Source organism: Euleptes europaea, chromosome 8 (genome assembly GCF_029931775.1).
Source record: "Euleptes europaea isolate rEulEur1 chromosome 8, rEulEur1.hap1, whole genome shotgun sequence".
NCBI classification, from domain to species: Eukaryota; Metazoa; Chordata; class Lepidosauria; order Squamata; family Sphaerodactylidae; genus Euleptes; species Euleptes europaea.
In genome coordinates this window covers 32,916,011-32,988,099 of record NC_079319.1, presented here as the reverse complement: position 1 = coordinate 32,988,099, position 72,089 = coordinate 32,916,011, and the positions used below count along the sequence as shown (strand labels likewise).

Here is a 72,089-nt window from a genome sequence, read left to right as displayed (position 1 = left end):
CCATGCAGCGGCGCCTGGTCCTTCAGGCCCTCCACGATGCAGCCCAACGTGGCCCTGGCATTCCCTGCCTGTTTTGGCCGTGGTTGGGCAGCGTTCTCGCGGCTCGAGGCTCTCTCTTCTCCGGGGGTATCCTTGTGGCCTGGAGATAATTGTAGGGGCCCCTTGGGGGGGCTGGCTGGGCATAGCTCCAGGGAGAAGAAGAAAAAGACTTGTGGCCATTTATGCATGGGAGGTTTTGCCTTGGATTTGCTGCTCTCCAGATGCACATTTTCCCCATCCGAATTCTCAGAACTCAAAAGTAAGCCCCCCCTCCCCCCCGTGCAGAGTTTGGAGAATTCGGATGGGGAGCCGACTTTCTCTACCACTAAAGGGCGACTCAAATCACCTTACAATCCCCTTCCTATACTCTCCCACAACAGACGCCCTGTGAGGCAGGTGGGGCTGAGAGAGCTCTAACAGAGCTGTAACTTGCCCAAGGTCAGCCAGCTGGCTTTGTGTGTAGGGGTGGGGAAACCAATCAGGTTCACCAGATTAGCCTCCACCACTCACGTGGAGGAGTGGGGAATCAAACCCGGTTCTCTAGATCAGGGGTCGGCAAACTCATTAGTCAAAAGAGCCAAATATCAACAAAGATTGAGATTTCTTTTGAGAGCCAAATTTCTTAAACTTAAACTATATAGGTAGGTACACTGTTTATTAACTTAATAAACTTTAATTAAAGTTTTAAATCTTAATTAAATTATAGGTACACTGAATAAAACTTGATATCATACTTAATAGTGATCTTATTTATTGATAAAAATTAAATTGTAAGTCCCTGCCATTTCCCCCTCCCCGTCTGGAGTCCTCATCTGAAGGCCTGGTCCACCGCCATAAAAGCCTATTGGTAGACCTGGCCTCCGGCTGAGTCCCATTGGGAGGCCAGGTCTACCCATTGGCTTTCTTGGCAGTAGACCAGGCCTCCAGAGGCCCATAGAAGCCAATTGGTAGACCTGGCCTCTTAAGGGGGACTTTTTCCCCTCCTCGGAGTCCAGGTCTACCGCCAAGAAAGCCAGTGGGTAGACATGGCCTCCCAATGGGACTCAGCCGGAGGCCAGGTCTACCAAAGGAAGCCCGCCCCGCCCAACAGCTGATAGGCGGGCGGGGAGGCAGGAACCACCGAGCCGCCCGCCCAGCAATCGCATGGCTGGAGGGGAGGCTTTAGCCTCCCAATCATTGAGGGCAAGGGAAAGGGGGACCTGGCCATTCTCCACAGCAGGGGGGAGGAGAGACAGCGCGCCCGCTCGCCTGCTCTCTCGCGCTCGCACACTCTCTCTCTCAGGTGCGCCAGCTCCGCAGCCCGGCTGCCGGCACGAGCAGGCGCAAGAGCAGGGGCTCCGAACCAAGTTACCTGGGAGTCAGACCCTATGAACTCACTATTATTTATTTCTGAGGAGAACTGGCTAAGATTAGACTGTAAATCTCCCAGCATGGTGTGTTTTATTCCATGTACAGTTGCCTGGACAGTTATTAGGTGTGGGGAGGTGATGGTGTGATTCCTGGGGGACCTGTGTGACTGCTCTGGATAAACAGCCATAGTTAATTGCTGGATTTCTGATTCTTTTGATGTTGTCAGTGTTTTGCTTTGCTACATAGTAATTGCTGGATTTCTGATTCTTTTGATGTTGTCAGTGTTTTGCTTTGCTGCAGGGAGATGCATTGGGTGCAGAATCCTGTATTAAAAAACCCATTTCTAGAGCATATAATTAGATTGTCTCAGCCACCCCACCCCCTGGTCCAGATTTGGACTGGCAAGTCCATAGCAGGCTTGCAAGCCAAGGCAGGCACCTCCCCCGCCCCCCGGCACCTGGCATTACGTTATGGCATTTACTTATTTATTTAATTTGGTACACATTGCCCGGCCCAACCCAGTGACATTTAAGTCATATCCGGCCCTCCTAACAAATGAGTGTGACACCCCTGGTATAGACAATTACACATAGTCATTACAGATCGTTTTAAAAAAACCAGCTAAACATAAGGGAACATTTCAACGTAACAGACTGCAGTGAGGTAAAACCACTTTTGTTTTAGAAGCCTCTAAATCTCCTAAGTAGTACCTATTTATAGAAATGACAAAATATGCTTTTAAACTTTATGGAGTTTGACAGATTCTCATTCTGACAATTACAGAGATCAGGTATGCTCATCAGATTAACATTTGACAAAATTTCACCAAAATGTCTTAATATTTATGGTATTTATAATATGGTAGTAGTTAGGGCTGCCAGCCTCCAGGTGGTGGCTGGAGATCTCCCGCTATCACAACTGATCTCCAGTTCCCCTGGAGAAAATGGCTGCTTTGGCAATTGGACTCGATGGCATTGAAGTCCTTCCCCTCCCCAAACCCCACCCTCCTCAGGCTCCACCCCCCAAAATCTCCAGGTATTTCACAACCCAGAGGTGGCAATTGTAGTAGTAGTAGCCATAGTTAAGAATGGTGCCGATGCAATCCTTAGCTAAAGGTACTGTCAGAGGAAGGGCAGGGAGAATTTGTTCATCCACAAAGAGCAAGCATTCAGTGCTGCAACCTGCATCCAACCTCCTAACCATCTTTAGATATTGGATACTGTTACATCTGCACCAAATCTATGACAGAAATATAATGACACCATTCAGTCTTTATGCAACTGCTTTACCTTTTCTGCAACTCAGCCTCTACTAGTATGATGGTTTTTCAGTGGATGGAGATCTGTTCAGAGATTAGGTCATCCCTCAAAGTCACACCCTCTCTCCCTCTCCAGTCATTTCATATTAATGTTAACCTCCTAACAACAAAATCTTGCTGGAAGAAAGCTATTCAAATATGTTTACACAATCAGATAACTTAACCAATTGTAAAATTGTCATTTTGCCATCACATATATAGAACTTCTCCAACTACAGTTTTGTTGGACTTGTACTGAATATAAACATTGTTAAAGAGAAATGCACAAAGTCAGGCTGGAAATTCTTGCAACAGCTACAGAGGGAAACATAAAAGAGAACCTTTCAAAATACTATCATCTGGAACAATGCAAATTCCTAAAGGATTTTGACAATGGGAAAATAAAATGTTGGAATGAAGCTGAAAGAAACCATCCAACCCCAGGTTGATTTGGAAATAGTATTAAAAACACTGCCAGGAATCTGTAGTACTTGTAAATTTTTTAAAACAGGAGAAGCATTTGAAAGGGTTTAAGTCAGAATGTTTATTTAGCATATTTTACATCGCTTAAGAATTCCATCCTGTGATGAAGAGCAAGTTATAACGCAACCTTTTGGTTGTAATTAACAAACTCAGTTTACAGTTATCCATGTTTAAAATGGGAGCCTCTCTTTTAAAATAATTAACTTCAAGTTCAGAAAAAAGCATTGAAGCTACCAGTTATCATTTATGAGCTAGATTTTTTTAAACCATGAAATTTCACAGACATGTTAAGTGGTGAAGGGAAGTAATTCCAGGCTTTCCCTCTCACATTTACTCATCTCCTACTCTTACGAACCCACCCAGCAATCCACTTCAGACTCTTCCTTCCCTAAGCTGTTGGCAGCAGCAACAGCTTCACTGAATGGATGGATCAGGAAAGAGACAATGTTCTCAGTTTCCTACCTCTTCTCATCCATAAGCAAGGATGCAGATGGAGCCCAGCCTATTTTGGCAGACACAGTCTTACCCCAAATCTGTATTAACAATGACTTTAGACCACAGATTACTATCTCCTTTCCTGCTTTTGAAACCATGAAAAAGTTCCTCCCTTCTCCTAAAGCCAACTCTCTGGCTGACTGAATGAAGCCTAAGAAGCACACAGAGCCATTCCTATCTAGGTGCCAGGATGGAGTGAGAAAGTGATGTGTAATCCCGTTGCCTCCTCCCTCCAAACTGCTTCCTAATGCTCCCTGGCATATTCTGAATAGCAGAGGCAATGTTGCTGAAATGGCCGTTATGTTCAGACACTCTACATAGTATATGAGTCATGGTTGCATTGCTAGCTCATCTGAAACTGGAATCCCAATACCACATTTGTCTAGCTTTTTTTAAAGCCAATCCATTTCACTTTTACTCCCCAACATCAAGCTTTGTCTTCTCAGCCTCTCTCACACACCAGCTTCCCAAGAATAGTAAAACTCATTTACGTAGTTCTGTGAAACTGCTTCCCCCACCAAATCTCGTCTCCATCATTTCTTCCAAGAACTGTTCTTCTCAGCATCTCACCTACTTTGTCGGCATGCTTCTCAGGCTTCTGTCTCAGAGCTCAAAACTTTATGCCAACTGTTCCTGTAAGAATGCAGGACCCCTTCAGGATGGCAGTGACAGGACATCTTAACACAGGGACAGAAAGGAACCAATCAAGCCCTTGAAACATTCTCAAGCATTGGTTCCTTGTTTTGGTTTCCTCTTTTCTTCTGGAGGGGAGCGGAGATACTGAACATCCAACATACCTCACTGAAGGGTTAACAGGTCCTAGCGGGTTTTTTTTTTAATGCCTCTCACATGGAACTTAAAATGTTTTAAACTCACTTTTTTTACCTGGTTAAAGGCAAAGAAAGTTAAATTTTGAACTACCAGCTAACGTCCCACACACCAATGAAATACTTATTTGCTGATTGGACATCAGTCATTCAACAATTAAGGGTTACCAAATGACTTCTGGAAATGCATGAATATTTAGCATATATTAGACTTCTATTATGAAGGTATTACTTACTCGCCATCTACTTCTGGTCGGTTGCACACGCAGTGAAATTTGCCACCAAAATCTATATACAGGTCATCTCCTAGGACATGGAAAATTTCTCCAATAACAATTTTGTCTTTTGGAGGTCCCATCTGAATCAGAGGAGAGCGCCTCAACATGGATGCAAACGATTCCTCTTTCCTAGAAGGCTCCTAAGAAGAATCAAAATTGAGGATGCGGGGGGAAGAGAGGTTTGTTTAAGTTGCAGAAGACCAATCCATTAAATATTCCTTCACATCTATACGAAACAACACTGAGGAATGTATTTACTTCTTCTAATTTTAAAAAAACTTTGATTTTGCCTGTCTGGACTCCAATTCAGAGATCCTTTGGAACAGCAGCAAGCGAGGCTCCTCCAAACAACTGACAACAGGAGAGATGTGGGACTTAATCATCTGAGCCCCTCAGTCTGCAGTTTGTTTCTTACTCTGGAGGTTACCAGTTCTGATACCTGAGAAGGCCAGCCGATACCACCAATAAAACAGGCAGAAGCTGGATCACCTAGATGACTGGGGAGGGGGGGGAAATGGATTAAAATTGCTCCCCCCTGAGCAATCTCTTTTAGCTTGCTGCCAGCAAGAGAAAAACTTCACTGTTGCACTTGCCATCTTTGCCTTGGATTAGGAGAACTGCATCCATTGTTCAACAACCATTTCCAAGCAGGCAGGTATTTCTCCCCAAGGCTGCTGTAGATGGCAGAACAGCAGCTAAAGAGGCAGCACCCAGGTTATCTAGAGGGCTAGAAGAGGGAAAGGGGTTTTTACCACCGATGTCACCTTGTCCACACTATTTTTAAAAGAGATATTACAGTGCCTTCAGCACAACTATAATCAGAGCAGAGTCACATATTGGTGACTTGGGTCAGAACAGCAGGATACAATTGTTTTTGACAGGACATACTTCATTTGAAGTGTTCAGTTTGTAATTTGAAAGTTATCTTGCCCTAGATACTCAGGTGGTAAAAGTGACCAGGAATGCCCTTTATTTATAGGTTATATCATATACTGGTGATCTTTCCTGGAAAAAATTGACCTGGCTACAGTCACACATACTCCGGTAATTTCCAGATTTACGTGCAGGTTCTTGCAAAACAAATGTAAATTGATAAAATAAGCTAAAAGGGAGGGGGGAGATGAAGAACAGATTGCTAAAAATATAAGGACAAGCAATAAACATTTCTTCAAATACATCAGGGGCTGGAAACTACCCAGGACAGTGGCTGGGCCATTGGATGACAGAAGAGTTAAAGGGTTGCTTGAGAAACCTGAGGAGGGAGCAGAGAAACTGAATGACTTATTTGTGTCTGTTTTCACTATGGAAAATGTGGGATGGATGCCCAGCTTAGAACTGCTGTTTTGGGAAAGAATGTCTGAAGAACCATATTGAATAGAGGAGACAAGAAATTAAAGTTTAGAAAGAATGGGCAAACTAAAAACGAACAAGTCTCCAGGTCTGGATGGCATCCCCTCCAAGGGCTCTTGAAAAACTCAGATTTGCAACTGTTGATCTACTAACCAGTACATGTAACTTGTTCTAAAATCTGGCTCCATACCAGAAGACTGGAAAGTAGCAAATTTTACTCTGACTTTCAAACAAGAGTACACAGGAGATCCAGGAAAATACAAGCCAGTCAGCATAATGTTTGGTCTGGGTAAGTTTGTGTGTGTGTGTGTGTGTGTGTGTGTAAAGTGCCATCAAGTCACAGATGACTTATGGCAATCCCTTTATGGGGTTTTCAAGGCAAGAGACTAACAGGGGTGGTTTGCCAGGGCCTTCCTCTGCATAGCAACCCTGGTATTCCTTGGTGGTCTCCCATCCAAATACTAACCAGGGCTGACCCTGCTTAGCTTCTGAGATCTGACAAGACTGGGCTATACCATGCTGCCTTCTAAATTAGTAGAAACTGTTCTTAAAGATACATGATTAAAGACAGAACTAAGGACACAGAAATAAAGCCTGCTGAGGGAACATTAGCATGGCTTCTGGAAATGGATGTACTGCCTCCCCAGCCTTTTGGAATTTGCTAAGTGGGTTAACAGACGATAGCGTGATCTGGGAGACATTACATAAACTTTCAAAGTGTTTTTGACCAAGTGCCTTACTAACAACTCCTGAGTAAACTTAAGAAATTATGGATTAAAATTGGTTAAACAGGAAACAGAGTACGAATAAATAGTGCTGGGACCGGTGCTGTTCAATTAATTCTGGAAATGGGGGTGAGCCGAATAGTAGCTAGGTTTGTGGAGGAAGGATCTCTGCAAACTGGCTGAGTGAGTAACAACCTAGCAAATGAAATTTAATGTAGCTGTAGTTCAAAGTGAAAAACATTGGAGTAAAACTCCTAATTTTAAAGATCTGCTGATGGGATCTGAACTGGTGGTGACTGAGAAGGAAAGAAAGTTTGTTAGTAATACACTACTGAAGTACAACACACGATCTCTTGCAAATACCTAGAGACAGAAGGAAAAGGAGTGGGCAATTACCTAGATATGACTGTGTCATGCTTGGTGTCAGAAAAGTCAGAAGAACACCAGAAAAGCTGGTTTAAATGAGATGCAAAGGGTCAAGTCTCTAGAATTAGGATGCCAGAGGTGCTGAACAAATCCTAAAACTGGCTCCATAATCAAGAGAAAGCTTTTTTTTAAAAGACAGTAGATTTGTTCAATATTTGTTTTCAAAAGAACATAAAGCAAAGAAAAGAGCTTTTTGTGTACATGGGAGGAGCAAATAGACAGAATTCTGATGCCAGCAAATTTATATAATACTTAGTGCAATATTTACAGACTGAAAATACATGAAGAGGCCACAGCAAGCAATAAACCTAGAGAAAACAAATATTAACACCATCCTGCTTTATACTAGCACAGTCTCACCCAAACAAAAGAATGAGTAAGTGGGTAAATTGACTGAAAGAATTCCAAGAAATAATCATGTTAGCACATAGCAGCATCAACTGAAATTGGTTTTGTGTGTTAGATCCTTATTAGCTTACCTGGAAAAACCCTTTGTAGCGTCATTAGATAAGTGGTGGTCTAAGGTAATAGGTGTGTGCATTTGTCTGTGTGTGCACACATGGATTGAGAGTAAACAGTGTTAAGAAGGTGAGAACTGAAGATAATGAAAACACAAATGCAACCTCATCGCTGGAGGGCAAATACAACCTGAACATTTGTTAAAGCATTACATCTCAAATACCAAACAATTGTTGAAGCACCAGACATGATTACAACACAATCTAGTGGAACACATGAGGGCCACTCCTAATACTTGTTAGTATTATTTCAGGAATAACAGCCTAATTGCATAGTAGTGTTGACTGAAAACACAGAACAGGAGCTACAAAAGGTAACAAAGCATTTTAGGAAACGACTTCATCTGAAACTATTTAACACTGATTAGTTACAAAGGTTTATCCACATAGTACCTTAGCACTGATAACCATTAGTAGCTCACACAATTCTTCAACTTACCTAATACATTCTGCTTGTTATTATAATAACATTATTGTATTTTCTGATCTCGATGGCAGCTTCCTCTTAAATACATGAACTTGCTGTGTACCAACCAGGTCCATGTTGGACAACTCTTCTGCTTGTCTATTCACTTCTTCCTTTTCATGCTCCTTATTACTATTTGTTCCACCACGACATAAACCCCAAATTGTACCCTCACTGTTACCACTCCTTTACCCTTTGAAATGTTCTGCCTTGTGGCAGCAATAAGCTACCACTGCCCAAACTGGTTGATCCAATTCAATTTATACCCTTTGCTACAGTAAAGCCCACTTTTCCTACCAAGAACTGCCTGTTTCTTATGCCATGTGATACATGCTGTCCTAGGACTAAAAGAATTGGTTCAGCTGATACTAGTGCCAAGGATTATAATATTCCAGGCCATGATACTATCCTATCATGGATCCTTAATCACATTACCTGAGCAACAGCTATCACTGCTGTAGGTACAGAAATAAGCAGTTCATGGTATGATTCATTCTCTACCATCAAAACAATTCCCATCTTCGTTTGAATGAGCAGAGACAAAGGTCAATGACCTAGTCAATACTACCATAGGATTTCTACCTCCCATGGCTCCTACTGAACAAGCCTTAGGTACAGTAAGATGATAACTCCCACACCACCTCCAAAACACTAGCAAAAGTTCAGAATGCTTGAGATGAAGACTGGGTGAGGCAAACTAGACACCAACAACTGGTCTTCTTTTCTGGAAGCTGAAACAGAAAACAGCAGCAGAAACGGGAAACAGTTCTGTGGGTTTTAACTTTAAATCACTGCTTATGATGTTTTGACACACTAATCGAGAGTTTGCTTTTCACTGTTCTAGTTAACCTGTAGCCTTGAAGAATAATTTATGAATAAATGGCTTTATGCCCAGAATAAATCCAAGAACAAACAGAACAGTTTGCAACATTTGTTCTTTGGGATGTTCAGAGGTCTCTTATATCATGCCTTTGTGTGTGTAAAGTGCCGTCAAGCCGCAGCCGACTTATGGCGACCCCTTATGGGGGTTTCAAGGCAAGAGACTAACAGAGGTGCTTTGCCAGGGCCTTCCTCTCCATAGCAACCTTGGTGGTCTCCCATCCAAATACTAACCAGGGCTGACTCTGCTTAGCTTCTGAGATCTGATGAGATCAGGCTAGCCTGGGCCATCCAGGTCAGGGGCTATCATGCCTTTAGAGAACACAAATCAGAAGGTTTGGTAAAGTCATGTGTTAACAGCTTCTATATAAATTGTCCAACTCCTATAATCCCTAATCTCTCAGCTCTGAAATTTAGTGAAATCTGTCTCCCTCCCTTTTTTCTAAAGGTCAAGTTAGGTAGAATAGGAATGACATGTATGCTTGCATAAAATTGATTTCTATGAAGTATACCAGTGTTATGCGTATCTATTTAATCGTTTTGTTTAATTAGGTTTTTTAAATAAAAGTTTAAACTAATACATTGACTGATGGCTGTGAAACACTGGGTTTCCCTTTAAACCTGGAACAGACAAATAAAACAAAGCTAAACACCTTCCTTAAAAAAGGGCTGTGATCTGCAAAGAAGAGTTGGTTTTTATATGCCGACTTTCTTTAAGGAAGACTCAAACCAGCTTACAATTGCCTTCCCTTCCCCACAACAGACACCCTGTGAGGTAGGTGGGGCTGAGTGTGACTAGCCCAAGGTCACCCAGATGGCTTCAGGTGTAGGAGTGCGGAAACCAATCCAGTTCACCAGATTAGCATCCACTGCTCATGTGGAGGAGTGGGGAATCAAAGCCGGTTCTCCAGATTAGAGTCCACCACTCCAAACCACCGCTCTTAACCACTACACCATGCTGGTTGTAAAAGAATGAGCTTTGGTTACTCACCGTGAAGGCTTCTTCTGCTCAGAGGGATGAAGGGCATCTTCAGAGTGGGTGTTTCCGTTTCCTCTTAACTCGGGAGGCAGGAATCAATTATTCAAATTTTTTCCCTTCCCAGCCTACTGTGGTAAACGCCCCCTATAGCCATTTCAAAACTTTCCAAGCCTTATATCATTAGAAAGGACATTGAAAAAAGAAGTCAACTGTAACTGCAATTGGTACCCAAACCTGGCACACTAACCATAATAAAAACTAGAAATAGATCTACCTGAAATAACAGACGTCTGGGAGGGCAAGATGCCCTTCGTCCCTCTGAGCAGAAGAAGCCTTCACGGTGAGTAACCAAGGCTCATTCTTGCTCAGAGGGCCAGAAGGGCATCTTCAGAGTGGGACATATAAGAGCAGTCCCGTGACAGGGAGGGTTAGAAGTCTTGGACTACACTCTGCAGAACCCTTTGGCCGAAGGCTGCATCTGCTGAGGAATAAAGATCTAGCTTATAGTGTCTAACGAAGGTGGAAACTGAGGACCAGGTTGCCGCCTTACAGATTTCCTCTATAGGAGCCTGCCTGTCAAATGCTGTGGACGTGGCTGCGCTTCGGACTGAGTGCGCAGTGACGCCACCTGGGACAGGAAGCTTGCTTTCCTGATACGCCGATTTTATGCAGGAGGCGATATTGCGACTGATAGAGGCCCTAGACATGGGTTTACCTTTGTTTGGGGGTGAAATGTTAATTAATAGAGAATCTGATCTTCTGATAGATTGGGTGCAAGTGATGAAAATATGCAGAGCCCCACATAGGTCAAGGGTATGCCATGACCTTTCTTTGGGAGTTTTTGGATTGGGGCAGAAGGAAGGTAACACTATGTCCTGCTGCTTGTGGAATCTTGTGTTGCATTTTGGAATAAAGGAATGGTCGTGTCTTAGAACAACTTTGTCCTTGTGAAAGGTAAGGAGTCCTGGTCTAATTGAAAGAGCACCTAATTCAGAAACCCTACGAACCAAAGTGACTGTCGTTAAAAACAGGGTTTTCATTCTGAGCCATTTGAGACTTATTTGCGAAATAGGCTCGAAGGGTGGCCTAGTGAGAGCAGTGAGAACTGTGTGAAGACTCCATGTGGGAAATCGGTGTCTGACCGGAGGGGAGATAATGCTTAAGCCTTTAAGGAAGGCCTTAATGTGGGGATGTTTAGTTATTCTATATCCTGCTACTCTAGGAACTATGGTGGCTATTGAAGCCAGTTGCCTGTGAAGTGTGGAAGGAGACAGGCCTAGTTTTTGCCCTTCGTGAAGAAAGGATAACACTCCTGCTGTTCTAGGTTTAAGTGGGTTGATTGCTTTACGCCTGCATCATCTAGTAAACGCTTTCCAGGATGAATTATATATCCTCTGAGTAGAAGGCCTACGAGCTGCCTGAATGGTGTGAATTATGTCAGCCGTATAACCTAAGGCTGAGAGTCTGCTCCGTTCAATTCCCATACGGTCATTTTGAACCATCCTGGATTGGGATGGCAGACCGGCCCCTGTACCAGAAGGTCTTTCCTGACTGGGAGTCTCCAGAGATGGTTGTTTGCCATCTGAACTAGGGTGGCAAACCAAGGGCGCCTGGGCCAAAATGGGGCTATGAATAGAACATGTGCTTTCAGTTGTCGAATCCTTCTCAGTACTCTCGGGTTGAGAGGGAGCGGACGGAATGCATAGAGAAGGCCCCTGGGCCACTAGAGCATCTACCTGTTCTGCTCCGGTCTGGGAATACCTGGAGAAGAACCTCTTTATTTGGTGGTTGCTGCTGGAGGCAAACAGGTCCACCAGAGGGGTGCCGAATTTCTGAGTTATCGAGCGGAACACCTCTGGGTGAAGGGACTATTCCACCTCTCTGATTGTCTCCCTGTTGAGCCAATCGGCCTGAACATTTACAGACCCCTGAATATGCTCTGCTGCAATCGATGACAAGTTGCGCTCGGCCCACATCAGAATTGTTAGAGCTTCTTTGTGCAGCGCCGACGATCTTGATCTCATGCCTAGCCGCCATCTTGTGGAACAGCGCAAAAGGCTAACTTCTCCCTCCTTTCACTTTCCCAGAAAGAAGAAAACTATAAAATAGAAAAATAGAGGAGAAGGACAGTGATCGAAGAAAACAGAAGTAGATCCAGGAGAAAAAGGAATAAGAACAGTAAGGCGGGCTATCTATCCCTAAAGAGCTAAGAGCTGCGAGAAAGCTGCTCTCCTGATAAAGGCAGGAAATAGAATGGATATAGGGGGCATTTACCACAGTAGGCTGGGAAGGGAAAAAATCTGAATAATTGATTCCTGCCTCCCGAGTTAAGAGGAAACGGAAACACCCACTCTGAAGATGTCCTTCTGGCCCTCTGAGCGAGAACATTCGGTCATCAAGCACCACTGTGATTTAGAGGTTAATGCATTGCTTCAATTCGGTCAAGGAGACCTTGAATCTCCATACAGCAGTTTAATCTCCATACAGCCACAGCGGCATTCACTCATCATAGCCTCAGCCACTGTGACAGTTTTTACTATGATTTCAGTCTGTACCCAGCAGCATTCTAAGAAGGCAGCCCTCCTTATCATGCATGACTCAAACTTTCAAGATGGGATCTACAAGTTGTATATATGGGACTGCCAGGGAGGGTCAATTCTTTCTACAAAGATAAACAAAGTTTACGAATATTCTGTAAATTTGGGAGGCTTCCATCCAATGCACACTTAACCTTCTGTCTCATTCCCAATTAACACCAGAGGCATTTAATCCTAAACTAGCCATTCTATGCAGTTACTTCAATATAAACCCACTGATGTCGACACTTTAGGGTGAAATAACTCTGCATAGGATTGCACCATTAGTGTCCTTGGCGCTTTCTTCAGAGAACAGAAAGAACTGACCCCCCCACACACACACCGCCCTAAATACACAACTTGGAGCTCCAACATGAAAAACTGATAAGGCTGAATGCTTTGGGACACTCAAGTTCAAATCTCCCCTCAGCTTACAGAGTGAATTTGGGTTAATCACCTTGCCACCTACCACAGTCATCGTGTGCAGAAAGTGGAAGAGGGAAGAATTGTAACATTGCCAAATATGACCGACAGATTCTTAATGCAATCCATATTGGGTTACACAGCCCTTGCTCATGGAAATAATGGATGCTAAAATGTACCCAAAGGTGCAATTTTCAAAAAGCACTAAATTGAAAGCTCCCAGTAATTTTAACCTCCCCACCCCGGATCAACCAGCATATCAGAGGGTGAAGCTGGCCTCAAATACACTTAGTGTATCAGTAGAAAAGGGCAAGAGTCCAGTAGCACCTTAAAGGCTAACAAAAATATTTCCTGGCAGGGTTATGAGCTTCCGTGAGCTGCAGCTCACTTCTTCAGATACAGCTAGAATGTGAATCCATCTGTCTTTAAGTAGAGGAGAGTGAATTCAGACAAGCATTAGTAAGTAAATTTTAACAGTATGTAACTGTCAAAAAGGGCAAGAGTCCAGTAGCACCTTAAAGGCTAACAAAAATATTTCCTGACAGGGTTATGGGCTTTCATGAGCCACAGCTCACTTCTTCAGATACAGCTAGAATGTGAATCCATCTGTCTTTAAGTAGAGGAGAGTGAATTCAGACAAGCATTAGTAGGTCAATGTGAACAGTATGTCAATGTGAATAGCAGGCGTGATGGGATGAGGTGTGGTATGCAGAAGAGTCCGTGATGTCCAGGGGAGAGATGGGTGTGGAGAAATCAGCACTGGTCATGAGCCCTGAATGCAAGGTCTTTATTCAGCCCAGGTAAATGCACTGACTTTCGTTTGAACATCAACTGTAATTCAGCAGTTTCTCTTCCCAATCTCCCTCCGAAATTCCTTTACGGTGCTACTGGACTCTTGCCCTTTTCTACTACTGCAGACACACTAAGTTAATCCACAGTGGGTAGCCGTGTTAGTCTATCAGTTCAGCACCTAAAGTATTATTAGTCATAATAAGCGATATTAACGATACAAGCCCGCCCTCACACACACACACACGAGACGGAATACAGTCAATAACAGACGAAGGAATGAAGACATAGGAAGCGATAAGGTGCTTCGACAAGGAGTGGGAGCGCCACAGCCGGTCCCACGAGCAACGCCAGTTTGGCGGCCCTCCTCCCCGATCCAGTCCCAAGACACTCTGAAAGGAAACGGGGGGGGGAGGGTAAGGAGGGATGCACGTCCCAGCGCAACAGCACCTCGCTTCCGCCGCCGCCTCCTCCCGAAAGAGCCTGGCGCCCGTCGACGAGTCTCACTCCTGGGGCAGGACGGAGGAGTCGTGCCGTCGCCGAAAGCGTCCCCCGGTGCAAATATCGCGCTGCCGCGATAGTAGCGGTTGCGGCTGCCATGACCACAAACAAACAAACCCCTCTACCCAAACCCCGGAAATAGTCCCGGCGGCGGAATCTCCGTGATGCCGAGAAAGGCTTCGGAGTCACACTGTAAAAGAGCCGGGCTCTGCACTATCCGCCGCGTCTTTGGTTCCGCTCCTTGGCGGCGCCCCAGCAACCAAACCCCTTGGGGTTTCCCGAGCGCCGCCTTCCCCGCGGACGTCACGAAACAAAACTCCAGGTTTCCGGTCACGGGAGGAGGGAAGGAAAAGAAAGGCGAGGAAAGGATACGAGTTGTCGCGTGGTTACGATGGACGTCACGAAGCGGGGCGTGGCGCGCGTTTGTAGCCTTACCGGGCGCGAGCCGCGCAGGCGCACGGGCAAGAAGGTGGGTCTGCGGGTGTACCCCAGAGGCAGCCGCGTGAGTTGTGTTGCGGCAGAAAATAGACGTGAAGTTTGAAGCACCTTGCAGTCTGAACAACAGTTTATTCTATAATAAAATAAAGCACATGTATTCTGGACAATCAGAAGGAGATTGAGACTGGGAAGGGCAGCCATGAAGGAGCTAGAAAAGATTTTGAAGTGTAAGGATGTGACTCTGGCCACCAAGACTAGATTAATTCATGCCATCATATTCCCTAATACTATGTATGGGTGTGAAAGCTGGACAGTGAAGAAAGCTGATAGGAAGAAAATAGATTCCTTTGAAATGTGTTGGAGGAGAGTTACGGATATTGTGGACTGCCAAAAAAACAAATCAGTGGGTTATAGATCAAATCAAGCCTGAACTGACCCTAGAAGCTAAAATGACTAAATGAGGCTGTCGTATTTTGGTCACGTCATGAGACGACAAGAGTCACTGGAAAAGACAGTCATGCTAGGAAAAGTTGAGGGCAGCAGGCAAAGAGGAAGACCCAACAAGAGGTGAGTTGACTCCATCAAGGAAGCCACAGCCTTCAATTTGCAAGATCTGAGCAAGGCTGTCAAAGATAGGACATTTTGGAGGACTTTCGTTCATAGGGTCGCCATGAGTCGGAAGCGACTTGATGGCACTTAACACACACACACATTCTGGACAAAATTTTATTCTGCTGCACATCCCATATACCACTGCACATGCCAGAATAGGTAGTCTGCAATCTCTGGCTCTAGACCAAATATGACTCTTTAAAAAGATAACGAAATCTTTAACTTATGGTATATTGGAGGAATAGGTGGGATATTGGAATAATCAGGACATGAAATGAATGGCAGAAATTATTTGCTAGGAATAAAAATTTTCTTAGAAATACTTTATGGAACAGCAAATGATAGAAATGAACAGCTGCCAACAATCCAAGTGCAACCATGTACAGGTTTATGACAGTGGACTAAAACAATAACACTGGGTGCTCCAGTATGTATTTATTACTTATTGTGAGATCTTATACATGTCAATTCCTTCTACAGCCCACTGTTTGGGCTGTAAAAACTTTATAGATTATTAATCAACACATCAATTAACATTAACATTAAGCATCATATTTTCAGCTATATAATATGGAGTTTTTGTTAATCTCTTGCTTTTCATTTTGATGTAATTTGGCTCTTTCGCTATAAAAGGTTGCTGACTGCGTCTATAACTAATGGCTGGCTATTTAATCAAGCCAGCAGTGGACCTCATCATACCATGTTGCAAGGACAGGTCAGATCATAGGGATTTCTCTGGATGAGTGGGAAAGAGCGGGTTATAAATCTTATCTAATAATATATCAGCCATAAGTCAAATTTTATAGAAAAGATAGAGGACACTTTTATAATACCTCAGTGTATATATTCTTATATCACAGCACCTGCACTTCATCATGTTCTTAATTTTTCATTGTCCTAACTGCTATTATTCCTTACTGGTACTTGACTTTTCTCAAGGAGAAACAGAAGTTTGGACCTCCAAAATCCTTTGCCCAAGGTCCTACAGATGCAGCAAGCAAGGGCTTGAATGATCGCAAAAACCTTTAGCAAAGTTGTACTACTAAAATTTTCTTTAGCAATATTGCAAAACTGGATCAAAGAAATAAAAATAGGTAGAATTTAAAAGCGTTTTCTACCTCTTTTCCTAGGTGCTGAGTATTTTTGAAGCTTCAGCCTTATTCAGACAATTGTAAATGGGTACCTTTTGAGAGACATAACTAAATGGAAATTTGTCTAAAAACAAGGTCTGTTCTAAAAGGTTCTCAGGAAACAAGACGCCCTCTGCTGCTGGAAATCTGAAAGGTTCCTTAATGACCTCATTTAAAATGCTTCATTCATCTGCTTCCACCTTGTGGTTAAGGTGAGGCTAGCTTATTAAACTAAGATGGTTTTAATGCTTTGCAGCCATGTTGGTCCAAAATCAATATGCAAAAATAAATCTATGGGTGCAGCCTCTGAGTTCTATGATGGAAGAAAGACAGCATATAAACGTAATAAAATGTATTATGAAGCCTACTGAACACAAGATATATATTCTAAGGGCTCTGCTTAAATTTAGAATGTGCCATTAAGTCTTTTGAGATGTTAGATCTTAGGTCAAAAATATTATTTTATCTTTAAAATCAATGGTTTTTTGTAAAAAGGGGGGCAGGTACTCATTTAAGGTTCACTGATTTCCACCAATTTCCCCCTCAGGACTTGGGAGAGCCCCCTTCCCTAGTCCAGTAGTCAGTACCAATTACTAAACCCTGTTTTGCAGAGGTTCCCAGTCTTTTTGAGTCTGTGGGCTCCTTTATAATTCTGTCACAGTGTAAGGGGCACAGCCAAAAAAATAACTGCCACAGGAGGCAGAGGTACGGTTGCCAGCTCTAGGTTGGGAAAAGCTGGAGTTGTTTTTTTAAGGGGAAACCTGGGGTTTGGGGATGGGACGGATCTCAAAAGGTGCCATAGAGTCCACTTTCCAAAGCAGCCGTTTTCTCCAGGGGAACTGATCTCTGTCATCTGGAGACCTGTTGTAATACCAGAAGATCTCCAGGCCCCACCTTAGGGTTGCCAGGTCCCTCTTCACCACCGGCAAGAGGTTTTTGTTGGGGGGGCGGTTGGGGGGGGTCTTCAAGGCCATAGAGTCCAATTGCCAAAGCGGCAATTTCTCCAGGTGAACTGATCTCTATCAGCTGGAGATCAGCTGTAATAGCAGATCTCCAGCTAGTACCTGGAGGTTGGCAACCCTACCCCATCTGGAAGCTGGCAACCCTAGGCAGAGCCAGCCACAGAACTGAAGTTATTGCTTACCTTCAGCCACACAGTGAAGATCCTTGTGCTGTGCTGGCAGTGGTTGCCAAAGCAATTTTAAAAAATCTGTACAGCCAATCAGAAGCCTTGCTGGGCAAAATCCCTACCAGGCCCCACCCACTTTCTAAAAACACTTGGCAGGCACCATATTGTGGACCCCTGCTGTTTAAGATTAGTGGAACACTCACCTTTGGAAAATAAACTGGGACCATTGCAAGGGTAATCTTGACCTTTCCAATCTATCGGATCGATCTATTATTTGCGGGTCACAAATCCAACAAATGCCCTGTGCTTTCTAGATCACTTAGATGAGACCCTTCACACATTTACATGGCAAGTTCTAGACATCATTGCCAAAACTCTAACTTGATGGAAAGTACACAGGTGAAGGTGTTTTAGATATCTCAGGCCCAGCTGGCTGGGTGACCTTGGGCCAGTTATGCATTCTCAGTCTGACCTACCTCAGAAGTCTGTTGTGAGGATAATATGGAGAAGAGGAGAACAATGTAAGCTGCTTTGGGTCCCCATTGGGGGGAGAAAGGCAAGATATAAATAAAGTAAAATAGAAAATGAAATAAAAATATTCATACACTTTTCCACCGATTTCCGATTTCCCCCACTTTTCCACCGATACGTTCCATGCTCTGCTCTTAATTACTACGTGTGTGTGTGTGTGTGTGTGTACTGTGCCGTCAAGTCACAGCTGTCTTATGACAACCCAGCAAGGGGCTTCCAAGGCAAGCGTCAAGCAGAGGTGGTTTGCCTTCCTCTGCAGAATCTTTCTTGGTGGTCTCCCTTCCAAGTGCCAGTCTTGCTTAGCTTCCAAGATCTGACCAGATGAGGTTATACCAATGCCACCTTCCCTCCCAATTACTATGCATACTTGGTCCTGATTCAGATTGGGGCTGGAGTGGTTTAAGTTCCCCTCCCCCAAATATGACCGGCTCTAGGGAACCACTATTCGTCGGGTTCAGGAAGTTTATGTGTAACGATGGCCAACAACGCTTTGGGAAGTTTGTTATTTATACCTAATTAAACCTAATCAAATATTTGAGCCTAGCACATGCAAAAGACAGAGCTTCGCGGGAATAACAAAGTCATGCAACTTGCTGTTTATACAGAAGACTCTGTGCCAAGCCTCTTTTAATTAATCCTGAAAAAAACTAGAAGTCAATGACCAGTTGGGCATGGAGACATTTTTTTAAATATACCTTGTTGGCATTTTGCCTCTTCTCTAATTCTGCATCTTGTAATAAAATGCATTTATGTCATAAAGTGTTTAGACAGAGGCACAGTAAGATCACATCAATCAATGCTGATGAGGATTACAATTTTAATTTACAATCACCTATTACTAAGAATTTCAGGCACTAACAGTCCATTCCTCAGGCAGGATAGTTAGTTGATAGCCAGGGATGGCGCAGCTGCACCACCTCCTGAGATGCTACCCCAGCCATAAATAAAAATTAAAAACACCTGCAAAATGGCGCATTCCCGGAGCGAAAGGACTGTGGAAGCTGCCTAAAGGCAGCTCCACCCCCCAGGAAGGCCCTCCAGATGCCGGCACAAGCTTTTGTGCTGGAAAAATGTTGGCAGAGAGGTAGCGACAGCACATGGGACTTACACTGGCAATTGGGAGCAGCACAGTAGTGCAAGTGACCCTGCGCCAACTCTGGATGGTCCATAGTAGCATGGACACCGGCGCTAAGGTCACATCAGCTCCTATGAGGTGCCGACCCCCCACTCTTAGGACTGCACGGTAAATCTGCAGTTCTATGACTTTTACCTAGAACTAAGTTCTACTGAATTCAATATAGGATCCAAGTAAATAAGCGTAATCTTGGGTTATGTGGAACATTATTTGAAAAGAGTTATCTTTCCCCCCCCCCCATACACACACACACACACACAAAATCTACTCAGTCTTTTCTATTTGAGAATACATTGCTTTTATTTTTAATGATTTTCTTTCCATTTGATTTGAGTTGCTAAACAAAGTTGTCAAGTGTAATTGTATTACAGACCTAGTTTGTGCTTGTTTGGGTGCAGGTACATAAGACATGTTTGTCCTAAATTACAATGCTTCTTTTAATAATGGGTTCAGGTTCATTCCAAGCATGGTGATTAAATGTGGAAAACAAAAACATGCTGTGATTAATGTAAGTCCTACAATATGCCAGAACATTTTCTAATATGGGCACATATAGTAGAGTGCTCTTTGCAAAGTCAGCAATAGATTTGGTTAGTCTGGTTTTTTAAAAAACATTTCTAGTTGCTTTCCAATTATTACAATATCTAAATGCAATCTTGTGTTTTCAGATTTCATATTGTTCGCCAATTTAAAAATTCAACTTCTCTGCAGGACCCTCTCCCACTCGTACAAATTTAGAAACCAGATACGTATCACCTTCATCCCAGTGTGCATTTACTTAAACGTTATGTTTACCAACCCATATGTATGTAGAAGCACTGTTGATACCATACACTTCAATCATTTAAATGGCGATTGTGGGGGGAGGATAAATGTTTAGATTAAGTGCCAGAAACAGCATGACCCAGCTTGATTACTTTCAAATCAATGAGGGAGAATTTAAAATCTTATCATTGTACTTGTTATCAGCATGATGCTTCTTAGCCACTCCATTTTCTGTGTTACTTTCAGCCTACACAGTTCATATTATCAGGCTTCATATCTGATGACTCCATTTTACTCCTGCAACAGTCAACAGTTAAAAGACAGAACTGAGTTAATCGCGCTTGCAAATTCCAAGAGCAAAATGTTTAATTGGGAACAATTAGGAAAAACACTTTATATTAATTTGTTCAAGGTAACCTCAGTAAAATAATGTATGTTAAGTGGGAACCATTTAATTCAGTGCCAGCAATTATAACCACACACACGTTATTTGGTCAAAGTTTACATTGATGAATTGAAGCCGACAGTCTTCTTCTGCCACTGGAAGATCCCGCAACAAGACCCAAAGCTTTTCATGCCGATGATTGATGAGGCCTTTTCAGTGTTGGCAGTGAAGTAAGTGGAAACAGACTTTCATGGGACATGAACCGACTGGTATTCATCGCAGCATCAAATATGTACAGTGCTGAAACTCTTAGCTTCTTAACTGTCATAGTGAATAAAATATTTCAAATACTCAAAATGTGGAAAAAATTCCCTTCCTGCAAGTAACACAGGCAGAATAGTGTCTCCAAAAAAAATACTCTGAGCCTACATGAACTACATATTAAATAGCTACAAAGCTAAGTGCTAAAGAGAAGCACGTCTTGGAAGAGTCAACAGCAGAGGTGTTGTGCTTTAGCATTTGCTTGCAGCATCTGGCAGTGGCTAGCAGGAAGTAGACTAGACAATCACGGAGTATCCTCTTCCGTCTGCTTTGTGGTAGCTTCTGTGGCACTGGCATTGGCAGCAGAGTTCAAGACCTCTCCAAAGTCACCCCCAGCAGGCTTGTTTACCCCAACCTTATACTGAAGAGATTTAGAAACTTCAGATTACTTCTTTAGAACTTCAGATTAGCTTCTTTAGAACTGCAAATACTGTTAAGTCTGGAATATTTAAGGTTATCAATTTATTGTTCTCAAGGAAGTACCCACAGTTAAGAATATACCCTTCCCCCAAGGCCCAGCAAAGTCAAACAGGGAAGAGATCAGGGGCTGCAACATTCAAGGCACAAACTAGCACGTTACGATGCATATCTACACTGTTTTATCAACTAACTAAAAGACTACCAAGGATTGCACAACTCTGAATAAGGCATTGCCCCCACTCAAGAAATCTCATTCAGCAGGCAGCTTAGTCAGCCAGACTTCTTTCCCATGTATACTTTGGTAATATTTAGTGTAATGCTTATTCTTAAAGGGCGTCTTCTCCCTCCTCCTCCCACATTTTTCCTAAGAAAAAAGCTCAGAGCAATCGTAATATTGTAGGTGTACAAAAACTGATGTGTTCCAGATAGATGAGAGCAGTATGCCTCAGATAACATCCCGGGGGTCTAGATAGATAATTTTGGTGTGCAATACAAGTTTGGCTTCCTGAGAAACGCAGTTTCACATTCATTAGTTTGCATGGCTTGTGTGTGTGTGTGTGTGGGGGGAGAACCCAGTGGATCTGTAGCATCATCTGTGGATGTTCCCAAAACCAAAATATCTTAGGAAAATCCTTATGCCCTGTGTAACACCTTGCCCACACATAAGGCTAGACCTCCTATTCCCTGCCCACCAGATGTTCACATCCAAGCTACAACACAAGTCTCTTTCTAGGGACTCATCTTCAGAAGTGAAATAGTCTAGTGTCCTTGTTATACATTTTCAGCTCCAGAGCAGAAGCCACATTAGTCTGATGCAGAAAACTCACAAGGGAATCTTGAGCAACTAGCAGATTTAATATGGCAGATTTAATAGGGCATAAAGTCTTGTAGACTAGAACCCACTTCTTTACTCTGTGCCATAATAATCGTCTTTCACGCTGATGTTTTGTATTTTTTTCTCAGACTGCTTTTACAGAAACCCATTTTATTTATTTCCTGAAACAGCATTAAACCTAAGTTCATTTTGTTGTAAAAGGAGGCATATGTACACACCACATATATTGCCAATCAATACCACAGAGTTTAATGTCTTCCACACAGAAACGGGCCACCAAGATCAACCACATTCCTTGTTTTAGAAACAGAATTGGTAGTTACAATTTACCTTTAAATTTTCAACTCTCTCTTCAAATGACTTGAAAGTTGGGGAATTCCTAGTAGGAAAAAGGTAATCATTAGCTTTTTCAGAGACAGACCAGTTAACACACACACAGAGAGAGAGAGAGAGAGAGAGAGAGAGAGATAGCAACAGGATGTTTAAAACTGCAGCTGTAGTGCTGTAACATCAGTAAGATACTCTGGAAATGCATCGTTTAGAATAGAATTTAAACTACTGCAAGGCTAATTCTATGTATTTTGATTTAGCAGTCAAGAAAACATAAGGTTGCACTGTTAGAAACATATCTCCTTTCCACACATAAAATAGTCCAATTCTGATGGCAGATTTAGGATATGTTTGGTTTCAAATACAGAATACCAAAACTGAGTAGTTTTTATCAAGATAAACCTAGCAGTCACTTCTCCCTTTCAAAATAACCAATTACAGTTTGAACCTGGTGGGATCACGCTATTCAAGGTTATCCAGTCCTCCTCAGATTGGTACACAGAAAATTTTCTTAGGTATTAATACAACTATACATACATTACCTCATAGCAGGCATGCTAATTGAATGCTGTAGACAACGTATACTGAACGGCAGCATTAAGAGAAAGGAAAATTAATCAGATTGCGAAGAGTGGCATTTGTCTCTGCCAATTCCATGCAGCAACACAGTAACATCAGAACACATGCACCGAAGAGAGTTGTTAGACATGCATCAGTTTGTCCCCATGCATGGACCAAGGACAGCAGTACCAACATTTAAAACATGCTAGTTTACGAGGAATCCTCGGCAGTTCTCCCACAGTAACTGATCAGATTTAGCCAAGAAAATGTCACAAGAATTGTTCATGTTTAAATTAGGATCAATTTTTTAAAATGCACTCAAATTTTTGCTAGAGCTCGTGCATATGGACAAGATTTTTAACTTTAATATGCTTTTCATCTAGCTTTTGTTACCTTCTCATCTAGCCTTTGTTACCTTCTCAATTATGATAAGAGTGCTCTTAGGGCTTGTGCATAAAGAGGGTGACCACCACAGACACCCTTGTTGGGTACATTGCACCCTGGATATCACAGAGAGGTTTCAGGGCAAGAGGCAGCCAGCTTGAGGAAGGGCAATATCCAACATCTTCCATTGAATGCTGTATATAAGGATATGTTTATTTTATAAATACAGCTAATCATATCTACAATTAATTTGCTATAATGACTAAATACAACTAATCATATCTACAATTAATTTGCTATAATGACTACAGTACTGATATACTATGGAAATGTTTAAAAAATGTTATCAAAATGTGCTTCTTGTCTTGTCTTCTTATCCTTTCCCTAGATTTAACAGCCATTGGCTATTCATCACACTTAAAAAGGGAGGGGGGAATGAAGATTATTTTTTTCTTAACACTATGAAGAGAAAAAGTGCCACATCTCTCACACAATTCACCAATTGATAGCAGACAACGCAGTATCCGCTTCTCAGAATGTGTCATCAGCTGTTTTATCTAGGGAGTGATATGCTTATTTTGTGCAATATTTTTTTTTAACAATCTAAAGCAATGTGGGCTATGGAGACTACTTGATCTGGACAAAATGGGCATTTGTGTCCTTCTGCAATAATTTTATGGTATCTTCTTTGTGTCTCGGCTGATTCTAAGGCATTACACCTTGCCAATAAAAAAGCTTGTCTAAATTTATGGATTTCTAACCAGCAGAAATAATCTGGCAAGGAAAAAGTTCTGTTAAAGGGTATCTGGAAGAAGAGAGGTGAACATTGACGATTTGGGTCCTTAAATACTAAGGATCGATCCTCATTTAAACTTGTCTTATTGTGACAGTATGAGACTGCCACTGTCCAAATACTGCATTTCTTTTTGTATACTGCAAAATTTGCATTTTTCCGTACTTTTCACATAGCAAGAACTAAGATATAGATGCCAAGGTAACAGTTTGCAGCTTCTCTCTCTGAATATACCCAATTTAAAAACACTTGTAGAAATTAAGGCATTTATATAAGACACTGCATATATATGTAAGACAGGTTCAAACACTGCATATAAGTAAGACTCTGCACTGTTTCCATTTTTCTTTCTCCCCCTGCCCCAATGGCTTCCATGTCTTAAAAAGTCCTCTACACTAGTCTCTACACCAGTCTGAACTCTACAGAGCAGAATATTACTAGCCCATACTACTTTTTCCTCATACCACAGCCTACATAACACACACTGCTTTCCTTTTAATTCCATTAGTTTTTCCATGTAGCCTTTGTTACTACTTTTCATTTTCCAAGACTTCCCCAATATGTCAACCTCATTTTGGACTGTTCATCCTTCCTAAGTCATATTCATTTTACATGAAGACTGGCGGCTGGCATAACCTCAAAAGCACTGGTACCAGCACAGTGCATTGCCAGACACCCACCCACCCCAATCCAATCCTAGGTGAGCATGCCATATTTGTTATAACAACTCCAGCATGCCATGTCTCCTAAATTTGCGAGTTGATCATTCCAGCCTTGATAGACCAATGGTCTGGTTGAGTCCAAGGTAAGTTCATGCATGCATTATAGGTCATGTTTTTCATCATGACCTATAATATTCTAGCCTCTTCCTGTGGGAGATGCAGAATCTGAGGACAGTTGCAGCAGATATTCCTATATGTCCTTCAGTGTGTTGAGTCAAAACTGATTCTGGGTATCTTGCAATATTTTAATTAAATCAGATTTTATACACAAGTTCAATATGGAAAAAGAGCTGATCCATTGATGGCCAGACTCTTTGTATGTGACAGTGGCTTACTGCTATCAAATTCCATTTTATATACAGCCTATGAGGTTTTATGCAATCTTTAGGCCAGGCATTCTCATATACCCAACAAAAATGTGAGCTGGAATTTCACTAATCCCAATTTAAACACTTTAAATGGTGAAAGCAGAGAAAAGGAAAGCTCTCTCTCACACACACACACACACACAGAGAGACACACAGACACAAAAGCCAGCACAAACACAAGACCACATCAACACAGGAATGTTCAATGTTTCCCAAATACAAGGGATTTAGAGCACTCATAAAATGATAGGTTTCATTTGCTTCCTTAAAATTTCCCAGATATTATTATCTTTGATTAAGCAGCAGTCTTAAGGCAGGTAGTTAACAACCACAGGTCTGCTGTGATCCATATCCTCCCTTGACCTATACATGTTAGACTGCATTTACCCCAAAGTCCTACACTAAAGAGAGAAGTTACATCTCTCTAATACACACACACATACACACACACACACATATACTTCTAGGCTGTCAGCAGAATGAAAATTTAAACAAGTGGATTTACACTAAAGAACTCCATCATGAGATCATAATTTTATTTCTGAAGTTCTGTTCAGAATAAAGCAGAATTGTAGAAAGCAAAAGGACCAATCGTTTCAACTATTAATAAAAATATGCCTAATTATGGAGTCTTCTAGTAATTTATTTTAATACTGATTACTTAAACTGACCTATCCACATTGTGGGTCCAGAACAGGCCTTCTTAAAAGTTCAGCCAATTACTTCTCTGCTCAAAGAACGATTACCTTGTGGGATTCACCGCCATAGGATGTAGTGAAGGCCATTACTTTAGCAGGCCTTTAAAGGGGATTAGACCTTCTTGTAGGTTTTCCAGGGTTAGGGAAAAGACTGGCTGGCCACTCTGTGAAACAGGATGCTGGACAAGATAAGCTATTGGTGTGATCCAGCATTGCTGCTCTTATGTACCACAGTCCTTTACGTTCTCTTAAGATATATTTCATTTCATACATAACACGACAATAGATTCACCAGCCTGGGTACAAATGCAGACATCAACTTTTTTTTTTTGATAAATGTACTGAAGTGTGATAGTTACTGAAAGGGGAATCTGCTACTCTAACAGTTCACTAGAAATACAAATATAAGCAAGCGAGTAAGAGTTTCCAGGTCACCTCTTCATACTAGAAATAGCCTATATCTCCCCCTGCCCATAAATAATTACATTTCCTCCAAGACTTAAATTTAAACTAGACTATTTAGGACTGCCTAAAGCTCAGTTTCCAAAACTTGAAGTACCTATCATTAGAATCCATCACTTATGACAGTGGTTCCCAAAGTGGGCAGTACCACCCCCTGGGGGGCGGTGGGATTACCTAGGGGGGCTCTAAGAGGCGAGGGGGCAGCAGAGGCGCTAGAGGTGGGGCCCTTCAATTGTTTTGTTCACTTATTTACAACAGATCCAGCTATGACAGCATAATGGCAAATTTGGTGGAAACTATCAGAATTTTTTTTCCAGACTTTGAAGAGCTGGTACCACTGGATCAAGTTCATCAGTTTTGTTGAATAAATTTCAACTAAAAATATTTAATTTGATTTTGAATAGATGTGCAATTAATTGTTACTGTTTTGAAATTTTATTGTTATTATCTTCTTTAGTGAGTCATGCAAACCCCTATTTTGAATAATGCTTTTTATAGGATAGGGTAGGGGGTGCTGGGATTGAGTTTGTGGAACCAAGGGGGCGGTGGCCCGAAACGTTTGGGAACCACTGACTTATGAGAACACCTACTTGCATGCTATACAGTTGCTATGGAGCAACTCCATCGTCTTACCTAAAGGACTGTGTAAATGCCTGTACTCTGTAGAATACCAAGCAAGAAATAATAAGGAAAAAAGTTCTAGTAGATATAAAACGGAACTTTTTCACAGTTGAAGTAGTGAAATTAAATGTAACGATCTACTCTAGACTTGAGAAAATATGGCAACAATATAGGATGGGTTGCTATTTCTACTTCATTGAGCAACATTCTGGTATTCCAAAGGAACATTGCTCATTAAAGGTAAATTAGTTTTGACAAATGCAGAGCATCAGATATCTGTCTACATGAATCCACACTATGCAACGGAAGTGTATGCAGTATACAGAACATACCAACACACAGCTGTCACTGACTCAAATGTATAGGATTATGAATTGCAAGATTTGGATTATGCAGTTATTTTTTTCTACAGAATTTTTAAAAAGAGTCATAGTGCAATCCTATGCAGAGTTACACCAAACTAAGCATATTGATTTCAGTGGGCTTATACAAGAGTAACTCTGCACAAGTTTTCACTTGCATTCTTTTCAATGTCCAATAAGTTTATAATACAATCAAAGCATACTTAGAAAAAAGATTTAAGAACTACGCCTTATTAATTACTACATGAGCGAAGTTATTTAAAAACCTAGCATCAGAACAATATCAAATCATTTTTTTTCTAAATAATCTCACTAAAACTACAGCCTTCCATACAGCAGCATGGTGACAGCATAGTGCTGGTCAGTGGTTTTACAAGCCACAAGAGAGCAATCTGAGCAAAAGGCAGTTTCAGTGGCAGGTGCTCAAAAAGCTCTATTACTAAGGGTCAGGATACATGCAGCTCACAATGCAGTTTCAGTTCGCTTGCTAAGAAAGGATCTCATGCACCTACAGGTGGCTATTTCCTCCCAGCCCAGATTGGCCACACCCCGCCCCACTATTCCCACAGTGAACACATGACAAAATCAACTAGAGCGCTCCTGTAGCCGATTTGGGAGTACCATTAATGGGCATCAAATAGTCAGTTCCCTTTGCACCACAAGTGAGGGTAGTGCTATTTCTGTTTTAGGCAGCCCCTAGTTCAGTGCCCTTAACGTTCACACTACCTCAGGGACAGGGCTAGCCTCGCAAGGAGTCTACCAATATACAGACTGCACAGTGGGCGGGGCCATGACTCTGAAGTAGAGCATCTGCTTTGCATGCAGAAAGTCCCAGGGTCAATCCCTGACAGCTTCAGTTAAAAGGATCAGGTAGTAAGTGACATGAAAGATATTGCCCTAAAAACCTGGAGAACCACTGCCACTCAGAGTAGACAATACCAACCTTGATAGGACAATGGCCTGATTCAGTATAAGGCAGCTTCATGTGTTAACCTTCTCCACCCCACAAAATATTGCTTCCATAAATATTTCAAACTGCCCTGTATTTCATCCTTGAATGTTGCTCTGCTCTCAAGTGTCAAAATAAATATCCTATTAATAAAATCCAAGAGAAAAATTGAAGACATACTTCACATCTTCCAACTTCTTTGTTATGGCAGAGCCAACCGACGAGAAAGCAGCAGAAGCTTTCTGCCCAGCCTGAGACAATGTTTCTGAAGTCATCTTATACCTATAGTCAGACACATAGACTCAAATTAATAAGATTCCAAATGTTTTAAGATTAGGCACATCCTGCAGGTGATGTTTCTAGTGTGTCAGGACTTTTTCTTTAACAAAAACCCCAAACAAACAAAAACAAGTACAAACATTGCAAGGCAAGCTCCACAACATAAGCTTATTCACCCACTGCCATTTGAGAAGTTCATCTGGAAGCTTAAAATTTATATCCTGCTTCTCTTCCTTCTTAAGATACGGAAGTCTGAGCTGATAACTTTTTTTTTTTTAATGGGCATTAGTGCCCACAGAACCAAGATTTTCATGAGGTAACATTCTGAATCATAATTGGGAAAAATATACATTTGCCCCAAAAATATGTGTTTATAACATTCATAGCAATCTACCAACCAACAGGAATTTGCGTTAAGGGCAAATCAACAAGAGCATCTGGCATCTGGAAGAGCTCATAAGAAATGCAAAACATCTGGCATCTGGAAGAGCTCATAGGAAATGCAAAGTATTCTAATACTTCAGCCCAAGTCTGACAACATCAAGATGCCATTTTGCATCTACCTTTTAAATACTCATAGATGCAATAGGCGTTTTGGACGGCTGTAGCCTCCCAGGAACATGACTCATCAAGTTAAACAGTTAAGGGAACACCAATTGCAAAGCAACAAGGAAATAACATGCCTGTGTTGGTTTGCAGAATGCCAATGATCTTGCCAAGTTAGACATTAAAAGGTCACTTTACACAATCCGTAGGAAAAGCTTAGCCACGTAATTCTAACTGTAGCACTTCAGGCATCACTGGCATTGGCATATCTAATCGTAGGCTGTACCTATGAGGGCCAAACTACACAATAAGTTATTTAACATAGCTGGTTCTTCGTTCCCTGGACTCAGCTTGCTTTTCCTTGCAGCCACACAGCAGCCGCAGGGAACTGCTTTTGAAAGCCCTGCAGAGGCCTGATTTGACTTTCTGCTCCCTCTGCACTATTTTGCTGAACTGAAACATCCCAGAGGGGAATTATTTGCCCCATTGCGAAGCTGCAAATGCACCGCTTGGGCAAACAGCATGGATGGAAGGCAGAAGTCCTCCCCCCACCACACACCGCAGTACCAAGCCAGATTGGAGGAACCTGAACCTGACTTGTTAAAAAAGTAACATTTAGTTTGGCCCTCTGACTCTGCCAGCTGTGAAAAAGCAAACTCATCTGTGTCAAAACAGAAATAGGGAAATACAGAAACATACGCATGTGTTGCCGTTACATCCTGCCACCCTTTGGAAAGGTTCTGTTTCAGCTCCTGCAATGTATTGATTCCCAATTTTCTCTTTATTTCTGCTAGATATTTCTCTTTAGCAGCGAGCACTTGGGAAAGAGTCTGGATTTCTTCTTCTACCTACAGGATAGAGAATGTTAAGTTTAACAGCCATTCTCCTAGACCCATTTTAAAAACCAGGGGTGGGTGGAGCGGGGAAGACCGCCACCATGTTTAACAGCAGCTTCAAATCCATGTGAAACACTGTGGCCTGTGCACCAGTTTCACTTTGAGGACCCCACACAGAGGAGATCAGAGTGTCATCCAGTATTCACCTTAGCAAGCTCTATTCGGAGTTCCTCCTGTTCTTCTTCAGACAGAGTTTCTGTAACAGTAACTGAAGCAGCTGCATCCTCTCCAACTTCAGGAATGGTTTCATGTCTCAGCAGACCTTTAAAAAGCAAATCAAAATTGACATCTCAATTGTACTAAAGATAGTCCACAGTTACACTTTATTCTAAACTAGTACAATACTGGTTAAGGAAACAGGTTGGGCGTTTGGAAGCAGGGCTGATATACAGGGCAAAGACCTGAGGAGGGGACAAAACAAGAGATATAACTGCATGTGGGCCCCCATCAGTAGAAGCCAGCCACTAAATGGCCTAGGGCAACCAAGTCTCTCCAAATACTCCACTTTGCTGTTAAGGGACCCATCTTGGGAAGAAGGGAGATGAGGCCTATTCAGGCTGCACAGGTGAGTAGGACCTACAGCCTGGACAAGATCAGCAAATAATCCTTTCTATGTGTGTAGGTGTTTTTGAATTTCAGAGCCTCAGTTTTCCAACATTCATATACCATTTCACTAGTAACAGTGCTCATTACAAGTGAATTACAATATATTACATTCAAAGCATAGATAATCTCTTGATTTCCACAGATTTTAGTAAGTTTTAAAGAACTTTTGTATCACACCACACAGTGCTGGCAGGGGAGTGTTGGTGTGTCACAAAAAGGACAGACCAACTACCTTCCATCTTTCAAAAGCAGCTGGTACTAGATGCTTCAATAAAAGCCACATTGTTTCTTGTGTCCAACTTCTGGCTGCCATTTCTGTGAAGTACTTTTACTAAAAGAAAACAGGCCTTCTTGGTACCAGAATTATAAAACAAAACTTCCTCCCCAGGACAACCTGGTGCCTAGGATATGTCAAGCCCAAACTTAGGAGACAAACTGTTCTTTTGCACATTATAATCTGACTCAAGTGTATTATGAGTTATCCCGGTATAACTAAGTTTGAATTGCCAGAGAAGACAGGTTACATTTGGCAGCAAACCTGCTGGTTCAGTACAAGCAACAGCAAAAAAACCTTTTTAACAACTCTGAGCTGCTTTACCTAAAGTTCTTTCCAAAACTATTATACAGGGTCAAAATGACAATTAATGTGAAGATATTGGAAAACTATGACTGGTGTTAATCCTACCTAACCTGCTATTTCTGGCAGGGCTAAGATTGAAGTCACATATTCTTATTAGCCCAACATCAACTCATGCCCAATGAATTGTGACTATACCTATCATCGGTAAGAGTGGCATGGTAGTGGAAAGTGTTGTCAAGTTGCAGCTGACTTATGGTAACCCCATAGGATTTCCAAGGCAAGAGACAAACAGAGGTGGGGTGGTTTGCCTTTGCCTGACTGAGTAGCAGCCCTGGACTTCCTTGATGGTCTTTCATCCATTCATGCCTGCCCAGTTTTCAAGAGCAGATCCTGCGTAATTAATAAGTTTTCATGGAAACTTTTGAAAGTTGAGTGCATAAGTTGCCAAAGACACAAGTCAGGATTTTGCATCATGGGTGGAAGAGCTTTTGGGAGATATGGAGAGTGAAGGGGACTGGCCGATTGATCTGTGTAATGACAGCAAAGGGGAGAGGACAAGACATCCTTCTATTCTGTTCAGAGGGTTCAGATGCAAGAAGCAGTAGCTCCCCAATTTTCCATGGGGAGGGGTATGAATCACCGTCTGCTTTTTTAAACAGGAAGGGAGTTGATTGCTACAGGTTAAGCTAGGGCACAGACTAAGAAAATAGCTATCAAGCCTAGTGGCTACAGATCTAATGAAAAGAACATAAAAAATTCCAGTCTAAGGTAACTTTACAATGCAGAACAGTTACCTCTGACAACCCCGCCTGACTGCTGGAATAAATGCACCTCAAGACCCCGTCCTGCTCCCTGCAGAGGAATCTGGCTCCCAGCATTAGGACAAAGCATTTGAAAAAGAATGATTCAACCTTTTAATCCTTCCTGCCCTGTGTTGATAGGAAGCTTCTCCCAATTCAGATTTAGGAGACTTGCCCCACGTGGCACCCATCTCCCTCCAATCATTCTGGAGCACACATTTCACCCATGTCCATACCCAGATCATGTTTAATAACAGCTATCCATCTCACCTCCCTGGCAGATGGGCTCTCCCTGACCTGTTGGTGCATTTTATGGCTCTCATGGATGTCAGGATCCCAGGAACTCCCCAATATACTTCAAAGCACCTTATATCTCTGAATCACAACACTGGTCAGGCTTCCTATTCACAACTTCTAAACAAAGTATAACTACAGCACATGCAAACCATCCCTGCAGTTACACATTTCAATGGATGTTCAGCAAACAGATAACTCATTTGCCATTACTGGCCTTCTCATCGAGAAACTCCCCATTCGCTTCTGAGGAACCCCTGGATTCCTTAGAAAGAACTGAAAACCCCGATCTAGAACAATACTAAAACCTACTGCAATAATCAGGATCAAAGTAAGTCATCACTTCTCAGCCCTAACAGAACCTTTCATTTTCTGAAGCAAACGAAAGATTTCACTGCAGAGTTTTATTTTGATTTATGTAAGGACTTTAAACAGCAGATTTAGAGGACTGAAATGGAGTGTTGTGCCTGAAAGGCTCATGGGAACACTGAATGCAAAAGTATTCTGCATTACAGTTATTCATGTAATGCCAGACTTCATCCATGCACAGAAGATTGATGGTTAAATAAATTTCCATTGGTCAATTTCTGAAGCTATCCAGTAACAAACTCCCAGTTTTGTACTACAGTTTAGGAGGCAGGAAAACTTAAGCTACTTTCCATAAATACTGTGGACCAATCTCTAATTTGGACTCTAAAGTTTAAAGCTTATAAAATTGCATCATGTGGAGAAATGTTATAGTACTGGCAAGTCTACACAACCTGGTAAGATAGTTTAGCATTAGGGTGTTCAAGCATGAAATAGTATCATAAATCGACATTATTACAGAACTGGAATTTCTAGTCTGTCAGAACTTCACCACTATCATCACCAATGTACCCTCAAGCTGCAGAGGTTTTCAAGAATGCAAATTCATTCTCTCTATACCTTTTGAAGCTGTAAATTTAAGGAAAAAATGAGCCCAAATAGTTTTAACCAGGCAAGCCAATTTTATTGGCAGGTTGCTTGGGAGAGCCTATTGTAGAATGGGTTTTATTTTCCAAGTATTCTAATAATCACATTATGATTAAAGTTTTACTTCAAACTTTGGAAGTTACTGCTAATATACTCAGCACTTATAGCACTTAACTATGCGATCCTAAACAGTTACACCCTTCTAAACCCATTGACTTCAATGGATTTCAAAGGGTGTAACTCTGTTTAGGATTGCACTACACTTATCCATTCTGTAATCTTTCCCATCACCCAGTATTATCATTTCTATATTGCAGATGAACACCTGAAGCTAGCTACCTTATACTGAATCAGCCCATTGTTCCATCAAGGCCAGTATTGTCTGTTCAGGCTGGCAGTGGCTCTCCACCGTCTCAGGCAGAGGTCTTTCACATCACCTACTACCTGGTCCATTTAGTTGGAGATGGTGGAGATTGAACCTGGGACCTTCTTCATGCCAAGCAAATGCTCTACCACTGAGCCACAGACCGTCCCCACTTGAGGGAGTGGAGGTTGAAAGTGTCTTGCCTAAGGCCACCTCGTAAGTTCAAGACAGATATAAAATTAGATTCAGAGACTTCCCAATTAGTTTGGGATTTGTTAGCACCTTTAACTGATGCCTGTAGAATTGAGACCTCAAGCTATCTTGTACCACTGCATGTTTATAATCAAAATCAGACTAAAATGTGCTCTGAAACCTGTAGATATTAGACATCAAACCCCTGTAGATAGCAAGCTTCGCTCTTGGCTTAGTTCTGAAACAAAGCAATTTAATAATCCTGAATTCTTGAACAACCACCCCCTTTCCCCCATGTTACATGACTATTTTGTTAGCTCTCTCCAAAAATACTAAGCATCTAGGTACCCTAGGCAGGCCAGTTCTAGTATTCTGCACTCCATTATACTACAGGACAATTATTTCTTTTTCAGATTTCTAGAAAGATCTCGTCAGATCTCAGAAGCTAAGCAGGGTCGGCCCTGGTTAGTATTTGGATGGGAGACCACCAAGGAATACCAGGGTTGCTGTGCAGAGGAAGGCACTGGCAAACCACCTCTGCTAGTCTCTTGCCCCAAAAGGGGTTTCCATAAGTCGGCTTCGACTTGACGGCACTTTACATACATACACACACACACACACACAGAAAGAAAGAAAACATTTTGCTCTCAATGCAAGTACTTTATGAGAGATGGTTTTTCTTAGCATCATCTGGATTGGAAAAGAACACAGAAAGCTTCCAAGCTTCCTTATTTCTCTACTGCACATATTGCTTTAAAGGTACCAAATGTTATCCCAGCTTAAGGGGGTTACCACACTTTGTATTCCCAGCGATGTATTAAGAGTTTTAAACTGTTATAAAAAATACTGTTCGCACTTTGTTTGGCCTCTTTAGCTGTGAAGACGTCTTCCAACCATTTTTTAGCCGTGGTATCCAAAAACCCTTTTAAAGCGATGTTTTTGATAACATTTCCAAACTCTTGATACATCGCTGGGAATACCTGGCCTCAGTCTCTTGCTAACTTAATTCTCCATAAAAGTCACAACTCTGCAATCCATCATTCCTCTCTCTTCTTTCTATGGTTTTTTTCAAGCACCAATTTAAAGCAGAACTGGAGGCTGCAGAGTGGTACCAGTACATTCTAAACCTGCATTTCTATGTCTTTGATATTAATAGTAGCACTATTTCCTTTATCCATTAAACGTGACACCAGAGATTCCTTTTGTTCTCTGAAAAGTCTTTTCAGCTGCTTCAAGTTGCAGCACAGCACCCCAGAGCACATTTCTACAGATATTTTTAGCTGTGACTTCCAGAGTATAAACTATGAATACATAGTATTTAGACATATGCGACTGAAATTCTTAGAGCTGAAAGACATAGCATGAGAAAGTGCAGAGTACATCACTCTCTCGTGATATTATTCACAAGAATGCTGCTACAGTGCAATTCTAGGCAGACTTGCTGCAGTTTTACCCTACAAAAATCAATGGATTTAGACTGGAGCAACTCTGCATAGGATTGCACTGGTAGATATTTAAATGTTAAGAAAGTTACCAAAATTCTTCAGCACAGGAGATCCAGGTGGAGACAGAGCCAAGCTGGGGTACAGGTAAAGGTAGTTCCTATTAACTCCAGTATTAAAATCAAAAGGAGATTTGTAATCCTCATACAGATCCATATCCAGCCAGTCCATCATAGATATCTCAAAATGCATGATCACGTTTCCTTTCTTCATCCAACTAAGAATCCATCTTCCTCATTTCTGGTTACGCAGTGCATTTACTTGAGAAGAAAACCTCTGATGTAGAGATGTTAGACTCTCTCATTGTGCCCTATTTTCTATTTAGATAAGATCTTGGGGTTCAGGATACCCCTTTAATAAGCAACTGCAGTCTTAAACTACAAGAGTTTATACAAACGCATGGTCAGAAACATAAATCTGTAACTTGTCTATGTACTAAAATGCTCTCTGCATGACAAGGCATTTAAATCCACCCAGTATGCTGTGGTTCTGGAAGGTCTTTGCTGTAGGCAGGATTACACCAAGGCTTTTCAGTCCATTTCTATAACATGTCAGCAGACTACAGCTGCACCAGAATATCCTTAATCTTCTAGGACACAAAAGGATTACAAACCATCATCTATCCTATAAGCCATCTGCGTAGGACTTTATGCCGTTTAATGGAATAGTTTTTTTTCCTTCACAGAGTGTAGCTTTTCTGCTTCACTCATCTCTGTGCTAGAACATAGCTATTTCTCACACACTGTAGAAACCTATGCATTTCTACTGCATGAACGCGCTGTGGAAATCTCCACTCTCTAGAATATTCTCCACTGGCTGTTGTGGAAATAAATAAGCATGAGGGTGGATTGGCAATCGAGGCCACTGGGAAAAGTCCTGGTGGGCTGATGGCCTTGAGGGACAACTCCCCCTACCAGGGCCACCCTGGCCTCAAACCAGGGGCAGCACTCACCTCATTCGAGGTGGCTCTCACAGCCCCATGGCGAGAGAACCAGCTGCCCGGGTGTGGTGCTGTGGTGGCAATCAAGCTGGCTGCCCAAGCTGCTCTCAAGCAGCTGCTGTGGCGAGCGGGCTGGCTTCCCGGCCCATGCTAGTAAGCAACTAGTAAAAATGGATACTAGTATGATGCATACCTATTCTCTCTAGTATCAGAGGAGCATGCCTATTATTTTGGGTGCGGTGGATCACAGGCAGGATGGTGCTGCTGCAGTTGTCTTGTTTGGGGGCTTCCTAGAGGCACCTGGTTGGCCACTGTGTGAACAGACTGCTGGACTTGATGGACCTTGGTCTGATCCAGCATGGCCTTTATTATGTTCTTATCTGCCAACAAGTGAGCCAGCTGCCCAAGCAGCTCTGAAGCAACTGCCACAAGCAACACTCCAACACAGGACTAACAGGCACACTATTTACACACATGTGGATGAAATTCTCAGAGCTGAAGGACATATTGTGTTACTTGCAGAGTACATCACTCTCTGCAGTGAGGATTTTTTTTTTTTAAGAAGGCTTTCAAGGATGCATCATCACAGATCTAAATCTACAGGCTCACGTAGCCAAATACTGGAAGTGTTGGAATATAAAGATTCTAATCATTAGTGCTGCATCTACATCATCAGAGACTGTGCTGTGGCCATCATTAGTGTCTGTATTATCTTGCCCACACAAGAAAATCCCACTACTACAGCAAAATATCCAATGTGTGTTGTTGCAGCCTTCTTTGATTTAAAAGTCTCTCATTGCCAAATAGTAAAGTTTGAGGAAGACCACCCTTTATTCTTGGGAATTACTCAGCCCATTCCAGAAAGCTGCAGTGGCCGAAGACGGCGTGGCCGTGGCACCTCCAAAGAGGTTTTGCCGCTGCAGTGGGGGGGGGAGCTATTTTTACATAAAAATTGGGGAAAGGGAGGGGAAATCCCATTGAAAACAGCAATGCTGTACCAACAAAAAGGTGGTGCAGCTTCACCATTGCATAAGGGGTGTTCCTGGGCTGAAAGGGGTTATGAAGCTTCCTGATGGCAGTTCCGCCCCCTGGAATGCCTCCCAGGATGCCGGCACGAGGACTTGCACCGGGGGATGCCAATGGGAGGCCAAGCCAGTATCTAAGGGCCGCGCTGCCGCTGCAGTCCAGAGGGGCAGGCGTAAGTACTAGGGTTGCCAGGTCCCCACTCACCTTCGGTGGGAGGTTTCCTTGCTGATCTTGTGTCTGAGAGTGTGTGTGTGCACGCATGCCGATGCAACACTTCCAGTTGTAAACCGGAAGTGCCGCCTCGCAAGGAGCCTTAGACCACTCAAACTCTTAAGGCTCCTCGCGAGGTGGCACGTCCAGTTGTAAACTGGAAGTGTTGCATTGGCGCACACATGGACGATTGCCCGCCAGCCCTCAGCTGGTCGGCGGGCAGAGGGGCACATTACTGGGGGTTTGCTCGTCACCAGCGGGCACCTGGCAACCCTAGTAAGTACCCATACACTAGCATCCATGCCAGTTTAGATTGCACAAATGGCATGGACGCCGGCGTAGGGGTCATGCTGCCTCCTAAGCCTATTCGGCCCCCAACCTCAGGAATGGGCTGATAAGAGTCTTATCTAGGATTGCTATTTTGTTTATCAGTCCCCATCAAGGAATGTGTCCAGCAAAAATTGTTTCCAAGTCCATTCAGTCTTTGAAGAAAGCCAGTTATCCCCTAAGAATCCATTTCAGAAGCTAAATGTGGCAAAAGAAGTGGTTCACGCCATTGTTCATTTGCAAGCACAGTGAAGGTCCTAGATTGATGGGTGCAAATCACAATGCCACAGGGTAGAATCAGATAGTCAACTAGTGAACTATGTTTGGCCAGATGTTAGGGAAGGGCTGGGAGGAGAATCATAGTTTCTTTTGCACTAGATACCTCTGCACCCAACAACTACCTGGAGCCACAATGAACAAGCTTGTAATTGCCTGAGAGGTGCTTACACAAAGAATCAGTTTGGACAGCACCCCTAATAATTCTCTTGCAAATCCTTCAGTGTTTCCCCTAAATTCTGGTTTCATCCCAGAGCAGTCAGCAATAGCCTCCCTTCTATAAAGCCTGAATCCATTTTATTTATTTACGACATTTATACCACACCTTTCTGCCCTCAATAGGGCCACAAATATGACTAACAGATAAATTAAGCATCATTTTTAAAGACCATCTTAAAAACTGTTAAAACCAAACACAAATAATTACTACTATGTCAGGATGAAGAAAAACAGGCAAGCCCAAGTGCAACTGTTTACAGTGTTTGTCTTCAGCAATATTTATCACAATTCCTTTTTAATGGGGGGGGAGGAAGAGAAAAGCTTTGCTACCTTTTATAATAAGTTAAACAGACACGAAAGCAGATGGCCAATGGCCAAGGCATTTGAGCCAATTACGAACAGGTTAATGTGAATGCTTTTCAATGTAAAGCGGCTTGTTCAGGCTCAGTCAAGCATTATCAAGCTTCTTCCACAATGGAAGCCAGTAACTGGATTGTAATTTTCATCTGTTTTATTTCTGATAGCCCAGCAGGTGGACAACGAAAACTGGCAAGCACCAGTTTCTAAAGATGTTCTTTGGCTTTTTGGCTTTAAAAGCTATTGAGCTGTTACATTGAAATATTTATAAATGCAATCTCACGTATTAGGGACAGATTACTTCCTTCATACCAATATAACTGCTGAAGTGTGGCAGAGCCAAAATTTATCGGTTCTAAATGAAAAGGATTAAGGTTACTGTCCTTAGAGATATGAGTACAGCATACTACCCACAAGCATCTTTTCTAGGCAACTATGAACCATTCCTGCATGGGGATGGATCCAGTCAACTACAATCATAGTGTGCACATGGGATTTTTGCCCTTTCCCACTGCAGTCCCCAGTGCTGCCCCCCTCCCCAATTTGGATCAGGGAGCTGTAGCAAGAGGAGGAAATTGGAAGAAAGCAAACACACTCATTGCAGAAGCGCTTTGTTCAAGTATGAGGAGGGGTAATTTCTGCAGATTCCCCCTTTCTTGCAGCAGCTGTAGTATGCATGCAGGAATCCTGATACTCAAAAGTGGCGGGGTGGGGGGCACAAGGCCTGCAGTGAGTCTGGAAGGCAGCGAAGATTCCTTCTATTAACTTATTCCATTTGCACTTGATTGGATCCAATCCACTGTGGTTACTTATAACATAGTTACTTTCAACCATTTCAGGAGACTAGGGTCCTGACCAAAGACCCTCAGAATGTGTTAACTAGCTGGAGATTGAAACAACGAACTGTTAAATTCAACATCGCAGAGCTGGAAAAGCTACTGAAGAGGGCAACCAAGATGATTAGGGTGTTGGAGCACCCTACGAGAGTCTGGGACTTTTCAGTTTAGAAAAGAGATGACTAAGGGGGAACATGATAGAGGTTTATAAAATTATGCACAGATTGGAGAGAGTTGACAAACCTTTTTCTCACTCTCCCAAAATACCAGAACTTGAGGGCATCCAATGAAGCTGATGGGCAGTAGATTCAGGACATACAAAAGGAAATATTTCTTGACACAGTGAGTTATTAAAATGCAGAATTCACTGCAAGAGGATGTAGTGATAGTCACAGGCATAGACAGCTTTAAAACAGAATTAGAAAGATTCATAAAAGACAGGTGTATAGCGGCTACTAACTCTGGAAATATTTAGTGCAATCTTATGCAAACTTACTCCATCCTAAGCACTGAAATGAATGGGTTTAGAGTGGGTTAACTCTTTTGAGGATTGCACTGTAAAGGGAACCTACACATTGAGGAGAGGCAGTAAGCCTCTAATTGCCAGTGCCAGGAGGCAACATCGTTGGAAGGCCTTGGCCTCTATGCCCTGTGTTGGATCTCCAGAGGAACTGGTTGGCCACTGTGTGAGACAGGATGTTGGACTAGATGAACCACTAGCCTGAACCAACAGGATTTTTATTATGCTCTGCAGGGTGGATTTTAAAAAAACAAGTCAGACTTTGATTAAACATTTCAGTTCTATGAAGTCTTAACAAAAACTGCAGTTCAACATAGATGAGCTAGAGCAGTGATGGCGAACCTTTTAGAGACCGAGTGCCCAAACTGCAACCAAAAACCCACTTATTTATCGCCGAGTGCCAATGCGGCAATTTAACCTGAATACCACACCCAGAGGGTGCCCAGAGGGAGAGGCTAGGGTTGCCAAGTTCCTGTTCGCCATGAGTGGGAGGTTTTTGGGGTGGCGCCTGAGGAGGGCGGGGTTTGGGGAAGGACTTCAGTGCCATAGAGTCCAATTGCCAAAGTGGCTATTTTTTCCAGGGGAACTGATCTCTATTGGTTGGAGATCACCTGTAATAGCAGATCTCCAGCTAGTACCTGGAGATTGGCAACTAGTTCCTTAGTGTTTTCTCTCTACATATCAAGACAAATGGAAAGGTGTTTGGAGGATGGTTTGTGGGCACTTCAAAGGTGGAATAGGACTGCACACCCCTCCACCCGCACAGACCCAGAGGGAGCCAGAGAAGCCGCTGGAGGGAAAGAAGAAGGAAGGAAAGAAGGGAAGGGAGGGGGAAAGGGAAGGGAGGGAGGGAGAGAAAAAGAAAAAGAGAGAGAAAGGGAGAAAGAAATGGAGCAAGGGAGAGAAAGAAAAGGACAGAGGGAGACAGAAAAAGAAAGAGGCCATTTATGCATGGGAGGTTTTGCCTTGGATTTGCCACTCGGTGGGGCGCTGCGACAGGCTTGTGAGAGGCGAGCAGGGTGGGGCAGAGGGCGCCTCCTTCGCACCCACCAACCAGCCACGCCCCTCCGCCCGCACAGGCCCAGAGGGCGCCGGAGAAGCCACCGGCCATGCCGAGTGTGGGTGCTTGGCTTCTGTTCCCCGCTCTCCCATTCGCCTGGCTGGCCGTGCACGCTCCAGCGGCGGCAATGGCGGCAGCTTCTGTGGGAGAGTCCGGGGGCCACCGCCAATGATGTCAGAGGTTCCCCACCCCTGGGCTACAGCCTCCCCCATCCGGGGCGGGGCAGAGCCGGAAAGGCCAGCGGCTTGGAGGAACCGCGAGTGCCGGCAGAAAGGGCTACGCGTGCCGGAAGTGGCACGCGTGCCATAGGTTCGCCAACACGGAGCTAGAGGGAAGAAGATCAATGATAGCTATCACATACTGAATTTAAGTATGTATTTAGGTGTAAAATGTAAACTATGGGGAAAAGATCTATCAATAATTAAATACAGTACACTTTTTTTTTTTGCTGTCAAGGCTCAGCTGACTTATGGTGACCCTGCATGGTTTTCAAGGCAAGAAACTTTCAGAGGTGGTCTGCTACATTGCATGCCGTGGTATTCCTTGTTGGTCTCAACCGTGGTATTCCTCGGTGGTCTCCCATCCAAATACTGACCCTGCTTAGCTTCAAGATCTGATTAGATCGGGCTAGCCTGGGCTATCCAGGTCAGGGAATGGCCTTCTTTTTTTATGCCTATCAGCCAAAGTATATGGAGAGCCAGTGTGGTGTAGTTAAGAGCGGCGGATTCTAATCTGGAGAACCTGGTTTGATTCCCCGCTCCTCCACATGAAACCTGCTGGGTGACCTTGAGCCAATCATAGTTCTCTCAGAACTCTCTCATCCCACGTGGAGGCAGGCAATGGCAAACCACCTCTGAAAATCTCTTGCCTTGAAAACCCTATGGGGTCACCTGTGACTTGATGGCACTTTCTGCCACAGCCAAAGCATAGACACATAAAGCCAGTCTTTCATAATGACATTGGAAATGAACCAGAACAGCCAAAAGGGAACATGGTTTTAATTCCATACTTTCAGCCTCTGGGCTATCCATAGTTTTACATGAATTCTATAGCAATGATTCTACTAGCAATGCATGCAAGTATAAACAGCTTTCAGAGTAACTTGGACTGCTTTCCAGGCAGGGGTGGGAAAAGGCACTCTCCCTCCTCATGATGTGGAAGCAGCAGCAAACAGAGTGGGTGGGGATATCAGCACAATGAAAATTGCACCTGGGTATCCCATACACAGCCTGGCAACCGCCTACCCTTCCCATATGAGTCACGGTGTAAAGCCGCACCATGGCTAAGCTGTGAAGAAAGAACACCTTAAAGGGCTGGGGAGGCAGAACTTTAGCACCACCATTTTGAAGCTGCAACTTAGCTCCATGCCTTCCATGGATCAGCTGCAAAGCATTCACACAGATGCTCTGCCCACAGCCACCCCATACTTCCTCCTAAAGAGGAAGTTGAAAGGAACAGTTACGAGGGTTAAATCTCTTGAAAAGGCTTGGGGGTTACTCAAGTCCACATTACTAGAGGCTCAGCTAGCTTGTATACCACAGGTCAGGAAAGGTAGTAATAAGTCCAAGAGGTCACCACCATGGCTAACCGGTAAGGTGAAGGAAGCAATTAGAGAAAAAAAGTCTTCCTTCAGAGACTGGAAGGTTTGCCCAAACGAGGCGAACAGAAGCAAACACAAACTTGCACAAAGGAAATGCAAGCAGATAATTAGAGATGCAAAAAAAGATTTTGAGGGGCATATTGCTAAACACATCAAAACAATAAGAAATTCTTTAAGTATATTAGGAGTAGGAATCCAGCTAGGGAAATGGTTGGACCATTGGATGACAATGGGAGTAAAGGAACTCTAAGGGAGGATAAAGCGATTGCTGAAAAACTAAATGAATTCTTCTCATCTGTCTTCACTGTTGAAGATACAGGGCAGATTCCTTCTCCTGAACAGAGATTTTGGAGAGGGAAAAATGAGGAAATGAGGCAAATAATGGTAACAAGACAGGAAGCCCTAGAACATCTAGACAAACTGCAAACTAACAAGTCACAGGGACCAGACGGTATTCATCCTAGAGTTCTTCAAGAACTCAAATGGGAAATTGCTGAACTTCTAACAAAGATATGTAATATGTCCCTTCAATCAGCCTCTGTACCAGAGGACTGGAGAATGGCCAATGTGACACCCATTTATAAAAAAGGTTCCAGGGGGGACCCAGGAAATTACAGGCCAGTTAGTTTAACGTCTGTTCCGGGTAAATTAGTGGAAAGCATTATTAAAGATAGAATTGTCAAGCATATAGAAGGGCAAGGTCTGCTGGGCAAAACCCAACATGGCTTCTGTAAGGGTAGGTCCTGTCTCACTAACCTATTAGTTTTTTTAAAAAAACTGTCAATAAGCATGTGGACAGGAATGAGCCTGTGGATATTGTGTATTTGGATTTCCAAAAAGCTTTTGACGAAGTCCCCCACCAAAAACTGCTAAGCAAACTTCATAGTCACGGGATAAGAGGACAAGTCCTCTTATGGATTGAGAGCTGGCTGAAAAATAGGAAGCAGAGAGTAGGAATCAATGGTCAGTTCTCCCATGGAGGGATGTGAGCAGTGGGGTGCCTCAGGGATCTGTGTTGGGACCGGTGCTTTTCAACCTGTTCATCAATGACCTGGAGTTGGGGTTAAACAGTGAAGTAGCCACGTTTGCAGATGACACCAAATTATTTAGGGTGGTTAAAACAAAATCGGACTGTGAAGAGCTCCAGAAGGATCTCTGCATACTGGAAGAATGTGCATTAAAATGGCAAATGAGATTCAATGTGAGTAAGTGTAAAGTGATGCATATTGGGACAAAAAATCCCAACTTCACATATACACTGATGGGATCTGTGCTGGCAGCGACAGACCAAGAAAGGGATCTTGGGGTGGTAGTGGATAGCTCAATGAAGATGTCAACCAAGTGTGCGGCTGCTGTAAAAAAGGCAAATTCCATGCTGGCTATAATTAGACGAGGAATAGAGAATAAAACTGCTGATATCATACTGCCCTTGTACAAATCTATGGTGAGACCACACTTGGAATACTGTGTACAGTTCTGGTCACCACACCTAAAAAAGGATATTACAGAGCTTGAGAAGGTGCAGAAAAGAGCAACCAAAATGATTAGGGGACTAGAGCAACTGTCCTATGGGGAGCGGTTAAGACGCTTAGGGCTGTTTAGCTTGGAAAGAAGGCGGCTGAGGGGAGACATGATAGAGGTCTATAAAATTATGCATGGTTTGGAGTGGACAGGGAGACGTTTTTCTCCCTCTCCCATAATACTAGAACACGGGGTCATCTGCTAAAGCTGGAGGGTGAGAGATTCAAAACAGATAAAAGGAAGTATTTTTTCACTCAACGCATAGTTAAATTGTGGAACTCCCTGCCCCAGGATGTGGTGATGGCTGCCAGCTTGGAGGGCTTTAAGAGGGGAGTGGACATATTCATGGAGGAGAGGGGTATTCATGGCTGTTAGTTACAATGGATATTAGTCATGCTGCATACCTATTCTCTCTAGTATCAGAGGAGCATGCCTATTATATTGGGTGCAGTGGAACACAGGCAGGATGGTGCTGCTGCAGTCGTCTTGTTTGTGGCTTCCTAGAGGCACCTGGTTGGCCACTGTGTGAACAGACTGCTGGACTTGATGGGCCTTGGTCTGATCCAGCAGGGCCTTTCTTATGTTCTCCTGTGAGCCGAAGCCAAGGAAAGCCCCAGGAGTCCCGCAAGTCATATTTGCTATGAGTATGACATTGTGTGACTGCTCTGCCCCTCCACCCAAAAGCAACCCAGTACTCACATTCAAAAAAGCATTACAGTATACTCAACTCATTGGGTGCCCCGACATTTGTGGCTAGATAGGTAACCCAGGAAAGAACCTTTGTGTTTATGGCACCAAAATTATGGAATTCCTTCCTCAGAAAGATTCATCCGCCCCCTCTATCGTAGTTCTCTATCAGCCAGTGACGACTTAATTACTGTATTTGACATTGTTTTTATTTATTTTTACACATAAACACATATATATGTATTTTTAAAGTTTATTTTAATTGTTTGCTGACTTGTGGACCCCACACTGGATGGAAAGGGAGCATTAAACAAAATAACTCAATCACATGCTATTTTTTGTCCATGATTAGTTGCCACTAGGTGGCCCATTTGAGACAAGAGGCATAATAAAACAGTACAAGAACAAAGCAGTTGAATCCTCACTACCACCACCAATTGCTTAAGAAATTCCTTCATTCTCTTGCTGATCACTACCCCCTCTGTGCACATTTCCAGTATTAACTATAGAAATATGGATCATTTCCAAAATCCTATCATTGCTGTCCTGGGAAGGAATCACCTGCAGCCATTTATTGCTTTAAACTTATCTGGAACAACAGATGGAAGGTGCAGCATTCCCAGACCACGGGGATCCCTACTCAAAGCTGGAGATAGCTTTCATTGGTGCTGTTTAGCCTACTAACAGGATGGCTCTTAGCCCTCTCCTCCCTAGGGTTGCCAGGTCCCTCTTTGCCACCGGCGAGAGGTTTGTGGGGTGGAGCCTGAGGAGGGTGGGGTTTGGGGAGGGGAGGGGCTTCAATGCCATAGCGTCCAATTGCCAAAGCAGCCATTTTCTCCAGGTGAACTAATCTCTATCGGCTGGAGATCAGTTGTAATAGCAGGAGATCTCCAGCTACTACCTGGTAGTTGTCAACCCTGCTCCTCCATCTTCTGAAATAGCTGGGCTTATCACTACACATTAAGCACGATCTCTGATGTTATTCTCCTCCGCAGTGAAAAACTAGTCTTCGTAGAGATGCCTATTCATTCACAAAAAAATTCATTAGGGGCTTGTTTGGATTATACTTTCTTTCTTCCCAGAATTTGTATGCCGATATATAACCCCCACACCCAGATAGACCCCAATGTGACAAGTTCTTTGCACAGGAGAATTTTGTAAATAGGTGTTTGGTGCTGCTTTCACTGTAACTCCTTAGACACATTAACGGACATGATGTCGTCCTCCTTTTTTTGACCATCATGGGTAAATGGCACTGAAATGTTAAGAGCAGATCCCTGCCTTGGAAGCAACTGCTGCTAAAAGCGGGGGGTGGGGGAGGCAGCAGTATGAACATTTGTATTGGCCTACAGTTCACACAGAGATAACTGGATCTTTTGTGCCAAGGAAAAGCTCAGCATGCAACTGGCAGCCAGCCACAAGACAGCCTTCTTATATAAACTGCGTCTTACAGTTCTGAAGTCTCTGTTGCAGTTAGCTTCAGAAACCGGGCAGGGTGGGGGGGACACTAGGTCAGTGGCCTTCATACTCTGGAAATGTGTTTGGATAATCTTTTTGTGCACCTACTAAGACCTGACCTGGATAGCTCGAGGCTAGCCTGATCTCCTCAGATCTCAGAAGCGAAACAGGGTCGACACTGGCTAGTATTTGGAAGGGAGACCTCCACTTAACACCAGGGTCCTGAGGTGGAGGCAGGCAACGGCACCCACCTCTGAACGTCTCTTGCCTTGAAAACCTTACCGGGTCGCCATAAGTCAAAAGTGACTTGACAGGGGGGAAAAAGAAGAAGAATTATCTTCTGACAAAAGGGCTATGAAACAGATTCTCTTTGAGAGGGAAGAACTAGGAGCAGATGAAACAGAAAAAATGGGTGAACTGGCTTGGAGACACTTTGAGAAATAAGTCATTAGTATTCTAAATCACTAAGCCCTGACCTGGATGGCCCAGGCTAGCCTGGTCTCGTCAGATCTCAGTAGCTAAGCAGGGTCGGCCCTGGTTAGTATTTGGATGGGAGACCACCAAGGAATACCAGGGTTGCTGTGCAGAGGAAGGCACGGGTAAACCACCTCTGTTAGTCTCTTGCCATGAAAACCCCAAAAGGGGTTGCCATAAGTCGGCTGTGACTTGAAGGCATTTATACACATTCTAAATCACTATTTATTTTTTGTTAAAGGCTTGAAAATAGCCTTCCGATCCTAGGCAAGACACACTAAAAATGTTAAGAACTTTTCCAATTTCTTTTTAAACCACCCCCTGCCCTTCCGGTCATGCTGGAATTTGCATCTCAACATACACCTTACTTTATTCCACTTTTGTTTCAGGACACAAATTCTACTGTGGGGGGGGAGAGAGAGAGAGAGAAATGTCAGGGAAGCAAAATTATGGCCGTGAACCAAACGTTAAAAGCATCTGAAGTAAAAGCTTCAAAGAACTGAATGCCTTAAAAGCATCTGAAGTAAAAGCTTCAAAGCACTGAATGCCACAATCAAGGAGTACCTTCCAGGCACTCTACATCACTTGCAGTGAGTTTTACCCTCCTAAAGCAAAGAGTCTCTCAGACTATTAGATTTGGGGTGGGGGAGGGGGAAGAACTGGCCTAGTACATCAGGATTTCCTAAAAGGTTCCGTATACCACCATCTGAAAAATGCTACCACTGACAACACAGTATCACTGATTTTTTTTATTGGCACTTAGCAGGTGGCATATTCACCTACATGGGGGCTGGGAGAGATTGAAGGGGAAGAGATAGAATTAGCTGTACCACACATACCAGAAGCTCAACAAACAGTGTGATAACATGGCTCCATCAGGCCCTCTTGTTTCTTTTGCACAGGTTGCCAGTTGCCAAGCAGCAGGTGTCCCCATGCCAAGCACTGCTGCTAGTTCTGCACACTGCTGGGGAGCCAGAACTGTATCATTTTAGAAGCAGACGCATCTCCCCTATTATCTTCAGGACTATCGGTCCTTCTGCAGGTAAAGCAAGCAGGGCTCACAGCCTGAAACAGATACTCTGAGTCACACCTAAGAACTGCCCACACATCCCTACGTTGCTCCCCAGTCAACCAATTCAGCAGAGTTAAGGTCAAAGCTTTGTTCCTGCCATATTTTACACCTTAGTGGTACAGTGAACTGCTCTGAACAGCCTTCTGCACCTTAAAAAAAAACTATCTAGGCCCACAATATGTGAAGAGATTCACATGCTCTTCCCACTTGGTACAGCAGCCCAGTTCTGTGTCCACAAGAGATTAACGAGTGGGGTGAGAAACAGGCAAGACCAGCAAAATAGCCAAGTTGAAGCTAGGAAGGAACTGATTTTATGTAAGTCTCCTACACAATGTGTAAAACTGCATCCAGATGACTTTTTGCCCCCCAAGAAAAAATACTTTGAAAGGGAACAACTAGAAACAAAAACAGAGGGAGTGGGTAGCAAAACCTTTTGCAGCCTGGTACTTTTCTGCCCCCAATTACTGCCCTGAACTGCTTCTCCCTGCCCCATCTATATGGGTCCAGATGCACATTTCCCCTTGTGAACATCTCCACTACAAATTGGAAAGGAGAAAGAGGGAGAGGCCAGTGTCTAATTGTGCATTCATATTTTAACAGGAATAACACCCATATCATGGCTTCCTTGGCACTCTTATTTCATATCCTAGAAATAACCAAATGTACGTGTGTTTTTAGCCTGCTTTTCAGCCAGAACTGGCTTCCAGAAATTGTAAAACCAATATAAGTGATCAGGGGAGGAAGTGCGAGAACAGATCCTCCTCCAAGCTGAATCTAGGCATGACAGAATGATTCCTGACCACCTTCTGCCCAATGGATTCACTGATGGTACAATTGTTCTGTTTTGTATCTCTTAAGAAACCTATTCTCATATACTGTCATTCCAAGTTTATATTTATTTCTCTCAACATTATGCACAGCTACCAAGTTTCCATCTTATCTCTTCCAGTGGTACTGTGAACACTAGCTATGCAATGTTTATACCTTCCTAAATATTGCTGGGGATGAGGGCAGGCTATAAATTTGAATTAAATAAATATGCAAAACTATTTCATGCAGCAATTCCATGCACTGGAGATTTTCCATTCTCCACTATTACCTACTTCAGAAAAACCACAATGAACCCAAAAGAATGAGCCAAACATTTGACAAAATAGCAGATTTGTGAGTCGTATCCAGTTTGACAGAGAAACTTCCCATACCCCTCAAAATCTCCTGGTGATCCCTGGCCCAAAAAGCATCGACCAGGGCCTTTTGGCTGTGGCCCCAGCCTAGTGGAACCCTATGCCTAGTGAGGTTTGGGCCCTGTGGGACTTAAAATAGTTCCTCAGGGGCTGTAAAACTGAGCTGTTCCACCAGGCATATGGTTGTGGGCAGTGACTGTCTTCTACCTAGCTGGTCTCCCCCCTCCTCCCACCTCTGCTATTATCCCGAAAAGTAGAAAGTCAGTGTTTTTTACTGCTTTTGGTTTATTTATTATTGTATGCTGCTGTATTAGAAATGGGTGCCTGAGTTTTATACACTGTATTGTTACATGTATGGACTTGGATTGATTTTAGTGTGTTTTAACAGGTTGTGAGTCACTCTGAGCCTTGCCTGGCCATGAAAGTAAAAGGTAAAGGTCCCCTGTGCAAGCACCGGGTCACTCCTGACCCATGGGGCGACGTCACATCCCGACATTTACAAGGCAGACTTTGTTTACGGGGTGGTTTGCCAGTGCCTTCCCCAGTCATCTTCCCTTTACCCCCAGCAAGCTGGGTACTCATTTTACCAACCTTGGAAGGATGGAAGGCTGAGTCAACCTTGAGCAGGCTACCTGAAACCAACTTCTGTCAGGATCGAACTCAGGTCGTTAGCAGAGCTTGGACTGCAGTACTGCAGGTTACCACTCTGTGCCACGGGAGGAAAGAGTGGCCTAAAAATCAAACAAACAAATAAATGCTATTACTTTTCTTCTCCCAACATACTGGGGAGAAAAAGTAGCAGAGCTCTTCCTACTAGTATATAGTTAGTGTAATTCAGTAACAAGTTGTCTGTCCTCATTCAAGACAGTTTTTACATTAAGTCCGTAGTATTTTGTTGGAGGAGAGTGTTACGGATACCATGGTCTGCCAAAAAATAAATCAGTGAGTTATAGATCAAATCAAGCCTGAACTGACTCTAGAAGCAAAAATGACTAAACTGAGGCTGACATACTTTGGTCACATTATGAAAAGGCAAGAGTCACTAGAAAAGACACTCATGCTAGGAAAAGAGGAAGACCCAACAAGAGATGGATGGACTCAATAAAGGAAGACACAGCCCTCAATTTTCAAGACCTGAGCAAGGCTGTCAAAGATAGGACATTTTGGAGGACACTGATTCATAGGATCGCCATGAGTTGGAAGCGACTTGACGGTACTTAACACACACACGCATTTTGTATGCATTATAAAAAAAAGGGGGGGGAAGCACAGTTGCTTATGCAAAGCTGCCCTGATTTCCAAGGTTAACATTTGTCTGAACACCCACTGGAAGTTATGCTCACCTTCATATAATGCCTGTCAAAAAACTACAGCTTGAGTGGAAACTTTGGCTCTCAACTCTACTAGGAGAAACTTAACTCAAGAGCTACCCATTTGTTTCTTTGAGATCACTTTCAATAGAGTCTGGGCTAAGGTCTTGGCCTAAACTAGACATGGCACTCGTTTCTTTTTCCCTCCAGATATTAACTGTCCATCATCCAAGGCTACTTTAAGTAGAAAACCAGGCAAAGGGGGGAAATTGATCAGCCACTCCCCCTTCTGTTTTACAGTTCAAATTCACAGCCTCTGGGGGCTGCTTTTGGTTTTTATACACATACATGAAAGATATACCACTATGGCTGCAATTCTAAGAACACTTTCCTGAGAGTAAGTCCTATTGAATAAAATGGGACTTACTTCTGAGTAGACCAGCTTAGGATTGCTCTCTATATGTCATATACAGCTCTAGCCTTCACTAGTGTAGTTACACAGAGAAGTCTTTCCTATTCACTAGAAGGAGAAGTGATACTGTTTTACCTACCTTATTTCTCAAAGCTGTTTAGGATTGGCATGACAGTCAACTGATAGCTGGTGGCCAGCAGAAAGACTTTTGCGATCTCCAAACAAGAAGAACCGGTTTGCTATCTATGTGGTTCAATTGTATTTAAAAACTGGCTTTTTAAAAACAGTTACTGTTAGAAGGCTCAGTTTCAATTCCATTAAAAAGAGAGACGTCTGAAACTGTAGGCAAGCTCTGGTGTTCCACAATAAAAACCAAAGAGAAGAACTGCTTTACATTATTATTTTTAATCTGTAATTAACGTTTTGTAATTCAAAAGTTAATTTTATTGTCTCACTATATTTACCCAGTTTCTTTGTGTAATTAGCACGGATTATCAATTTGCTCATAATTAAATGCCCTTGAACTTAATCCTAAACATCTTGTATCATTAGTGATACCCATGCTCAGTAAACATGAGAAGAACATTTAACATTTCAGATTAAGAATATACATAGGGAATACTGCAGTTACATACCTTATCTGAAGTGGCTATAGAGGTCTATTTTATTTCACATACATAGAAAAATAGCAAGGTGCTCCACATATTTACTACATGAGACCGAGACTGGCTCACATCAGACACCCTGATTTTCGCTGAACATATGCTTTATCTAGAACAGATTTACTGTATATTTTCTGATCAATTCAACCATTTGAGAGTCAAATTTTAGATTTTTATTCTAGACCTGAATATGATCTACCTTTAAACCCAGTAGGCTTCCCCCCCCCCCCCCGCCATGCAGATATGGAACTAACTGCTAGCTGCTGGCTAGAACCTGAAAGAAGTTTCATCCTCCATCAGACCAGCTAGCTCAGATTTGGAAGCTGACTTGTACGCTAAGTTAATGTTTTGGAGAAGAAGTGTTAAGAGACATTAATATTTGTTTGGGCAAGTCTGTTGGAAGAGTTCTCTTTAAGGCAACCTATAATACAATGCTATCAGAGATGGTATTCAACTCGTATGTACTGTTTACTTATTGTCATAACATGCAATTCTTTAATATTTTGTATCTTTAAATTTTGCATTAATAAGAATTAAGATGTCAGATATACAGCCATTTCAAATGCAACTCTGCATTGTGTATTCTACTTGTTTTGTTGTTGTTGTTTGCCATCAAGTTGCAACTGACTTATGGTGACTCCTGGTGGGGTTTTCAAGGCAAGAGACATTCAGAGGTGGGTTGCCATTGCCTGCCTTTGTGTAACAACCCGGGATTTCCTTGGTTGTCTCCCTCCTAAATACTAACCAGGCCTAACCCCTGCCTAGCGTCCAAGATCAATCTAGTCTAGTCTATCCAGGCCAGGGCACTCTACTTGTAAGATGTACTAATCTGGGCTATATTGCAATTGTTTATACAGCAAGGGCCGGGTTTCCTAGAGATGATGAGGATACTGTATTATATTCTGCATCTGAATGAGCTTTTTAATCATCCCACAAGACAGTATCTTATGACAGTCTTATTTGTACCAAGAACCGCTATTAACGCTAGCTTGTTTCATTCACTAGCTGTCACAAGCTTGAAACTATGGACCTCAACTGAATGGGTATTGTGCAGCTATTCACTTAATTTCCATGGCTTCAAGTTGATTCATTTCAAAACAAATACTTTGAAGGGCTTAAGTTCAGTTGCCCTCTGGTCAAACTAGAACATCTAATTAAGATCAACATTTCCAGTTTCTATGTTTGCCATATTTTCTCTTTATACATGTTTCCAATTACCCTGGTTAATTTGGAGGTGCTCTGAACACATTAAAAGGGGATTAGGCAGCAATTGATGGATCTGTGCTCTATGAATCTAATAGCCATGATGTTTAAAGGGAACCTCCAAATCCAGAGGCACTAAGCCTCTGAATACCAGTACTAGGAGACAGCATCAGGGAAAAGGCCATAGCCTCTGTGCCCTTTTTGTTAGCCCTCCAGAGCAACTGGCTGACAATTGTGTGAAACTAGATGCTGAACAAGATGAACCACTTCTGATCCAGAAGGGCACCTCTTGTGTTAAGTCAACCATGATTAAACTGTAGCTGCTAAGTGGCAAGCATTTGGTTGAAACCCAAAGAGATAAAACAAGAGAAGGCATCCTCCTTGAACTTCACTGCAGTTGTTAAATAGCAACTTTCTCTGGTGAAATCAGTTGCATATTCAATTACATTGGTTTGTTTTTATCAGAGTTTGAAAGAATCTAGACAACTATTGATCTTTGGCTATTTTAGCAAGGGCATTGGCAGGAGACCATAACTCACTCCCCACAAAAAATATTTTTTTAAAAAGATATACACAAAGGTTTTTTACATTAGGACTTTTTGGTGCTAAGGAATTCAGTCTTGGTGGCAGCTGTTAATGGGTCACAGAAGTGTTCTAGTCTTCAGCTATTCCGCACATGTGTTCATAAGCAATATTAAGGGAACATCAAGAAATCATGTGATCTAAAATCATTTATAGTGCCTTCCGACATTTGGCCCCTGTAAAGCAAATATCTATTTGGCAGTCAACAATTTCACCCACTTAATTTTATTTTGTAACCTCAACCGTATGAAACAGCTCTTATCTTTAGGTGGCATCAGAACAACAAGAATATTGCAATACAGCAAGTGACCCTGTAACATTATTTGCCTATAATGCCTTCATTGATCACCTATGGGTGATAAAGCAGTTCCTTTCCTAAATTGGGATAGATACAAAATAAGTTTACATTTCAAATTAAATAGCGTCCAGTACGTAGATCTATTAAGACAGGGCCATGTAAAACGAGCAGAGATTTTACGCTTTAAAATTATTCATGCTTCTCATTACTTACTTGCTTCTACTGAAGCCTTCCCTTCACTGAAGATCTTATATTCAAAAATGGCTTGCTATTTTACATAAAGTTGACTAAATTTCCTGCAAGCAAGTTAAACACACAAACAATCCAAACAATCTCTCAATCTGATTTTCTGTTAGAGAAATGTGTTCCATTCAGTCACCAGTAATCAGAAGTAGGAGAGAGATGGGAATGAGAGCCTCTGTCCCCAACTAAACCAAGCAAAAACAGTTTATACACATCCTATCAGTGTGCATTATCAGCACAAACTTTTCCCACTTGCAGAGAAAGAAAGGCTGGATTTAAGCCTTGAAAACAGCTCCAGAAAATCATTGGGCTCTCATGTCGCATTCTATTTATACAGCTACTTTGGAATTAAACATGCATACCGTATATACTCGCGTATAAGCCGAGTTTTTCAGCCCAAAAAAAGGGCTGAAAAAGCCGAACTCGGCTTATACGCGGGTCAATACGGTAGAGGGGGGAGGGAGGAGGGAGGAGGGAACTTACCTCCGCCGTCTTTTCCTGGCTGGGAGTGGCCTCCAGAGGCGCCCTGCGGCCGCGAGGAGGCCAACCAGCCGCCCCCGCCGCCTTTTCCAGGCCGGGAGCGGCCTTTAGAGGCCCCCTGCGGCCGCGGGGAGGCCGCCCAGCCGCCCCCTTTTCCAGGCCGGGAGCGGCCTCCAGAGGCCCCCTGCGGCTGCAGGGAGGCCGCTACGCCGGCCCCGCCGGGCCCGCCACCAGGAGCCCAGAAGGTACCGGTAAGCCTGCGCGCGGGGGGGGGTTATAAGCCGACCCTCGGCTTATACGCGGGTGCCTAATTTTTTCCCATTTTTGGGGAGAAATTAGGCACCTTGGCTTATACGCGGGTCGGCTTATACATGGGTATATACGGTAGTTTGATGGTTCCCCACTTCCCCCCAGACATATGAAATGAATATAGATGTATTCTGGCCCAGCCTAGGAATCTGAGGAACTGAAAAAAATTCTTCATTAGCATAAGTTTGAATATGGCACATGAGAGGCTGATACAAATTCTCAATACATACACTTATTTCATTTTTCTCTTATGGGGAAAGGGTCAGGGAGGTTTCAGGTTTAGACTGTCAGGGAGGTTTTAGGTTTAAACTTGGCAGGTGAAATGGCAACAGGAATGAGGGAAATATTGTGTGACTATATAAAATAGCTTGTCACAAAAACTGTCACAGCTACAGATGTTTCTAACTGTTGAGAGAGATCAGTTGGCTGTTACTCCTTAGATAAACAGTCATAAGCTTATTTGACACAAAATGTCTAAAGTTTGTGGAGGCAGGAACATACACACAGGTTCCAATTTTCCTTCTTTAACACTTTAGAGGGATGACCTTCTTTTCCTTGCAGCTATTTCCCCCAGGGAATGACTACCAGTTTCTCTTCCTTATCTCAGGATCCTCCTCGATCCTACACTACTCTTTTTCCACTCTAGGTGCCAAACTTTCACACTGCTACTCTCAACTGCCAACAGTACAATTCTTTTTTTTTAAACCCCTGTCAATCAGGGTTCTCAGACCAGTATAAGGCATCTACAGTTAGCTGACCATCACATGTCCCATCCTTCTTCTCATTACTTTAGGGAAGGTCCTTTCAAACCTCTCCTGAGCCATGGGGTGTAGTAGGTGTTTTACATTTTATCATTTGTAAATTCCTGCAGGTCAAACCTCATATATATCTATGTACAATTCACAACACTTAACTATTATTTTACAGCCAACACCTTCAGGTATTTCTGGATAGTGCATTGACCACTATATTCTCTTTCTCTCTTACGTGCACAATGTTAAAATTGAAATCCTAGAATAGGACACTTGGTCTGATCAGCTTGCTATTGGTACTTTTTACTTGGTTCAGCCAACACAATGAGGAATTGTCTGTACAGAACATAAATTTCCTCCCCCAGACTAACTTCCCCAAAGCCCTCACTATGGCCAAACATTCTTTTTCTATGGTGGAGAGGTGCTGTTCTCTCTTAATTTCCTGTTAAGATAAAGAATGGGATGTTGGGTTCCATCCTCCCCAACCTGGCCAAGCATGGCCCCTAACCCAATATTTGAAACATCAATGTTTATAGTAAAGGGCTTAATAAAGTCAGGAACCATCAAGACTAGCTCTGTGGTCAATATCTTCTTGAGGTGTTCAGAGGCAGTTTGGCATTCAAGAGTCCATTTTACTTTGTCAGGTAAGAACTTCATGGTAAGGTCACATAATGGGACTGTGATAGAACTGAACTCTAGAATGAACCTTTAATAATATCCCACCACTCCTATAAATGCTCTCATATATATTTTTAGTCATTGGTCTTGGCCATTCCTAGATAGCTCGCACTTTGCTCCATTCTGGCTTTATTGCCCCAACTCCAAGTATGTGCCCTAGATATTTAACTTGGTACATAGCTATTTGAAACTTTCACTGTTAAACAAGCCTCGCCTCTTCTTTGGAACATGATTGCCAGTTGCTGTAGATGTTCTTTCCAGGTCTTACTAAAAAGTGTGATGTCATCTATATAAACAAGTCATCTACGGCTGTTACCGCACTAGGTATTCCCAGCGATGTATCAAGAGTTTGGAAATGTTATAAAAAACATCGCTTTAAAAGGGTTTTTGGATACTACAGCTAAAAAATGGTTGGAAGATGTCTTCACAGCTAAAGGGGCCAAACAAAGTGCGAACAGTATTTTTTTATAACATTTCCAAACTCTTAATACATCGGTGGGAATACCTAGTGTGGTAATAGCCATTATAAACAAGTGTTCAATATTTTAAACTAATCAATAGTTTATCAATTACCCTTTGGAATGTGGCTGGAGCATTCCTGAGCCCAAAAGCTAAAACTGTGAACTCAAAGAATCCCTCTCTGGTTACAAATGCTGTTTTGGGTTGGTCTTTAGAACTCACGACCACCTGCCAACACCCTTTTGTCAAGTCTAAAGTGGAAAGGATGTGGGCAGCACCAATTGTTTCAATCAATTCATCAACTCTAGGCACAGGATACACATCAAGAACCATCGCCTTCCTATACTCCACACAAAATCTTAATCTGCTCTGGTTTGGGAACAAAATTGACTGGGGAGCTCAAGGATCTTCTGTGGGCACAATAAATCCAAGGTTCAGCATCTCTAACTTTTTTTCATTTCTTTAACTATTTTTAACTTGTGGCATTAGGATCAGTTACTCTATATGGAGGAAGAGCAATAGGCCTAGTATCTCCAGTGCATATCTTGTGCTGAGCCAGCAGAGTTTCCCCTGGGAAGTTGCAAAAGATGGACTGATAGTCCATTAAAACCACTTCAACTTGTCATTGCTGTTCCTTTGTAGAGGTTGGTGCTAAATTCACTTCATTCACTGTACTACTCTTCAATATCTTTCCCCAGCCTGTTAGTGTGTTATTTTCCAAAAATGGAAAAGGAGTAGGAGGCAGGAGCTGAACTTAGAGCAACCCACATTAGGGAATATATACCTTAAAAGTTTCTAGCCCATAAAGCCATGGCACTTGGAATGCAGAGGTATTACAGAATAGGGCAGTGGTGTATGTGTGCATTTAATTGAATGCAGCTACTCGTTTTTCTCCACTGTGAATGTCTATTAAACTGTTACTCCACATCCAGAGAAAGGGGACAGAATAAACACAAAACTATTAGACTGCTTCCACATGGTGACAATATTCCATGCTCACTGGCAATATCATTTTCACACAGGGAATGCTTTTCTGTATCAGCCCTTTGTTCCCATTTGGCCTTGCTGTTCTACTGTGTGTGTGTTAAGTGCCATCAAGTTGCTTCCGACTCATGGCAACCCTATGAATGAAAGTCCTCCAAAATGTCCTATCTTTGACAGCCTTGCTCAGATCTTGCAAACTGAAGGCTGTGGCTTCCTTTATTGAGTCAATCTCTCTCTTTTTGGGTCTTCCTCTTTTCCTGCTGCCCTCAACTTTGCCTAGCATGACTGTCTTTTCCAGTGACTCTTGTCGTCTCATGACGTGACCAAAATACGATAGCCTCAGTTTAGTCATTTTAGCTTCTAGGGTCAGTTCAGGCTCGATTTGATCTATAACCCACTGATTTGTTCTTTTGGCAGTCCACGGAATCCCTAACATTCTCCTCCAACACCACATTTCAAAGGAATCTATTTTCTTCCTATCAGCTTTCTTCACTGTCCAGCTTTCACACCCATACATAGTAATAGGGAATATGGTGGCATGAATTAATCTAGTCTTGTTGGTCAGTGACACATCCTTACACTTCAAAATCTTTTTTAGCTCCTTCATGGCTGCCCTTCCCAGTCTCAATCTCCTTCTGATTTCTTGGCTGCAGTCTCCTTTTTGGTTGATGGTGGAACCAAGAAATAGAAAGTCTTGAACTTCTACTAGAAGGCTAAAAAAAAGTAATTTCCATATAGTAATTATCAATTTAACAGCCCTCAAAACCCACGGAGTGGCACAGATAGAAAAATGGCACCCATGAGGGCCTACCGCAAGACAATGGTGCCAGTACGACCTTTGCAGTGAAGAAAAATCTATACATTCCCATCCAGATGGAAACAAGCTTGGACTGTGCTCTTTCCAAAAATATTGGAGAAAAGCAGGCTTGGGAAAGAGAATGCTGAAGATGAGTATAGGGGTGTTCAGAATGTGGTGCCACTTGGATGCTTCAAGGGGAAAAAATGCTGGAACTAGAAGCAAAACTGTGCTGATCCAACCACCACCATAGCCCCTTCTCTAAAAACAGAAACTGGGCTGACAACCTGTCTACAAATACAAGCAAAACTCTAGTAATACTGAAAGCATGACACAAGGAATCTTTTGATCATCGTGCAGCAAAAATTTGTTTTTAGAGAACAAAGTAGCAAAACCTTTGGAGAGAACACACAATGGCTGTTACCGCACTAGGTATTCCCAGCGATGTATTAAGAGTTTGAAAATGTTATAAAAAATACTGTTCGCACTTTGTTTGGCCCCTTTAGCTGTGAAGACATCTTCCAACCATTTTTTAGCCGTGGCATCCAAAAATCCTTTTAAAGCGATGTTTGTTATAACATTTTCAAACTCTTAATACATCGCTGGGAATACCTAGTGTGGTAACAGCCAATGTTACACTTGGCAAGGATTTGTATTATTCATATGCCTCCCTGCATTTAGTGGCTGGCTGTGAAATTCTGTATAATCTGTTGATGCAGATGTGTTAAAGCATAAATGACTACACAGCCCAAGAGAAGAGCTTAAAGCAACCTAGCTCAAGCTCCCATAATGAAGGGTAGGAACCTACCATTCACACCCCTGCACATTTAATTCTGTTCCTATGAATGACTTCTACAGAAAACCCGGACTATGCCAATTTATGCCTACGCAACTACTACTGAATGCACAAATATGCAACTATACAGAACTGAATAACGCTCTTCTAAAAAAATGAATTTTTTTCAATTAAGGTATATTTGGAGAGGGGTGCTAGAATAACAAGTATGGTAAGGGAATGGCAAAGATTTTTTTGTAACTAATGGACATCTGTGAGTTGGTTTACAGAGAAGGGAAATGATGGAGGTTGTCAACAATTGATGTGAGAATCGTACATAGATTTGAGACACTGCATAAGAATAGTTGCATAGGATGCTCTTGTGTATATTACTTACTACAAGACCACCTGTGTGCCATCTCCTGATAAAGGACTTGCGACAACCAGTGTTTGATCTTTACAGATTATCAATTTAAATGTCAATGATCAGTAACGTTATACATTTTCAATCATGCAAGTGGGCTTTCTAACACTGGAGCTTGTTCTCAGTTTTGATGTAGTCTAGCTCATTAATTATAAAAGGTTTCTAAGCCTCAATATATTTTGGTTAGCCTATAGAATTATATCTGTTGGAATACCAATGGAATTTAAAACTATAAAGAGTTTACTTTTCTATAAGCAAAATTTTAAGTATATCCAATATATATGAGAGACAGTCCACCTTAGCATTTGAATCTTAAGTTATTGCCAACCAAGAGGGAGGGAAAGAGCTGAAATTAAAAAGCAGACTTTGCAGTAAACAAAGTCTGCATATTTGAACAGACTGTCAGGATGCTTCCACATGGAAATGATTCTCCATGTAGTTCTTGTTGCTGCTGAGAGTGCAGAGCCATTTGCAGTGGCAACAGGGCATTGCACAGAGGCCCCCTCCGACCTTCCTTGTCCAGCCCTTCACAGCTGCCATTTCCTCCCCTGCCATCAGACAGATTTAAAAGCCATTGGCAGCAGCTATATTGCTATGGCACCACCAATATGTTAGTACAATCAGCTAGTTTCCAGCTTTCTTTTTTTCTTTTTCTAAGAAGTCTCTAGCTCTTTTGGTTGCAGAATTATAAGGAGAAATGCGCATTTGGGAGCTTTCCCCTTATAACTCCTCAAGCCCTTTTGCTTGCATTTTGTTTATGAAGTGAAAGCTGGGTACTAGTTGATGTGCAACAGATTTTTATAACGCTGGAACATTTTTTAAAAAACACACACCCAAAAAATAAAAAAAAACCTAGGAGGGAATGGCCATCACAGGGACCAAGATAAGGAAAATGGAGTTGACATGGGCAGGACCTTTCCCATCCACATGACTTCCAAAGGTGCGCCATCTCCAAACATGGTCCAGTATTTGTCTAGAACACAGTATGTCTCCACAGCAACAGAACATTTTACGGATGTCATTCTTCAGTTTTATACATGCATACCTTGAAGATATTGAGGGTTTGGTTCCAGACCACCGCAATAAAGCGAGTCACATGAATTTTTTCAGTTTCCCAGTGCATATAAAAGTTATGTTTACACTACACTGTAGTCTGTTAAGTGTCCAATAGCATTGTGTCTAAAAAACAATGTACTATAATAATGAAAAAGTCTGAAATACTGCAAGAATTACCAAAATGTGACACGGACATGGTGAGCACATGCTGCTGGAAAAATAGCGCCAACAGACTTACTAGAAAATATGCAATATCTGTGAAGTGCAATAAAGCTAAATACAATAAAATAAGGCATGCCTGTACACATATGCTAATCAAGCCTCCTACTGGAATGTGTGTGTGACTTCAAACATTTCTTGGGAAAGAACCTCTTGTAGAATCTTTCAGAAAACCTTTTTTCCCTGTGGAAAGCAACAAGGTTTATTCTCCCTCATTCTGTTCCTCATGAATACTTTCAGAATGGGTTATGAGAGTTTATTATTTCATCAGCAGTTAAAATATTACTGTCAAACTCATATTCAGCCCTGCTCCACCAATGTGCCAGTATAGGAAATTCAGCTAGAGTGACACATGACATGAAGTCCTGCTCAAGCAGGTTCAAAAATAGTTAGCTTTAACCACATTTAAGATGACTGCTAACATAATGCCTGGGGGGGTGTGCGTAGAAATCTGCATTCCAGAAAGGAAGGAGCATGTGATCATGCCAAGAGCTCACAACCACTTACTTACCCATGGTAAATTAGGAATGTTTCCCCATGTTACATGGAACCTAACTATAGGAAAGAATCACTATTGGAGTGGTGACCGGATTTTAAATTAACACTAATTACTGCCTGGTTGTAACACATGAAACAAAAGGAAGGCTAATACCAATACAACAGTACTGTTTCTATGACTAACGGTTTTCAGTTCCCTGAGGATTCTCTAGACTTGCTGCTAAAGAAAACAAGAAGAGAATGCCTTCCCCTGTGTTCGGGGACTAGATAATACATAGTCGTGTAGGGAATGGCCACAAGGCAGCTATCCTTTATCAACAATGGCACCAATATAGCAACTCACTTCACTGCAGTGTGAAACAGAACCTTGGATACTGACTGTGAGGACACCTTTTACTCCGAGGTTAGGAGAGCATCTTGGAATTTCCACCAAAAGCTCAGGGAAGGAATCCAAACACTATTTTTAAAAAGATCCTTATGTCTGATATTTGCTCAAAAGGAGCAGACATCTACTTGGGTATGAAAGAATACATAAGCAAACATTTAAGTCATAGCATTACATAAGACATTACATATTGAATCATAACCTTTTCCTGAAACATGCACTAATTTGGTTATTCAGGTTTAATCCAGGCTTTATTGCCACACGCCAACAGGAAGAGTGTCCAGCAAGAGATGTCTTAACAAAAGTTGCACCAACCGGAACACTACCAGCAAACTGCATGAACCCTTTCTAACACTCCAGTAAACACAGCTTAAAGCTAAATGCTACATTCATTTACATGGGTGCAAAGCCTGTTGAAATTAATGGGTCTTGTGAGTAAACATGCATAGCACTGAGTGGCACTAATACAGGGGTCCCTAAGGTGGTGCCCAAGGGCATCATGGTGCCTGCCGACATCTTTTCTAGAGTCCACCAAGTGTTTTAAGAAGTGGGTGGAGCCAGGTAAAGCTTTTGCCCAGCAAGACTTCTGATTGACTATTGGAGATTTGACTGGCAGATTTTTTAAAAAAATGTTGCTTTGGTAGCAGCTGCCAACACAGCACAAGGATCCGCACTGTGCTACTAAAGTTAAGCCGTGGCAATTATTTTGTGGCTTGCTTAGCCTCCTGTGGCAGCCATTTTGTTGCTGAACCACTTTGCTGTGTCAGAATTCCAAATGTGCCCAAAGGCTCGAAAAGGTTGGGGACCCCTGCACTAATATTTTATAAAATATGCCCAAGTTATCTTGCCCACGTTACTTCACATCAGAAGGCACTACCATTCCATTTACAAGATGCGAGCCAGTTCAACTAGGCAGCAGCTTGTGTCCTAGAGCTATAAAAGTGCTTTGAAGCCCCAGTTAACTCACAAACGAAAGGGACAAGTAAATCCTATCAGCATTGTTTTCACAAACTGAAAGGCACAAGTGTCTCTTTATGGCTGACGAATGTAACCCCTACAGAGAAAGCCAGGAATTCATCACCCAGCAAGACTGCCTACAGGAGGATACCTTTGGAAGAGGCACCTATTGCTAACACAATTGTTTAGCAGCATTAATGCCTGTGTATTTTACATGACACTAACAAATCAAGTGGCACCTTTAAGACAAACCAAATCTACTTTTTTTATTATTATTCTCTGAATAGTGCAGGTCTCCAACCCATTTTTAATGACCCGTTAATCAACTCTCAAGTGTGCTCAACTCTTTGGTTGAGTTTAGTCAACATATACAAGCACTTTTCGCTATGAAACATTGTTCCATGTACCATAGTATTTACCACCACCACATGCTGTGCTACTTGGCTACATAAACATTTCCACCAGGAGCCTGGGTTCCTAAGTAACAAATTTAACAACTGGAATATTAATTCTAGTATTGCCTGGAAGTAAAACAATTTGTTTATCCTAATCCCTTCCCTCAAGCATCACTTCAGCTGCTCATTTCACAAGTTATTTGCCTTGCCAGAATCCCTGCTGCAAATAGTGAAACAATTGTACCCCATGCAGCTGCTCTGTGGAATCACCTGGTAAAGGCAGCAAAATAGCACAGCAAAATTCATTCCTTGGCAGTGTCAAGGTGCTTTAGTGTATGTATGTGTGTGTGTATGTGTGGTGGGGCAGACTGCCGCCACCAATGTGCACTTTGTGTAGATAGCAGATTAGCCAATGCTTGGTGGCAGAATTGACTTGAAACACAGAGATTAACTATGCTGTTAATCCACCTGGTCCTTAATCAGTCTGTTCTAGGTGAGGTTGCAGGTTCATAGCTTGCGGGAGTACTATTAGCTTCATGCCTCCAGGCTCAGGTCTTTTCTGTAGCACATAATACTTTTGCCATATTTTAACTGACACACCACTTATAACTTCTCTTCGAGAAATCTGGCACCAGATACTCACAGTTTGATTACATCCAGGGAACATTACTGTGGTTGCTCTACATGGAGTCTGTTGTTGAAGATAGTTGAAAAACTTTAGATGGGACAGAATGTGGTAGCAAAATGTCTGACATGAGTAAGATAGAGAGAACATATCTGGACTGTGAATTGAGTCTGGAAATGAATACACACACAAAGCAGCCTTATACTCAATCAGAAAATGGGAGATAGGTGCCCATACAAAAGCAAGGAAGAAAGGAACTATAGAGTTAAGACCTCTGCAAAGTGTAAACAAAATAACCACATATCAATATGTGTAGGAAATCCCAAAAGTTGTAACAAATATCAGTCTCATCAACACTTCAAAATGTAACCAATGGCTAAATAATGCCATATGTGACAGTATCAAAAATACAACTTAAATACAAATTTTAAGGTTACATAAATCTGAAGGTTACATAAGTAGCTTAAGAAGAGCTCCTGAGTGAAAGCCCCTGGGTACCACTCATTTCAAAAAGTAATCTTCTTCAGCTTTTTTTAACCTTCCCATTAATCCGAGACAAAATAAGTGGTTCATGTGTTGCCACATAAATCTTGACTAAGAATTAATCAAAAGCATTTGCCATTGTAGCAATGTGAAGAGAGGTAATGATGCCCATCTCAGCAGATAATTTTTTTTCTCATGCCGGAGTTGCTCCTGCTCCGCATGGTCAGGGCTGGATTCTACAGCCGGCTCCTGCTACCTCCGCCTGCAGGGATGAAATGAGGACACACTGGCTAAGAACTCGGGGGGCCCCCCACGCATTCTGGCCATGCCTCCTTTAAATATAAGTTTAGTAAGTATTTTCAACATCAGTGGATTTACTGTTGACATTTTTATTATAGACAATTACAAAACCTAAGCTAGCGCCACATGAACTAAATTTTTTTTGGGGGGAGAAACTGCCTCCACAATTTGCAATGTAACCACTTAGCTCAGAAAGAAAACAAATTTCTATCACAAGTCAGTCCAATCCTGGTTGAGCATAGCCTTATGTAACCGAAATCAAAGCAAACAAAAAATACTTCACACATGTTACACGGAGAACATCTTTATTAAAAGGGTCTTGTATGAACAGCTTACAGCCTAGCCTTTATTCTACAGAGGAAACAGGCAATAAAAAGCAGACAAACTGGCATGAATTTTTTAAACAAGTTCAGTTTTTGAGAAATTTGTCTCAATTACCACAAAAACCATAAAAGCAACCTAAGCACCTCCTGAACTCTGAACTTATGTGCCTCATGACTTCCGCAGCTTTAACTTCAACCCGATACTTGTTCTGCTGTGGGTTTAGCAACACCATTTTTAGCATCACAAAGGTCTGATATTATTTACAAAGTAAAGGGAAAGCAAAATAAAACATTTATCACCTTTTTATCCTAGCCTTCTTTTGAGGAACTCAGGGTGCACACATGGTCCCCTCTCATCCTTCACTGTGTCCTCAACAATTCTGTGAGGAAGGTTAGGCCAACACAAAGAAAGGGCGACTAGTCCAGAGTCACTCAAGCAGCTTTATAGCTGAATCAGGATATAAACCCAGGTCTTCCAAATCCTAGTCTAACATTCCGACTATTATACCACACTAGCATACCTCTTTCTAAAGATACAAGAAAAGAGATACACCATATTCTGGTTTTAGTCAATGATACCCAAAACATGGATCAAAAACATCTACTGTTAACATCGTAACAGGAACTTCAAGCTGCCTTAAAACAGAATTACTATATTACCAGCTGTGCACAGTTAGATCCTCTTACTTCACGGGTAACATAACTTGGAGCAAAACTTACAGACGCATTCCATTTAAAGCCTGAGCGTTTCAGTTAATGTTACCCTTGGTGTCTATAGTCACTTCACTCTGCTGGCTGTATCCCCTTTAAAGTCTTTATGTAAAGTGCAAACACCAAATGCTCAGCAAACCTCATTAGCAAGCCTAAGATGGCAATCCTTCCCCTTCAGAAGTGGGAGCTTTGCCATCGATTTCATTAGCAGCACTTCTGATCTCTAAGCCAGCCAAGAGTCCTGTAAAGAACTTCCACAGGAGCTGTAGCGTAGTCACACTGGATAACGATAACGATACTTAAAGCCTTCACAGATTTTCACTAGTCTTTGTAGTGGGTCATCATTTGTGGTGGTCATCCCCAATTCTAGCATGCTCAAAAGACTTCAGCAATAAATACATGTCAGTCTCCCATCACAGTAACACTCTAAATCAGGGGTGTCAAATGTACAGCCCACAGGCTAGATCCGGCCCCTTGATAGCTGTCAGGCCTTTTAGCTGGAGTAAAGGCTCTTGACATGAGTTAGGCCAGGTTCTGGCTACACGTCAGATCCTTGGTTCTCATACCTGTGAACGTCTGTGTACAGTTTCGCTCATCCTGTTTTCTGCAGCTGTGGTAATGTTTAGTCTGTCTTCCTGGGAACCGCTTATCTCGGGATTGCCTAGCAATGTTTACTTTTTCAGTCCGTAGTGTCTTAAGCATGTAACTTGCCTGTGTTCTGACATTACCAGCCTTACCTACCTGAGGGTAGTCAGTTCTTTAATCTGTCTTTTGGCTCCTAATAAAGTCTTACTGCTTCAGATCTACCTGTCTGGATGAGTTTGCTTATGGGATGCTAGGGACAGACGCCTGATCCTGACAATAGATCATCCAGCCCACAAGCCAACTGAGTCAGTCAACCCCGCCCAGTCCCAATCTGGGCTGGTGGTCTCACCAGCGGAGGCAGCCAACCCCCCCTCTCGATCTGAGCTAGTAAGCCCACTGCAAGTTCATCAGCTGAAGCAGCCACCCCCACCCACCCACCCCCAATCTGAGCTGGCGAGGTATGGCCCAGCCCGACCAAGTGACATTTATGTAATATCTGGCCCTCCTAACAAATAAATTCAACACCCCTGCTCTAAATCAATGAAATCAGTTTCTCTTTCCATGAATTCCCAAAGCCTGACATACTGACCAACCCCCAAAACAACTTTTGAGAGATTCCTACCAAGAATAAAATTAGGCCTCTCCAGCCTCTTTCTCTCTCAAACACAGAAAATTCAGGGTGTAAATCTCACACTTTATATTAGAATACCAGAGTGTGTGATCACCAGAGGTTGCCATTGGAAGCTGGTGACCACACTTTTAGGGCACTTTCACACATGCAGAATAATTATTTTCAATGCACTTTACAGCTGAATTTTACTGTGTAAAACTGCACAGTGAAACTATTTTGATTCAGCTGAGCTGGGGACTACAGGCAGGGGTGAGTTTAAACTTTGCCCTTTTTTTAAATGCTGGGAAGCCTAACTAAACTGAGAATTTAATTGAGGTTTGCTGGGAGAGGGTTGTGATTGTTGTGCCAGTGGGTGATTAAGGTTGATTGCTGCCTGAAAGCTTGATTGTTACCTTGTTAACTAATTCATGGCTATTAGTTAGGATGGATACTAGTCATGCTGCATACCTATTCTCTCTAGTATCAGAGGAGCATGCCTATTATTTTGGGTGCGGTGGAACACAGGCAGGATGGTGCTGCTGCACTCATCTTCTTTGTGGCTTCCTAGAGGCACCTAGTTGGCCACTGTGTGAACAGACTGCTGGACTTGATGAGCCTTGGTCTGATCCAGCAGGGCCTTTCTTATGTTCTTATGCAAAATCCACTTGCAAACGATTGCTAAAGTGCACTGAAAGTGCATTGAAAGTGCATTATTCAGCATGTGTGAAAGCACCCTTAAGAGTTCTTCAATTAAGTGTCTTGCTTGCTTTAGTCCTATAGAGCCCTGTACAAGCCACTGAAAGCAAGCAAGAAGGGATTCCCAAACACTTGTCAATGTTTACTTGCTAATCACGTCATGACCTACCATTAATTTAGCAAATGCAAAGAATCTCAGCCCGATGCGTGGAAGATGGCACCCCAGAAGTGCAGTATTAGGAATAGAGTGCATTGTCTTACATTGGACTCAAGGCAGATTTTCATACTGCTTTGTATTGGTACCAGCAAAAAATCATCTTTCCACCTGAGAGGTCAGCGTGACACACTAATCTCTTCACCCACCCCTTTTGCCCTCACAACAGCCCCATGAAGCTGGGTAGGGCAAGAGCATGTGAGAGTAAATTCAAAGACTGAGTATTACGTTGGACACAGCACTCTCAATAGGGGCACCCAGCTTGTGGGAGGGGCCATGGCTCAGTGGCAGAGCATCTGCTTGGCATGCAGGTCCCAGGTTCAATACCTGGCATCTTGTTAAAAAAGGATCAGGCAGTAGGTGATGTGAAAGACCCCTGCCTGAGACCCTGGAGAGCCGCTGCCACTCTGAACAGACAATGCTGACTTTGATGGACCAATGGCCTGACTCAGCATAAGGCAGCTTCATGTGTTAAAATGTACTGTTTATTTTGAGGGGCCGTGGCTCAGTGGCAGAGCATCTGCTTGCATGCAGAAAGTCCCGGGTTCAATCCCCGGCATCTCCATTGAAAGGGATGTGAAAGGCAAGTAGGTGATGTGAAAGACCTCAGCCTGAGACCCAGGAGAGCCGCTGCCGGTCTAAGTAGACAACACCGACTTTGATGGACCGAGGGTCTGATTGAGTAGAAGGCAGGTGCATGTGTGATCAACGTGTGGAAATTCCCCTGGCTGCTTCATTGCCTGGTTTTAGGCAGTGAGTTGATGCCTCATTCTCTCTCTTTATGTTTAATAAGTAGTCCGAGGAGGCGGCCAGAGGCCAGGCCACAGGCCTGCCTTTATTAGTTTTGATACCGTGCCATTATTAGCTGAAGGCACGGATTGCGCTATGACGCGGGATTGCCATATTTTGATGCAACCCGCCTGGTCGATCATGCGCGGATTTTTTTCCCCCTCTTGAAGCAGCTGTGGAAGAGGACGCCTCGCCCTCCCTTCACACACACACACCCGCTCGGCGCATTGTGACCGGCAGGCGCCGCCAGCCCCACCACCCGGTGAGCCCCCCGCGGCCAGCTGGGGCGGGTCTTCAAAAAGCAGCCTCGAGAGGAAACGACGCTTCGGCAGCGAAGTTCGCCCCGCGCAGCCTCGACGAGGCAAAACCGTCCCCGCCTCCCGGATGCAACAAGCAGCGGGAAGGCGCAGAAGGGGGGGGGGGAGAAGAGAGAGAGAGAGAGAGACTGCTAAGGGCCAGGAGCCAGAGAAAGCCAAAGCAACGTCCGGCGGAGCAAAGCAACGCCTCGACGCCGCCCGGCTTGGGCTTCCCCGGAGCCGCCGTCGAGTTCGGGCGGAGGGCCTGGCCCGACGCCGCAGCCCCCCACATCTTCCTCCCCGCCCCCCTCGCAGCTCCGAGGGGGCGTCGCGCCCACTGGCACTGGAGCGCGCAGGGCGGCGCCTCCGGCCTCCCGGGAGGGCGGCTGGTGAGGCGCCAAGCCCGCCACGCCCCCCCCCTCAGCGACACTTGGGGGGCGGCTTTTCCGTCGGGGGCAGCTGGCCGTCCCCCCCCCCCCGCAGGCGCCGCGCCTCCCCTTCGCCCCTGCAAGCTGAAGCGGAGCCCGCAGCCAAAAACTCCGAGGCGCGCAAGTGGGGCGGCTGCAGCCGCGCGCTGGCTGCGCGCCAGGGCGTGGCCGGAGAGGACCCCCGGCGCCCGGGAAGGAACAGCAGCCGCCGCATCTTGCAGCGGCCCCCGGGAGGAGCCCCTTCCTCTCCTTACCTTGCTCGCCGCCGCGGTCCCTCTCAGCAGCCATCCCCTCGGAGAGCCAGCCGCCCAAGTCCCGCGTTGGAGGCGCGGAGAGGGCGTCCCTGGCGCGCAACCTGCTCGCCTCCCCCGCTCCACACACACACACACACCACCACCCTCCTCCTCCTCCTCCTCCTCTTCCTCCTCCTCGCGGCGCCTGGCTTGGCTCGAGCGCGCTCGCCCCGCCCGCGCCTGATATAGGGCGGCTTCCCGTTGCCGTCCACGTCAGCCCGGCGGCAGGCAGGCAGGCAGGCAGGCAGGGCCACCTGACCGCCGGCTCGCCCCGCCTGACCCGGTAGCGGGAAGGTGGGCGGCAGGTACGAGGCGCAAAGCGGGGAAGCCTCCCTCCCCATCCCATCCCATCCCTCCCCGTGGGACGAGCCGGGGCGCATGAGCGCCGCGGGGTTGTGCGTTTAAGCACAGTCGCGTTCCGATACTCGGAGGGCGAAAACGCACGGGAGGTTTTGCCTCGGGGTTGACGCTCTCGAAATGCGCGTTTTCCCCAGCCAAATTCTCAGAACTCAACAATGAGCCCCCATGCAGAGTTTTGAGAATTCAGATGGGGTGCATTTAGAGAGCGGCAAATCCAAGACGAAACCTCCCGTGCGTTTTCGCCAAGAGGAATGAACAATATAAAGGGCCCCTGAGCGTGGGCAGAATGCCTTTTAAATCAGTAATCAGTTCGAATTTTAACGGTGTCCTTACTGAATTATGCTTTATTGTATTGTATTCACAGTGTATTGCATTAGGTTTTATTAAGACCATAAGAAAGGCCGAACTGGATCAGACCAAGGTCCGTCTCATCTAGCAGTCTGTTCACACAGTGGCCAACCAGGTGCCTCTAGGAAGCCCCCAAACAAGATAAACTGCAGCAGCATTGTCCTGCCTGTATTCCACAGCACCTAATACAATAGGCATGCTCCTCTGATCCTGGAGAGAATAGGGGTGCATCATGACTAGTATCCATTTTTACTAGTAGCCATGAATAGCCCTCTCCTCCATGAACATGTCCACTCCCCTCCTAAAGCCTTCCAAGCTGACAGCCATCACCATATCCTGGGGCAAGGCATTCCACAATTTAACTATGCATTGTGTGAAGAAATACTTCCTTTTATCTATTTTGAATCTCTCACCCTCCAGCTTCAATACAATTGTCATTGTATTGTATGATAATTGTCATTGTATTGTATGATAATACTTGTTAGTAGTCGCCCTGACCCCAGCCTAGGCCAGGGATGAAAGCGGGATAAAAGCCTAATAAAATAAATAATATGACTCCCTCCCCTTCCCGATGTTTAGAAGATGATAGGAACTCCATAGCAACCCTGCAGACACACCAACCAAAATTATTTTTAAAAGCCTACTAGGACCTGAGTAAGTAAATGCTTATGATGTGTTATTGCCTGGTCTTTTAATAACTGCAGTCATATAGTATATGGTCAAGGCTAGCCTGATCTTGTAAGCTAAGCAGGGTTAGCCTTGGTTAGTCCTCGATGGGAGATCACCAGAGAAGTTCAGGACTGGTGCACAGAGGCAGGCAATGGCAAACCACCTCTGCTCCTCTCTTGCCTTGAAAACATTATGGGGTCCACGAAGTCAGCCGTGATCAGACAACACTTTCCACCACCATGCATGAAGGATTTACATTATTATTTTGACCAATATAATATCTATACTGCTCAGCCTACTAACTGTCCCTTATATAGGTCACATTGTCCACAAGTCCTATTTCAGTGGTCATGGTTTCAGGTGTACTTTTATCATTAACTTCAAGAAGTGTGCTTTCCACTGCCAGTGGACATCTGCACACATAAAGTCAGTGCTAAGCATAATATCACACCGGGGAAAACACATTTGGAATAGGCACCTGTATTGTGTAATGCACACACACACACAAAAGTAATAAAGCACAGACTGATTACCTAAACACATCCATAGCCATCCTTGGATTTGCATCAGTTGCTACTAGTTACAGTGACTAAAGGGAACCTCCACATTCAGAGACAACCTCTGGTATCAGCATGGTGTAGTGGTTAAGGGTGGTGGTTTGGAGCAGTGGACTCTGATCTGGAGAACCGGTTTGATTCCCCACTCGTTCACATGAGTGGCAGAGGCTAATCTGGTGAACTGGATTTGTTTCCCCTCTCCTACACATGAAGCCAGCTGGGTGACCTTGGGCTAGTCACACTCTCTCAGCCCCATCTACCTCACAGGGTGTCTGTTGTGGGGAGGGGAAGGTGATTGTAAGCTGATTTGGTTCCACCTTAAGTGGTAGAGAAAGTCGGCATATAAAAAACCAACTCTTCATCATCGTAATCCTTTGCCTTCAGCATGGGAGGATTTTTGTGGGCCCAAGTAAAAGGTTGTGGATTTGGCTACACCTTTCCACCATACCCCCAAGGACCAATGATACCCCCAGCTGAGATAAGGAATTTTTATGGTGACTGAGATGGAAATTAAGAAATTGCCCAGCAACAGCCCTGACCGAAAGGCAATTTCGGCTCCTTGTTACAGCAGACTTTCCTAGCCCGTTATCACCATAAAAGCTGATTTCCCCTTCTAAAAAAACTTGAGAATTCTCTAAATTGCCTCTCATCTCTTAAACAAGGTTGTGTGTTTGTTTTCAAAGCATAATACTTCTTATTCCATTATAGACCTTTCTGCTATGACTCTGACTAATTACCTCCGAAAGGCATCTATGCTGATTGCCATCACTACATCCCTTGGCAGTGAATTCTA

The 72,089-nt window shown here is 43.2% G+C and overlaps 1 protein-coding gene across 4 annotated transcripts; it reads right to left on the bottom strand.

Moving 5' to 3' along the window:
• Positions 1-20,941: 20,941 nt before the first annotated feature.
• On the bottom strand, positions 20,942-69,368 carry TPD52 (tumor protein D52). Of its 4 annotated transcripts, none has more exons than XM_056854846.1 (8): positions 69,324-69,368; positions 30,220-30,335; positions 29,877-30,025; positions 28,533-28,634; positions 27,054-27,080; positions 22,975-23,016; positions 22,433-22,481; positions 20,942-21,208 (listed from the first exon to the last, which is right to left on the bottom strand). In XM_056854846.1, the coding sequence occupies exons 1-8, from the start codon at positions 69,355-69,357 to the stop codon at positions 21,092-21,094; spliced, it is 636 nt and encodes a 211-aa protein (XP_056710824.1). In that variant the 5' UTR covers positions 69,358-69,368; the 3' UTR covers positions 20,942-21,091. The 4 variants fall into 4 exon arrangements, with proteins under 4 accessions (XP_056710824.1, XP_056710821.1, XP_056710822.1 ...); XM_056854843.1 differs by lacking the exon at positions 69,324-69,368 and adding an exon at positions 35,398-35,599; XM_056854844.1 differs by lacking the exons at positions 27,054-27,080; positions 69,324-69,368 and adding an exon at positions 35,398-35,599.
• Positions 69,369-72,089: the final 2,721 nt, after the last annotated feature.

Excerpts from the sequence above, each read along its gene's own strand:
- TPD52 (XM_056854843.1), bottom strand. The coding sequence starts at position 35,578 with ATGAAGAAAGGAAACGTGATCATGCATTTTGAGATATCTATGATGGAC. Across the intron at positions 23,017-27,053 it reads GCATTTACACAGTCCTTTAG|TATACGTTGTCTACAGCATT; the intron begins GTAAGACGATGG and ends GCTGCCGTTCAG. Across the intron at positions 21,209-22,432 it reads AGAGAGTTGAAAATTTAAAG|TATAAGGTTGGGGTAAACAA; the intron begins GTAAATTGTAAC and ends AAATCTCTTCAG.